General features: G+C 40.8%; 3 protein-coding genes across 3 annotated transcripts; 2 read left to right on the plus strand and 1 right to left on the minus strand.

Annotated features, from left to right (window-relative positions):
* Window positions 1-7,061: 7,061 nt before the first annotated feature.
* mstnb (myostatin b) lies at window positions 7,062-17,861 on the minus strand (the record flags this gene model as incomplete). The annotated part of the gene is made up of 5 exons (XM_080752841.1): window positions 7,062-7,445; window positions 9,100-9,322; window positions 11,405-11,555; window positions 14,343-14,667; window positions 17,841-17,861. The coding sequence occupies 5 exons, from the start codon at window positions 17,859-17,861 to the stop codon at window positions 7,062-7,064; spliced, it is 1,104 nt and encodes a 367-aa protein (XP_080608967.1).
* Window positions 17,862-22,271: 4,410 nt separating this feature from the next.
* On the plus strand, window positions 22,272-46,399 carry LOC308307574 (ADP-ribosylation factor-like protein 6; the record flags this gene model as incomplete). The annotated part of the gene is made up of 8 exons (XM_080752842.1): window positions 22,272-22,394; window positions 23,492-23,542; window positions 23,737-23,798; window positions 25,524-25,592; window positions 26,336-26,430; window positions 27,610-27,739; window positions 28,249-28,304; window positions 46,392-46,399. The coding sequence occupies 8 exons, from the start codon at window positions 22,272-22,274 to the stop codon at window positions 46,397-46,399; spliced, it is 594 nt and encodes a 197-aa protein (XP_080608968.1).
* Window positions 46,400-46,916: 517 nt separating this feature from the next.
* LOC308307440 (claudin-14-like) lies at window positions 46,917-51,529 on the plus strand (the record flags this gene model as incomplete). Its single annotated transcript, XM_080752706.1, is given in 6 exon segments — window positions 46,917-47,034; window positions 47,777-48,050; window positions 50,250-50,476; window positions 51,226-51,277; window positions 51,280-51,354; window positions 51,356-51,529. Coding segments are annotated over 5 exon segments (762 nt in total). The 5' UTR covers window positions 46,917-47,034; window positions 47,777-47,816.
* Between the last annotated feature and the right edge of the window lie 2,897 nt (window positions 51,530-54,426).

Below are 54,426 nucleotides of genomic sequence, written 5' to 3' on the forward strand. Positions count from 1 at the left end.
AACTTTTAGAATTAGATGGACAGCGAAAAGTTCCAGTGGGGAATTGAGCTCCTCACCTTCTGTTTGTTTAACCTTTGTTCATCTCTTGAGCCACACTGACATGGATGATGTAAAGGTGAACGTGATAATTAACCCAACTTTTAGAATTTAGATGCAGTGGGGACTTAAACTTCACACCTTTGGTACATTAAACTTGTGTTCATTTCTTGAGCCACAATAACATAGATATTTGCGTCAGAGAACGTAATACTCAACCCACGGTGGGTTCTTCAGGCTTCAGTATTATGTTGATCATGGCCAGTAATAATGTCAGTATCATGTCCAGTATCATGTCAGTAATAATTATGGTCAGTATCATGGCCAGTATCATTTAAGTTATTCTATCAGGGGTAGAGGTGTTTGCAATGGATTTTCATCTTTTGACCTGTCATCTCTCATTTCAACTTTAAATATAACCTCCAAAATATTATTAGAGTGAAAGGCCTGGTGGTGCAAGAGTAAAGCAGATGCCTCACAATCTGAAGGTTGAGGGTTTGAATCTTGGTCAGGGAATGTCTTCATTTTTCTTGTTTTTAAGGCGATGAGAGCGGAGAGAGCCCAGCTCCCTCCTCACGCCCTCTTTTAGCCCCGGTGGAAGAGGGAGGAGTCTGCATGTGCCACACCTCCAGGGGGAGGAGCTTTTGAAATTTACATATTAAGTTAAATCATTTTTATTCAATATTTTCTCTATTCAATATTTTCTCTAATTTATTGTTTTTCTTTATGTCAGTGATAATTCCCATTGATTTTGTATTTGTGATAATTCCCATTGATTTTGTGATCCTTTTATTGTTTTTTTGATTTTTTCAGTTTATTTATTAGTGATCTTTCCCATTACCAGTTTTATTTTATTGTTTCACCTTTTGTTGGGATATTTGAGTTCATTGTGGTGCACTTTTGGGTTGGTTTGTTAGCTTTTGATGTAGTTTTGAGACTTGAGATATTTCAGTTTTGTTTGAGATTTGAACTTGGAACCTTTGACTTATAGACCTTGGTTTTAACCATTGAGCCATGATGACATGGATGATATCAGGGCGAATGTAATACTTAACCCAACTTTTAGAATTTAGATGGACAGCGAAAAGTTCCAGTGAGGAATTGAACACCTCATCTTTGGTTTGTTAAACCTGTGTTCATCTCTTGAGCCACACTGGCATGAATGATACAATGGCGGACGTAATACTTAACCTAACTTTCAGAATTTAGATAAACAGCGAAAATAACCAATGGGGAATCGAACTCCTCACCTTTGGTTTGATAAACCTTTGTTCATCTCTTGAGCCACACTGGCATAGCTTAAGTAATGGTGAACGTGATAATTAACCCAACTTTTAGAATTAGATGGACAGCGAAAAGTTCCAGTGGGGAATTGAGCTCCTCACCTTCTGTTTGTTTAACCTTTGTTCATCTCTTGAGCCACACTGACATGGATGATGTAAAGGTGAACGTGATAATTAACCCAACTTTTAGAATTTAGATGCAGTGGGGACTTAAACTTCACACCTTTGGTACATTAAACTTGTGTTCATTTCTTGAGCCACAATAACATAGATATTTGCGTCAGAGAACGTAATACTCAACCCACGGTGGGTTCTTCAGGCTTCAGTATTATGTTGATCATGGCCAGTAATAATGTCAGTATCATGTCCAGTATCATGTCAGTAATAATTATGGTCAGTATCATGGCCAGTATCATTTAAGTTATTCTATCAGGGGTAGAGGTGTTTGCAGTGGATTTTCATTTTCTGACCTGTCACCTCTCATTTCAACTTTAAATATAAGCTCCAAGCTAGTATTAGTGTGAAAGGCCTGGTGGTGCATGAGTGAAGTAGATGTTTCACCACTTGAAGGTTGAGGGTTTGAATCTTGGTCAGGGTATGTCTTCAAGTTCTGGGTTTTTAAGGCGACAGGGGCGGAGACAGGCCAGCTCCCTCCTCACGCCCTCTTTTAGGCCCGGTCGGTGGAAGAGGGAGAAGCTTTAGAAATGTACATATTAAGTTAAATAATTGTATTCAACATTGTCTTTATTGGGGCTTTTTTTATTATGTTAGTGGTTTACTCAGCAGTTTTGTGGTATTTTTCAGTTTATACAGTATGTGACTGTCAATGATTTTTTCCCATTACCATTTTAATTGATAATTGTTTTGTTGAGACATTTGAGTTTCATTGTAGTGCACTTTCAGTTTGATTTACCAGCTATCTTAATCATTTGGTGGGTTGAGATATTTCAGTTTTATTTGAGGTTTGAACTTGAAACCTTTGATTTGTGAACCTTGGATTTAACCTTTGAGCCATGTTGGCATGGAGTACTCAATGGCGAACGTACCCTAACCCTAACCCAACTATTAGAATTTAGATGGACAGCAAAAATATCCTGTGGGAGATTTGAACTCACTGCTTCAGTGAAAAAGTGAAAGATGATATTCATCCAGATGTTGGACTCCAGAGATCTTAAAGTTTTGTGTCTGTCACTCTGTGATTATCCGACACAACACACTGTCAAGGGCTAGGACTTGAACCTCTGACTTCTCAACCTCAAGGCAGTTACTCTATTCATTGAGCTGCAATGGCACATACATTTACAAGCCATTGTCAAGTAAAATCTGATCAATACAAATTTGGCCGCAGACCACTATCTGAAAACATGTAAAATGTAAGATGTTGGAGACAAATAATCAAGCTGGGGAATCAAACCTGTGACTCCCTACTCCCCAGGTGTGCTACTGTCTGTGATTACTGTATTTCAAATGCCAAATGGATCATCAGATAAAACCATAGCGTTATATATAGAATGAAATTCTATATATGTAGTACACTACTTAAGTAAATGTACTTAGTTACTTTACACCACTGATTAAGACATGTTTTATACAGTATGTTGGAATGGTGACAGAAGTCAGGAATGTTGGTAGCACTGGCAGCAGACCAAAATGTACTTGAACTATTATGTAACCGTGGAAAACCCTAAAGCCTGCTTCTGCACAAAATGACCCGTTTCACAAAACACAAAAAAATCCAGCTCGTCAAAGAAACAGAACTTAACAAATAATCTAGAAACTTTATTTGTTAAACAGGTACAGTATATAGAGTTGCTGTTGTACATGTGGTTCTTGCTAGTTTGTGGTCTCATACATTTTACCAACAGTGGTTCAGAAAAGGCAACTGCTAATGGAAAATAATAATAATGGCATTATATGTATACAATACAAATTAGCAAACATATCAAAATCAGTTTTTACAACCTTTGTAGCAACCAATTCTTTCCTATTGGTGTGCCATAGTGCAAACTGTACTGTTTGTAAGACAGAGTTTTAGCGTGATTGCAACATTCATACATCTCAAAAATAGTTGTCTCTGTCTCTTAAACACACATCTGTGTGTGTGTAGACTGCATTCATTGTGCCTTCGTGTTCAAGTCCTTCTGTGTCCAGAAAAGTGGATTTACAATCAGGAGAATTCAAGTGTGTTCGCTTCGGGCAGGTCCGGCTGTCTGGGTGGATGGTGGAGAAAGTGTGTGAGTAATGCCTCCGCTCTGTGGCACCGCGGCGTTGCTGGCCAAAAAATAAAAGAAAACGATCTTTAAAGGAGCGCTTTGCTTTCAATTTGAACGTCATACTGTAACTTGTTCTACCAATGCTTACGACAACATGGCACCATTTCTCACTCTGTGTCTCAGAGGAGGGTCGTGGACACTGTCACAACTGCCTGCCAAAGAAATCATCGGCATGCAGGCACTAGGCCATTTCAGCATGCTAACTCTCCAGAGAAAGGCTATAGTTTCTATTCGCATGGAATCCCCATCGATGTCATTGGTAGGCAGGTTCCTGAACTGACCCACCAATGAGACACAGAGTTGGGTAGACAGAAATGGTGCCATCTTATAATGGGCATTAGTGAGGACCAGTTATATGAAGTGGTTCTTTAAGAGGCGTCCCTGCATGATTTTGAGGGGTCCTCAGATGACTGTAGTGACAAATTAAAGGGATAGTTCGAATGGGGTTTTTTCTATTGATTACTCACTCCATGGAGACTTCAATTCATGGATATGTTTTTGTTTTGGTCACATTCCTAAGCCAATCACTTGATGATAATAATAAAGACCGTAATGTATCCGGTAGGAGACACAACGAGTCTCCTAGCAGATACACGAGGGTCTTTATTCTAAGGTAAATAGACAATATATAATGGCTCGCAAGTTTGTGGTTCAGCTATTTTCACATTATATGTGAAACTGAGTCAAACTAAATGCCTACTACTACAAGTGCTTGTCAGGGTGAGGGGTCCCCAGTTCAAATATGATTATTTTGGGGGGGTCGTTAAGGTTGCTGTTACTGTATGGCCAAGCAACAGCGCAGTGTGACGGAGTGTGAAGCCAGTTTATCATTATGGGATGTAATGTGTGTGACGCTGTACACTTAAAGCCATATTTCACTTTGGTAGAACATGTTCACTCATATTCACAATGTGCAAACCTCCATGGGAGGTTTTAACCACTTAAAGGGGAAGACCACCCATTTTCAATATTGAAATATGTCATTAATATACCTTAGACTGCTTAGAGGAGTTGTGTGGAAATAGAAAAAAAGTTCCCCCCTTCTGTGTTGCCTAGAACTGGAGGATTGATTTTGGGGTTTGTATTGCAAAGTACAACGGTGTGATGTCATCAAGTTGTACTTTACAATACGAACCCCAAAATCAATCCTCCAGTTCTAGGCAACACAGAAGGGGGGGAACTTTTTTCTATTTCCACACCACTCCTCTAAGGTATATTAATGACACAGTTCAATATTGAAAATGGGTGGTCTTCCCCTTTAAGCCTTATTTTATACTATATATATATATATATATATATATATGTCACGGTTAGATAGAGAAACGGTTAGATAGAGAAACGGAGCGCTCGCCGTGCGGCACGGGGCGGAACAAGCGGTCGCCACAACAACGTCCTCCAGGCGGAGCCGCTCGATTGTCCACGACATTGCAAGCGGCGCGAAGGCCAGCGGACCTTGGTCCTGCTCTTCGCCCCCGAGCGCCGCAGGCGCGAGTGGCCGCGAAGAGCGGGCCAGGGCCGGCCGCGCGAGTTACGAAGCCGTGGTGAATGCAATCGTTATATTTATGCCCAGGCCGTAAGGCCTGGGCAAGCTAGGCTAGGCTAGGCTAGGCTAGGTTAGGCTAGGCTAGGCTAGGCTAGTAAATAAAGAAAGAGAGTCGCAAACGAGTGACGTCAGCGCCTTCACTAGTGAATGGCTGTCGTCGCCATCTGGTGGTGATTGGTGTGTGGTGAACGACAAAACAAGCGCTCTTACCACAGTCTAACCGAGTTACCCAAACTAACCGTAACATATATATATATATATATATATATATATATATATACACACACATATACATATATATACACACACACGCGCACGCACACACACACACACACACACACACACGTATACATTTCTTCGTATCTTTATACTACTGTATATAACAATTGTCAAAAATGTATACAAATAGCGAGAATAGAGGGTCTTTAGCCTCGTGGACATCCACTAAACACCAACACTTAATCCTCCCAGCTTTCATCATTACATTAAAACTCTGTTCCATTAAAGGTAGTGTAAGTGATAGTGATAGTAATTATTGCTATCAGAATGTAGCATGTCGGGATACCAATTTCATCCAATTAGGAGATTGAAACGGGATAAACAAGTGACATTGGAAGTGACGGCACAGAGAAGTGAGCTGACAACATTTGAACTATAAAACAGATGCTGATAGATGGGCTCTCTGTCCTGATTGGAACCTGAACATATATTATTTATTATAGAAATGATTATTAATGTATCACTTTTCAACCGAAAAATATCACTTACTCTACCTTTAAATAATATTACATTAGTGTAATTCCCATGCTTGATTTGTAAGAGCTAAACATTTGAAGTCAAAATGAAAGTAAGACAATGTTGCTGGGACTATGGGTGCCCAGAGACTCCTATAGGTTTATGTGCTGTATATATTATATTATATTATATATATATATATATATATATATATATATGTACCGTATATATTAATTATGTTCTCTACGTGTCACTGTTTTACCAAGGTCAAATACGACTCCGCTGTGTGAGTGTGAGTTTGTTTTTTTCCCAAGCCCTTTCATAAAAAAAAGTCCATGAGGATTCCTGGTTTCACTCTGAAAATAAACTTCTCAAAATGATGATCACAAACGTAAAGCTTAGCACAAGCTGTCAAAAGCTTAAAAGGAGGGTGGTGGTGGATGGGGGCGTGGCTTCAAGGAGGGGGGTGGGGTGGAGTTTGTTTTTAAGACGTTTATTTTTGAGGATATCATCTCTGTCGTGCAGAAACCTTGTATCTCCACAATTCAGCTTTGTATGTTATTTGTTAATGAATGCTCTACTTTGCAAAAGTAGCCAAAATAGCCGATCTACAAGCACAAGCTGTGAGCCGTTGTGATTGGCTATTTTCGCTAATATTAAAAGTGAAAGTGGTTAAGTGTGTCTGTGGGTTATATGAATATTAAACCGATGAAAAGTGCTGTAAAGAGTGTTTGACTAAATAACAACTACATTGGATGGTTTTGGACATACGGGCTTTCCACCCAACAGTGAGATATGCTGTCGCTGATGGGCAAAGCACCGACCGAGGTGGATGACACCAGTTTGTGGATATCTTCCTGTGGTTCCTTCCTGTCACCCTGCATCATCTCTAAAGTCCAACGTTCTGTTCCTCCGTCCCTCTGTCCTCAAGGCTCTGCAGCCAGCCGTTGACCGGAGGAAAGACAAACACAAATAAAACTAAGAAAAACGACAGATCAGATAATGTGGGTTGTTATAAAGCTCTGCTGCTGCTGTGGCGGGGTTTGGCTCGGTGTCTCTACTCTGGTTTCTATTGCACGGCGTTTCTGCTGCAAAGCGTGGACTGGAGGATGTGTCATCAATGTTCTGTGGGGTCCAGGACCCCGGGCCGGTCCTGCAGCCTCCCCTCCCCCTCCCCGTCGTCTCCCGAGCTCACGAGCAGCCGCAGCGGTCCACCACCATGGAGGGGATCTTGCCGTAGACTATCTCCTCCTTGTCGTTGAAGTACAGCATGTTGATGGGCGACACCTTCTTGGGCGTGCAGCAGGGCCCGGCCGTGCCTCGCGGGGTGGCCTTGTTGACCAGGTGCGTGTGCGGGTACTTCTCCAGGTGCATGTACTCGCACTCCCCGATGCAGTAGTTGGCCTTGTAGCGCTTGGGGGCGATAATCCAGTCCCAGCCGAAGTCCTCAAAGTCCACCATCAGAGGGTATCGGCAGCAGCGCGACTCCGGGGAGTTCTCGTCGCAGTCCAGGCCCGAGTCCCTCCGGGAGCGCCGCGGGCCGGGGTCCGAAATCTTCACCTCCAGGAAGGGTTGCTGGGAAGGGAACAGGAAGGCAGAGTGTGACGAGGAGTTTCACCCCATGTCCTGCTAATCTGATACCAAACCTGGCATGGTATAATCAATCTATAAATTAACAGAACCTGTGTGTGTGTGTTTGTTTGTTTGTTTGCGTGCGTGCGTGCGTGCGTGCGTGCGTGCGTGCATGCGTGCGTGTGTGTTCAGTATGGTAGTGGGTTAAGGCAGTGGTTCTCAACCTGTGGAAATTATTTTGGGGGGTCCCCAGATGATTAACTTAATGTGCAACATTGTTTTCTCACTCAACAGTAAACAAAGTAAACCAACATAAATTTTAAGTGTATAGAGGGTATCTGCACATTTCTAAAGTGGCAATTTAAGGACTTTTTATTACCTTAGTCTAAAATGACAAATTAAACATTGGCCAAATTGTCAAATATTAGAGGCAGAAATTGTGAAAATAGCCGATCTACATCGGCTATTTAGGGGGTCCTCAGAGTTACTATAGGGGGTCCACCAAATCTTTGTGTGATAGAAACTTCTCCTTTTTTATATTAACCACTTGAACCAGAGCGATATATTCGGAGAACTTTAGCCAAAAATAGCACAACGCCTCACAGCGTGAGGCGTTATGAGCTTGTAGATCATCTATTTTTGGCAAAGAGGTTTGGTGAGGTTTGAAAAAGAGCAGACTAAGTACAGAATGAAAAATTCTAGTTTTTGACGATTAAAGTGGTTAAATATCTGAAAACAAATTGACATGAATCCAAAATACACTGATGATTGTGCTGTCAAACAATGAAACTATATGGAATCTATATGAACAGGTTGTGGGGGTCCCTGCTACATCTCTCTCTCTCAACTAAGGGGTCCTTGGCCTGAAAACGTTGAAGACCCCTGATATAGAGCTTTAACTTTTTAACAACAATGCTTTTGTTTTGACTCCAAAACATCACTTTAATATCACTTTAATGGACAACTCAAGGTGTACGTAGATAGTGGCGTTAGCAGCGTGTTTGTGAGTCTGACTTGTACAGTCACACAGGAGCCTGCCAGGAATTTGGGGTAGGTGAACTTTTATGTAATCGGCCAATAAGACGTGAGATTATTGCTGGGACTGTCTGGGCACACGTCCAAGCGCAGGTGAGCGCCTCCCTGGCGTCGGGGTTCATTATCAACTTTTCATAGCTCTGTTAAATCGTTGCTGTCGGGTGGAAACCAAGTACGTTCCTTTTTTCATTATTGTTTCAAAAATGTCAAAATAGCCGCACACAACGCCTCAATATGCTACTCTTATGTGACATTTTTGAATGATTAAGTAGGGCATTCATTTACAGGAAGGAAGTGGAAACATGGAGATTCAAAGTTTCTGCCCGACGGCAAACAAAATGTGCTTGAAGAAACAGTACTCCAATTTGTTTACTTAAAACATGTATAAATAGTGAGTTACAAGTAAATGTATTGGCATCAACATAATACTTAAAGGACAACTACTCCCTAAATCACTTCTAGGCTCATTTTCCTACTTATATTGATCCCAAATGACTGTCCATGGGGTCTATTAGGCAGAAATGTCCCCTGTTGTCCAGTTTCCCCAGCAGAAGCAGCTCTCATAGCATAGAATGGAGCCTATAAGCCTATCGCTTTTACACTATTTGTTGAGTGGACTCACCAGTCCTTCCTCCCCTGGCTGCGTTGAGGAAACGGCCAGGTCGGTGCCGCGCTCGTCGAAGGCGTTGATCTCGATGCCCCAGTTGGTCTCGGGCTCCTTCAGCCACTCGCTCAGCATCCGGTTGACGTCTATGCTGTGCCAGGAGCTGACGCCCGCCTTCACCTCGATCTTCAGAAAGCGGCTCAGTATGCGTCTCCTTCCATCTGTCATCACCGGGATGAGCCTGGGGAGACACACGCCTGTCACAATTCTTACGCATTCCCCCGGATCGCACATTTTATTTCACCTTTTGCATAATAATCAATTACCGTTCATCCGCAGGGTTCAAGGGTTGTACTTCATTGTTACGTCTTTTGTACGCGTGTATCTAATACCCACCAGGCTTCAGTTAAGATCCGCCCGCGGAAGCTTCTGATTGGCTGAACCGGAGGTAGGGAGCGCTCCGTTGTATCCACTTTGGACCGCGCGGAGGTGCCGAAAGTCGAGGGGACGAAGATTTACTATTCTGTCCATAACGGCTCATAACTCGGTAACTGCGCTGAGTAGGCTCATCGCAACGCTCGACACAGCGACTCGCTCGCTACTGCTCGCTCGGCGGTGTCTCACGTGGCTCATGGTCGCCTGAGACGGCACGCCTCTGTCGTCTCCAACGAAAACAAGCGCTCCTTTACAAGAACCTAACTGAACCCTGGTGGGTTGAGGAATCACGCCTTTTGTACAGGTGCCTTTGTTTGGCATCCTTCAGACAATGCAGTGGTATATATACATCTGAACTCATCTGTTGAAAAAAGGCTGCACGTTTTTTTTTTAATTGCAGAAATAGCAGCTCTACAAGTTTGCAGCGTGACATACTGTGAGCGTGTAGCTCTGCTATTTTCCACTATGCTTGAAAAGGTGCTTAAGTGGTTAATTCATTCTGTAATGTAGTTTTCCATTCTTAGAAATGTAAGAATTTGTCTTTAAAATGTAGTGGAGCGAAGGTCATGCGCATCCAAAAATATAAAAGTAAAGTAGCCTAAATCTACTCAAAAGATTTACTGCATATGTGTCATTTTAGATTTCAGCAGATCTACAAGCTCACATCGTGTCACTTTGTACCACACTGCAAGCTTGTACATCTACTATTTTTTGAAAATTTCTGAAAAATCTTGAAAGTGTTTGAAATATTTTGAATAATTTTACATTTCTTCACACACATTCTTCTCTTCTGGGGGTCCCTGGCTCGAAAAGGACAACTTAGGTTTTTTTTTACAACAAGGGTTCATATTTTAGATTGTAAAATAGAGAAAAGAAAAGATGAGAGTTAAAATGTTTTCATTTGCTGCTTTCTATGGTTTTTGCCATTTTAGCGATTTTGATTTCAGTGGGTGGGGGCATGCGTACAAGCGACTAAATATGTACGATTATCGTGAGTGTTTTTAATCACGATAAATGATAATATCGCTTAGCGTCCCATCCAGGGACGTGCTGGGGCCCTGATTCAGCCCAGGAAAAAGAGTTGGAGAGGCCCTCATTGCGCGCTATAGAGAGAGATCTCTCTCTATAGCCATTTCAGATCATGACAAGTGACAAGCCAGTGGGCCAATTACATGAGTTATATTTGGTTGTTGTCGGTTGGAAACCTTGTATGTCCAAAACCGTTTGTTTTGTATTAATCATTTTAAAAATGATTTAAACTAGTGGCCTCGCATCGCGAGGCGTTGTGTGCTTGTAGATCTGCTGTTTTCACTACTTTTGTGCAACGGCCTTGTATGATGAAGCAGTGCTTTGCTTTGCGATGAAATGTATACATTTGAAACTTGGAGATACAAGGTTTCTGCCCGACAGTGACGATTTACTTGGTTGGCCGCCCAGCCCCCAAAATGGAACGAAGGCCGACATTTTATTTTTATTTTTGGAGCGGTGAAAGCGCTCCCAATAGACAGGTATGTCCGTGGGTATGTGGGTGGGTGGCTGGGTGGCTGGGTGGCTGGCCGTGTCCGTAGCCTGGCAATACCTTGAGTGGCCACACACAACACACTAGTTAAAGGAGGGGCGCTGTTTTGTGCAGGCCAGGCACACTCACCACTCACTCACACGCGCACGCAACACACACACACACACGCACACACGCACACAGGGTATAGCTGCTCAGATTCACCGCTCCACTTCGAACCGAGGTTTGATTTTTTTCCTAATGGCCGGCCTGGACCGGCCGGGAATGAACCGGCCGTTCGGGACTTGTCCCGCTTTTCCCAATGGCCAGCACGTCCCTGGTCCAATCCCTACTCCCATGCAGCAGGTGTACCACTGGTTCCGGTCCTACCTGGAGATGTGCAGGGAGACGGTGGTGTCCATCTCAGAGGCCCGGAGGTGGATCCACAGCTGGGCGCGCACGATCCTACTGACCCGTAGCCGCTGCCGGAAGGAGAACAGGCAGCACTTTGGGACGCGGTCCACCTGAACCGCCGGGTCGGCTGCACAGAGGACGACAGGCAGGGTTGAGGGGTCAAACTAAGGGTTTTTCATGATTCTGAATCCATTGCGAGCATTTGTTTTGCACGAAAAACATTCCTTGGGCTAAAAACGCCCCCCCCCCTCCCCCCCCACACACACACACACAAAACTGTGAAAAGTGATGACTCATCTTTTTTTTTTTTTTTATAACCCATAGTGGGTGAAGTTGTCCTTTAAATCAGGGGTGTCTTCAAAGGGGGACACATTACAAAATATTAAAACACCCAACTTGGGCCGACTACTGGGACTCCTGACATAATGTACTTTCGGTCGGACCAAAACAAAGTCACATACATACAGTATGCATCGCATTTAAACATTTTATTTAACTATCATCAACAGTCTAAGTCCATATTTTAACATTTTTAATATAGATATTTTTTGGATTTACCAGACTGTAAACCACAAGACGTAGACGTTTTTAATCTGTTAAATTCTTAAAGGACAACTTTGTTTTTTTACAACAAGGGTTCATATTTTAGATTGTAATTAAAGAATATAAAAGATGAGTGTTAAAATCATTTAATTTACTTCTTTCTATTCTTATTTCAGTGTCTGGGGGCATGCGTACATGTGGCTAAATATGTCATTTTACACAGAATAAGCCCATTCCCAAGATACAACGCAACATTTCATGGTTGGATGTGACTTATGGGGGCTAGAAGTGTTACTGTGTTATTGTGTCTAAAAAGACATATTTATCCACTTGTACGCATGCATGCCCCACATGTTAGCAATAAAACAATAGAACAAAGCAAATGAAAACATTTTAACACTCACCTTTTATTTTCCCTAACTACAATCTAAAATATGAACCCTTGTTGTAAAAAAACAAAGTTGTCCCCCCTCATTTTGTTGAATTAGATTTTTTTACTAAACTCATGTACATTAGGAATTATAAGACATAATACTTATGGAAAGTGGAAAAACTGCATATCTCCAACAGTTTGTGGAACAACAGTATAAGTCCGTACAAGCAATATTCAGCAGACAAAGGGAGCAGATAACATTAAAACAGACAATTGAACAAAATGAGGGGGGAGTGCGTTGACAATTTAACAGATTAAAAATGACTAGTTTGTGGTTTACAGTCTGGTAAATCAAAAAATATCCTGTCAACTGTCTGTCTGTCTTGTCTGTCAACCCAGTACTTAAAGGAGTAGTTCACCCCCAAAATGACTTCCCCTATCAACTACTGGATTCATGGATATAGTTTTAGTTTTTGTCTCATTCCTAAGCTAATAATTTGATTATAACTAGCCCTTACCCGTTCAAAGATATGAGCTCCGAAATGATGTGCAGTGTGTGGGTTATGGGATGTGCACTGTGCACACAGTATATGAGGGATGGAAAGTAACGTTAACTGGTGCTTGCATGCTAATATGTAGGAGCATCAATGTAAGAAATACCCGTTCCATTTAACGGCTACAGAGATACTGTGTACCGATCTGCATGATTTTTGGACAACATCTGTAACAGGGCCAGAACCCCCCCCCCCCCCCCCCCCCGCCCGCCCGCCTGCACACACACACACATCCCCCCCCCCCCCCCCCTGTGTGTGTGTGTGTGTGTGTGTGTGTGTGTGTGTGTGTGTGTGTGTGTGTGTGTGTGTTTGTGTGTGATTGTGCATGGCCTGAACAACAGCGCCCCTCCCTTAACATGTGTGGTCACAAAAGGTACTGTAGGCTAAATAGATAGTAGATACACCATAAAAATGCTAATATACAGCATACGATTTGTGAAAGTGACAAACGGGCTTCACAGTTATGTCAGGTGTGTTCATATGCTTATGGTGATGCGATTTCAGATCAATTGCTCCAGCCACTGAGGAGAAACGCTGTGACAGACACTCACTCAGACACTCACTCACTTAGACATTCGCAAAATTATAGTATAGATACATTTACCCACATTGATACCGGAATCAATGGGGGCTTTATTGGCTTAGGTATGTGACAAAAACTAAAAAATATCCAAGAATTTAAGTCTCCATGGTAATGGTAATCAATAGAGAAAACGTAATTTGGGGGGTGAACTACTCCTTTAAAAAACAGCAGATCTACAAGATCTACAAAATGCCGCGGCACGACTGGTCTTCAACCAGCCTAAGTTCTCACATGTCTTCCCCCTTCTCCGCTCACTCCACTGGCTCCCGGTTGCGGCCCGCACTGAATACAAAACACTGATGCTGACCTTCAAAGCAGCCAAAGGTATGGCTCCTCCATACCTCCAAAACCTGATCAATCCCTGGCCCCCACCCGTTCACTTAGATCAGCCAACACAGGGATGCTGACAGAACCCTCGCAAAAAGCCCCAGGACAAAAATCCACTCGTCCGAGACAGTTTGCCCTCCTGGCCCCCAAGCTGTGGAATAAACTTCCTGTCGCACTTAGAACAACGGACTCACTCGCTAGCTTTCGCCGTGGACTGAAGACTCACCTTTTCAGGCTCCACCTAAACCCATATAGCACTACTGAAACACTCAATGACCATACAGGAATCTAGTTAGCTTTTCCTTTTTTTCTTTATATTCCTTTTTTTTTCTTTACTAATTTATAGTTTTTTTAGATTGATATTCATATGCATTTGTTATATTGTTGTTGATGTTTTGACATGTTATCTTGTTTATTATAGTGATGTATTATCTGCTTATTGTAAGTCGCTTTGGATTAAAAGCGTCTGCTAAATGCCTAAACTGTAAACTGTACAAGGAGTCAGCATTCATTCATCCATCCATACAGACTTACGTTCGGTGGCCATCATCATGATGGTCTCTGCGAAGGCGTGCTCCTCGTCCTCGTCCTCCATGCCCCCGGCAGCAGCGGCGGCAGAGGGGTCCCGCATCTCTCCCAGGGGTCCGCGGTACTGGTCCCCCAGCACGTCGTACTGGTCCAGGAGCTGCTGCAGCGGAGGGGCCCGGGGCAACAGCTGCTGCACCACGTCCCGGCTGATGTTGGGCGCGGCCTGCAGCCGCAGCTTGCTCAGGATCTGGGACTTGATGGCGTTCAGGCGCATGGTCTTGATGTGCTGTCGCATGTTGTCGCACGTGGAGCACTGCTGCTCGCCTCCGTCCTGAATGATGAGATGGAGTAGAGCAGGGGTCTTCAACAGGGGGTCCGGGACCCCTAGGGGGTCTTCAGAGTTACTACAGGGGGTCCTCCAACTCTAGTGTCTATATTCTGAGAACTGTAACCAAAAATAGCAGATCTACGCCTCGCAGCGTGAGGCGTTGTGAGCTTGTAGATCGGCTATTTTTGGCAAAGAGGTTTGGTGTAGAGGGGAAAAAGAGCAGACTAAGTACAGAGTGAAAGGTCAAGTTTATTGGGTAATGACCGCTGACCAGTTCAAGTGGTTAAATATCTGAAAACACAAATTGACATGAATCCAAAATACACTGATGATTGTGCTGTCAAACAATGAAACTATATGGAATCAATGAAAAAGTTGAAGGGGTCCCTGCTTCATCTCTTTCTCGACTAAGGGGTCCTTGGCCTGAAAACGTTGAAGACCCCTGAAGTAGAGACTACGTTTACTTTAAAGCAGGGGTCTTCAACGTTTTCAGGCCAAGGACCCCTTGGTTGAGAGAGAGATGAAGCAGGGACCCTCACATTTAATCGTTTGACAGCACAATCATCAGTGCATTTTGGATTCATGTCAATTTGTGTTAGGGTTAGGGTTAGGGTTATTTAACCACTTGAACCGTCAATACTTAATAAACTTGACCTTTCACTCTGTTTCAGTCTGCTCTTTTTCCCCTCTACACCAAACCTCTTTGCCGGAAATAGCCAATCTACAAGCTCACAGCGCCTTGTGAGCTTGTAGATCTGCTATTTTTGGCTAAAGACAAGTTCTCAGAATATATGGACACTAGGGTTCAAGTGGTTAATATAAAAAAGGAGAAAAAAGGTTTCTATCACACAAAGATTTGGAGGCCTCCCTGTAACTCTGAGGACCCCCTATAGGGGTCCCGGACCCCTTGTTGAAGACTCTTGCTTTAAGGGTTGCATGTCAAGGTCTCCCCTTAACTCTGACAGTGTACAAATGGAACCAAATGAACCCTGACGGGTTCATTTGGTTCCGTTTGTACACTGTCAGAGTTATACATACTTGTATGGGTCAATTTAGACCCCCCCTAAAGGAACCCACAGAGTCCCTGGAATCCACTTTGAGAAACACTGCATTATATCATTGCTGTCGGGCAAAAACCTCTTATCTCCATATTTGAACGCTTTAAAACTTTTTTAACTGTTATTTCCATAAATTAATCACCTAGGTTTTTGAGCTTGTCGATCTGCTACTTTTTCTAAAAATACATCTATTTATTCCCCCTTGAAAGTAACAGATTTGGAGATTTCCACCCAACAGGGACAACTTACTTTAAAGCTGCACTATATGTAACTTTCCTGTTCGATCTCACTATACACAGTAGCCCAGTGGTTCTCAACCTTTTCAGCCCACGACCCCCAAAATAATCATATTTTAACTGTGGACCCCTTCACCCTGACGAGCACTAAGAGGTGAGACATTACATTTTGTATAACTTGCTTCTATTGCATGAAAATAGCAGATCTACATGCTATTTTTCACAATTTCAGCCTCTAATATTTGACAATCTGGCCAATGTTTAATTTGTCATTTTAGATGTATTGTAATGTTGCACATTAAGTTAATCATGAGGGGACCCCCCTCCTGACCCACAGGTTGAGAACCACTGCAGTAGCAAGTGCTGACATTTGAACCACTCAGCTAAAAGAGCCTGCCTGCCCAGCGGGGAGAAACTGAATGTTGACCTTGAGGTCAAAGGTTGTGTCAAACCAGAGACCCAATCGTGTCAAAGGTCATCATGTCAAACCCGTAGACACTAAACGGACCAATAGATGAGCATGGAGACCAACTACATTACAACCATCCCAATCTAAACGGACCAATAGATGAGCATGGAGACCAGCTACACTACCATCCCAATTCTGTAAATTATGCTATATTTATCATACTCTAACAAAACATCAAACTCAACTAGCCTATAACTAAAAGTATAGTCATCTGAATGAGCAATTAAGTTATTGTATCTCAGTTAAGTATCTCAGGGGAAAAACTGAGTTACTTTTATGCAGTGGTGATGAAAGAAGTATATTGATTTTTTTTCACCCCAAAATAACTTTTTTTCTATTGATTACTCATGCCATAGAGACTTGAGTTCAATAATATATATAGTTTTTGTATTTGTTGCATTCCTATAAGACAAACATGTGATTATAGTAAATTAACCCCCATTGATTCCGGATGGGGACCCAAATGCATGGCACTGGATGGGGAAACCATCAGGGTAAATTTACTATAAACATTTTTTTTGTCTAAGGAATCCAACAAAAAACAAAACATATCATTGAACTCAAGCCTCCATGGCACGAGTAATCAATAGAAAAAAAGTCATTTTGGGGGTGAACTACTCCTTTAAGTTAGAGATAAAGTGGTAATACCACAGTAGGCTACTCGGCAGAATGGCCCATTTCACATTAAATGTGAAATGTGAGATTCAGACAAATTTTGTCTGAATCTTTTGAAAATTGCATGATCTAGGCTAGAAGTTCACAATGCATTGCATGACAGAGGTCTGCAGAGTAGCCAAAAGCTGTAGTCAAGTTGTATTACTTTAAAATAGCAATAATGACTCAAATATAAATAAAAGAAGGCCTAATCATCGAAATAAGTACTTGAGTAAATATCTAGTGAAAACACTGCTCATGTAGGCTATGGACTTACTTCATACAATCTGATTTATTGTTTAATAATCAGAACTGATTTGAAATGTTAAAATATTAATTTAGAAATGAATAGTCTCTGTGAGACAATCAAACAAACAAAACGTGCATTTAATAAGTAAATACAAGTAACTATTTGACTTTGAGTAAATATTTGAAAAACATACTTTTAGGCTAATCCTTTACATTTGGCCCAAAGGAGTACAGTAGGATAGCCTACTTATGCTTTTTCCTGCATAGGCCATGAACATAAGTGTGCATTAAAATAGCAGATCTTACAAGTGCAATTTAATCAAAAAATATGTAATAATCTATAAGCAAATATAATCAAACGTCCACCTCTGTCTGCTGCTGCGTGCTGATTGTTGATGATGAAGATGATGAAGAAGAAGAAGGTGATGATGATGATGATGATGAAGGTTTGTGGTTCTCCTCACAGAGGCTGAGCGGTGCCAGAGCCAGCAGCACGCCGCTCACACACACCAGAAGGCCGGGCACATGCATGGTTGGATCCCTCCTGGGTGTGTGTGTGTGTGTGTTGAGTTGGAATACAGTCCAGCACTGACAGGCAGCATGCTTTATTAGCGCTCAAGCTTTTATACTCACAACTTTAAGCCTGTTATGTGTCGTCTGATTCTATGATTGGCTGGACTGGCAGCAGCGAATTTAACCCACGAGACCTGCATGCAGTGTGGAAAGTCTAACCAAGTAGGTTACACTGCAGGTATTAGATAGGCCTAATAGGCCCCTACATTTACTCAAGTAGGTCTATAGTGCAGCCTACCAAAACTATGTGGGCCTACTCATTATGAATGGAATATTTAACACAATTATTTTCAAAAGCGTCACATTTTGGTCAAGCATGTTTCTTTAAATAATCAACCATGTGTAAAACGTTTGAAAAAAATGATGACAAGAACAAATTAGTCATTTTGCCTCTGCATTTTCAAATTCATCAAGGTATTTGCTTGATGACAGGTTGTATTAAAATGTACACTGTGTGTCATGCGCTGAGTTTAGTTGTTCAAAACTGATTAGGCCTACATTGACATTGAAATTGACGTCGACGCTCGAACAAAATCCTTCACAGGGAAAGATATTTAGCGCCATCTTCTGGTCAAACATGAGCACGGCATTACTGTCTCGGATTCTCAGAGAATATAAAACTACAGCTGCTGTCTCAACATAATAACACACTGATAAATATAGAAAACATAAAACCAACATTGAAAACAATAAAAGATTTTATTCTTTATTCTATAAATCTGTATGCCTTTACTGCATGCAGATCAATTTAAAGCCAGCTAAATGACAGTTAAAACGTTGAATGTCTGCAGGCAGCAATGAGCTCATGTGCCACTCAGTGGTGGTGTAGTCTTGTAGATCAGTGGCTTTCAAAGTGGGGACCGTCTGTGACAAGCTCCAGGGGCCGGGGGTCCCCAGCAAAAATAAAATAAAATCAAACCTCGGTTCGAAGTGAAGCAGTGAATTTTTATTCTATGAAATATGTGTTCTAGATCTATACATTCTGTGTTCTAGATCTATACTTTCTATGTGCTTTAGTTCTATATTTTTATGAATTCTGAATGAATGAATGATTTTATCTGGAGGGCCAAATTGTCATGTGAAGCTTGACCAATCCTCAATTCTGCATGTACGGGACAGGCAAAGCCTGTTCATTCTGGAATGACCATATATGGACATGTACGGAACACACAAACTCCTTGGAAGCGGCTTTCACCGCTTCAAAAACAAAAAAATAAACATATATTCACTCAAGTAATAACTGGTCATTATTAAAAATGTGTCATAATTTTCTTCAGTCATCAAATCGATTTATGTACACATGATGTAGCAGAATGATTCACTGCAGCCTGATGGCTTAAAAAGTCTATTATGCCGTGACGTAGCCGCTATGTCCCTCTATTCATAGTAATATCCCTTGCTCTGATGGTTAGGAAATTGAACCATAACGCAGGAGACCCATGTTTGAATCCAGGTTACTATTAATAAGTATTTTCAACATAGTACAGGGGCTAATAGGCCTACTGATATTTTCACAAATTGGTACCACCCAAGGTGACTGTATGTTTTTTACATTTTTGTCTTCCTACATGTCTCTAGTTTACGTTTTGGTATGATAACCCTTTCTGAGAAGTAACTTAATTGATGTTATCAGCCGCTAGAGTCAGTCTCCCATCGACTTTCTACAGGAGGAAAATACCCAGAAAACATTTTTTTTTCTGGGTATTTAGGTAGGATGTGAGGGGTCTAACTAGGGGTTTGTCATGATGCTACCATTGCAATCATTTGTTTTGCACAAAAAAACATTCATGGGGCTACAAATGGCCCCAGAAAACGATGGTTTAGTGATGAAAAGTGATGAGTCATCACTTTTCATCAGTTTTGTGGGCGTTTTCTGGGGCCATTTGTAACCCCATGAATGTTTTTTGTGCAAAACAAATGCTTGCAATGGATTCAGCATCATGACAAACCCCTAGTTAGACCCCTCACATCCTACTTAAATACCCAGAAAAAACTCCTGTATAGAAAGTCGATGGGAGACCGACTCTAGCGGGTCAATTAAGATACTTCTCAAAACGCTTGGTCTGATGGTTAGGATATTTGACTTCCATGCAGGAGACCTGGGTTCAAAATCTGGGTGTTTACTTTATCTCTGAAGAAACAGTCGAATCTTAATTATAACTCACTTTTTAGATAGATGCACAGTGAAAATGTTCCTTTAGTTTAGGAGCGTTGAGCCCCAAACCTTCAGTCTACAAACAACATCTCTCAAGCCACAGTGGCCTGCTATTGACAACCTAATACTTAACAACCTTTAGATTTTGATGGTGAAAATGTTCTCTGTGATTGTTGAACCTTTAACCTTTGGCTTATAACCCCAGAATGATCTCTTAAGCCACATCAATGTGTTGTGAGGTTATAGATCTGCTATTAGTGCATAGATGAAGCCCACCTCCAGGGGGGAGGAGTTTATGACATTTATATAGGCCTATTAATGATATAATTTTATTACATTTTCATAACTTTAGTTTAATTGAGCTATTATTTAATGTTTAATTGTGTTATTTTCTTTAGCCCATCACAAGTTTGATTTTGTCATTTTATTGAGGCTTTTGAGACTTATTGTAGTTGTTTGAGTTGTTTTGTTTTTAATAGTTTTATTTTTTATTTTTTTTCACTTGAGCTTTGAACCTACAACTTCTGGTATGTGAACCTTTGATTTATCTTTAAAGCCACGCTGCATGGCATGGAAGATGCATCTGGGAACGAAAAACCTAACCCACAGACACAATGAAAACGTAATGTTTAACCCACCTTTTAGAATTTAGATGGACAGTGAAAATGTTCTTTAGGAGCTTTGAACCCCCAAACCTTTAGTCTACACATATTTATCTCTTGAGCCACATTGGCCTGCAAGATGAAATTGACAATGTAACAGTTAATGCAGCTTTTAAAATTTAGACAAGACAGTGAAAATGTTCTTTCAGATTGTTGGACCCAACATTTGGTTATAGGCCTAAACACCAGAATTATCTCTTATGTCTCGTCAACACTTTGTGGGCTTGTAGATGATGTAGATCCCATAGAGCTTGTATACCTGTACAGTGTACACCGGGGTTCCCCAATAGGCGGCCCGCGGGCCATTTGCGGCCCGCGGGGGGGCTACTGTCTGGCCCCCACCAACCCCAGTAATAATGGCGGTATAAGAGCAGCAACAACACTAGTATATCGTCATTGTCGGGTGGAAAACCTGTATCTCAAAATGCGTACGTTCTTTCGCAAAGTAAAGCTCTGCTTCATCAAACAAGGCCGTCGCACAAAAGTAGTGAAAACAGCAGATCTACAAGCACACAACGCCTCGAGGTGCGAGGCGTTGTGTGCTTGTAGATCGGCTGTTTTCACTAGTTTAAATCATTTTAAAAATGATAAATGCAAAACGAACGGTTTTGGACATACAAGATTTTCACCCGACAATGACGATATCTGAACTGTCACTGGAGTAGCGGGAACGCCACCGTCGCCCCCCGCAATGTTGTGGCCCTCGGCTTGGTACCCTAGACATAATTTGGCCCTTGGGGAAAACTAATTGCGGAACCCTGGTGTACACCCTCTTCTTTCATGAATTGGACGTCAGTTTGTGCTTAGAGAAGATACACACCCCTTTAGTCACTTTATTTACACTATTTAATTACGAACACCTTAGTCACTATTTTTTTTATATAGAATCTAGATATCAATCAATTAGATGAAATCACATTGATTGAAATATTCATTAATCTGCTCTGGTAAAGTAAAGTAAACCGTGGAGAGGAGCTGGGTGAGCAGAATACAGGAAAGGTCGACCTAAAACAAAGTTGACCCAAACTTGTTTCCCAACGGGTCTGTGGCCTTAAGCTAGATGCAGAATAGACCGAAATATAATCTTTGCTTCTGGGGGTCCCTGGAAGAAGATATTTTGCGATAGGGGTCCATCCGTGGAACAAAATATTTTGAGATGGGGGTCCGCGGCCAAAAACACATTTTGGGGGTCCTTAACCACTGATAAGCTGTCATTGAGATGAGTGGGAGGGGATTTTCAATCTCTCTCGTGCCAAAGCATCAATATGACCTAACCATTCTAAGATTAAATGTGTTAATTTCAGATGTAGAATATGTGTATTTTACCGGTGTCACCGAGTGCTTTGAAGCATCTAATCCTCTTTAATAATAGGATTAACTCATGGCCCAAGCCCAGACTTCCACTACACCACCAACCATACACAGCCTGCTTTCATTTCATGTTGGCCAACTGTGTTAGTGACTTTGATTGAACTTGATTGGAGGAGGCTACATTGATTATCAATGAGGTGGTGGCGTGTTTAATGAATTTAAATCGATTGATGAGAGGTAATGGGTCTGTTGGATAAGCTCTCCGCTTGGCTGGGCATCAGGAAGAAAGAGGTGAACGTCTTGTGTCTGGGACTGGACAACAGCGGCAAAACCACCATCATCAACCAACTCAAACCTGCTAATGTAAGTCTGTCTGCAAGCAGCCTCATATAGTAGTTACTGTGTTTATATTAAACAGCCTCATTACTAGTAGGTACTGTTTTATATTAAACAGCCTCATTACTAGTAGGTACTGTTTTATATTAAACAGCCTCATTACTAGTAGGTACTGTTTTATATTAAACAGCTTCATTGCTAGTAGGTACTGTTTTATATTAAACAGCCTCATTGCTAGTAGGTACTGTTTTATATTAAACAGCTTCATTGCTTGTAGGTACTGTTTTATATTAAACAGCCTCATTACTAATAGGTACTGTTTTATATTAAACAGCCTCATTGCTAGTAGGTACTGTTTTATATTAAACAGCTTCATTGCTAGTAGGTACTGTTTTATATTAAACAGCCTCATTACTAGTAGGTACTGTTTTATATTAAACAGCCTCATTGCTAGTAGGTACTGTGTTTTATATTAATCAGTCTCATTACTAGTAGGTACTGTTTTATATTAAACAGCCTCATTACTAGTAGGTACTGTTTTATATTAAACAGCCTCATTACTAGTAGGTACTGTGTTGTATATTAAACAGTCTCATTACTAGTAGGTACTGTTTTATTTTAAACAGTCTCATTATTAGCAGTTACTGTGTTTTATATTAAACAGTCTCGTTACTTGTAGTTACTGTGTTTATATTAAACAGCCTCATTATTAGTAGTTACTCACTGTGTTTATATTTTTACTTTGATAAAAATACACTGTAACATAATGGTGAATATTTATATACAAGTAAAAGACCTGTATTCAAGTGATGACTTCAATACAAGTAAGTAAGTAAAACAAATACTTACTGTACTAAAGTGTGTGAATTCTAAAAACAGATCACATCGTTGCCATGTGTTGCGAACTTGAAGATCGTCTATTTTAGAATTAGCCCAAGTATAAAATAGGGCTCAAATGTTTAGCGTATTTTTGTATTAATAATCTAAATCTAAAGCTGATGTTGACATGCCACGGGGTCTGGTCACTTAGCTTGTACAAATGTAACCAAATGGACCCTTATAACACATATATAAATGAACACTGAAGATTTTATTGTGTAGAACAAACTGTTTTTTATTTTCAGCATTGGCGTCATTTAGGTCCACTGTCATTGGAATGGCAACATGTTAGTCAGGTAACAACCCAGATCCAAATGGTTCAAATTACACCCCAACCATGTTGACATGCTTATGCCATTACCTGTCTGTCTGCCTTTTGTGTGTGTGTGTGTGTGTGTGTGTGTGTGTGTGTGTGTGTGTGTGTGTGTGTGTGTGTGTGTGTGTGTGTGTGTGTGTGTGTGTGTGCGTGTGCGTGCATGCGTGAGAACAGGCACACACTGAAGATATTGTCCCGACCATTGGTTTCAATATTGAAAAGTTCAAGAGTTCCAGGTACATTCATTCATTTATATCAAGGGTTTTCATACTTTTTTTATTATATAGTTTTGACGACTCCACACATGATTTATGGTGCAATTTAAAGTTGTAGTTTAGAAGCCAGGGAGGAGTGTTTCTGTAGACATTTGTAAATGGAAGTATGCAGTATACAGTATAGCCTATCAAGAAAGTAATTGGGTGACAGAAAAGTTATATTATATTTGGTTCCACTTTATAAATATCTGTTGCTAGAACTGGCCTGGAAAACGGCCTATAGCCTTTTTATCGGGTCACAATTGTAAATAAGAAGCTGTTCGTCATTCATTTGTCTTGACTGTTTAAATAAAAGGTTAAAGAGAGAAATTCAATTTTACACCCCCCCCCCCCCTCTGTGCTGTTCAAAAACAAATAAAACACACTTTATGGAAGGATACAATTTTTTTTCTGTTGTCAATGCAGGGTTCTGACAGTTTGAGAACCTACATGCAGTGGTGTAAACTAAGTACCTAAGTACATTTTTGAGTCATTTGTACTTGAATATTTCCAATTTCCTATACTTTACTTCTACTCCACTACATCTCATTTATTTGAATACTTTAGTTAGTTACTTTGTTGATTGATTATTATTACAAAACATACATTAACCACTTCAGCCCTATATACATTTTGGCCATTTGAAAATAGCCGATCTACTAGAACTGCTATTTTCAAATATTTGTATTTGAAAACTTGCGAAATGGGACATTCTGCATAATGAGTATACTTTCTACTTGTGTACTTTAAGTACATTTTGACACCAATACTTTTGTACTTAAGTACATTTTTAATTCCGTACTCCAACTTGTAAGGGTGCCCACACACCAAAATACAATACAAAATAAAGAATCTGCCAATGCATTTCAATGAGAATGGTGCGTTTTTTGCCAGTAGACGATTTCTGCAAAAAAACGATCCATTCTCATTGAAATGCATTGGCGGATTCCACTCTAGGTATTTTGGTGTGAGGGCACCCTTACAGAGTGCTTCTGCATTGCAGTAGTGATACATTTACTTAAGTAAAAAGTTTGGGTACTTTCCCACAAATGCCTACATGTATAGTAATATGGGTGTGAATCTGATCAGATATTTGTAATTTTGTAACTTTTAGAATAGATTTTAAAATGTTACTATTAAAATGGCCTGGCTTCCCAATATTTATGTGACCTGCTGGAACCCTATGTGCCTGAGGTCCTTGGACTTGGCACTAACTAGAGGTTCCGTGGTCAAATAGGGCGACGAAAGATGATAGGGCTTCTGCCGTCAGGGCCCCGACTCTATGGAATAGCCTTCCTGTAGACCTCAGGTTTTCCGGCTCCATAACCATTTTTAAATCTAAATTAAAGACACTTTTTTTAGAAAAGCCTTCTTAAACCCTTAACAGTTAGCCTAGTTCCAGACCCTGAATCGCTAGCCACACCCCTTTATTTTTTTTGTTTTGGCGATTCAGGGAATAATGAATGAATAATGAAGTGAAACGAAATGTCAATTCAGGCTGAGTGTCAGGCTACTTTAACAGTCCCTTTAATTAAAAACTGTTGTTGTGTGCTGTTTGCATTTTTGCATTTGTATACGACATGTTTCACTGTTTGATGTCATTTTGATCATGTTGTTAAGCACTTTGTAAGTAACATTGTTTAAAAAGGTGCTATATAAAAAGTGTTATTATTATTATAATTATTTTATTATTTTGTCTTCATACAGTTTGTCCTTCACCGTCTTTGACATGTCTGGACAGAGCAGATACAGAAACATCTGGGAGCATTACTACAAGTACAGTGCACACACACGCACGCACGCAAACACACACGCACGCAAACACGCACATACATGCAGGCACGCACGCACGCACACAGAGTGATATAATTAATTGAATAGTCAATAGTCAATAATCAGAACATGAGTCAAATTAAACTTTAGTAATTACTGTAAACAAATGGTTCAGTAAGTATCATCAATCATCAGAGAGTTACACAAATCTATTGATTATGAGAATAATTGTTAGCTGCAGGCCTAATTAATAGGCTCTTCTTTCTCTTCTGTTCTTCACTCCTCTTGCATATGTCATCTATGGAGTTCTACATTAGACTGATGCCAGCACGAGATGTCTTTGCCGGCTCCATATATGGAGCTAAAGATCGTCCTGGTCCAAATATGGAATCCATGAGGTCAGACCCCGTGGCAAGTCAGTAGGATGTGTGGAGTATACGGAGCACCAATATGTCAGGGATCTCCATATATAAATATCCTATATCCTTCTGCTGAGATGGGTCTGACGCTCTCCACATGTGGAGCTGACTATCATCACCTGGATCTCCATACAGTGTATGAATCACCACACTGACCTCAAACCCTGGATATCCATACATGGAGACGACTGGATCATCACCTAGATCTCCATATCTGGAGCTGGCCAATAGCTGTACATCTGACCTCACAGACTCCATATATGGATATAGCTGACCTGTTCTGACATCACATGGATGTAATGATGCATTGTGTCCTGTGCTCCCCAGGGACAGCCATGCCATCATATTTGTCATCGACAGTGGTGACAAGTTAAGAATGGTTGTTGCCAAAGAGGAACTGGATACTCTTCTCAACCACCAGGGTAAGAAAACCTACTGTGAGTGTTAGTGGTTGGTTAGTGTCACATAGCCAGGCCCCAAAAACTTCAAAAAGAATCCTTAAATCTGAATGGATCGGATTTGGATTTGGGGTAGATATAAAACCAAAAAACTGCATTGGGATCACTTTGATATTTGATCTGTGATCATAGAAATATCTCAGCAGACATTATGTCAACAAGAAATATGTTTGATTAATCATATAATATTGTTAACTACCAAATCCAAATCTGATCCACTCAGGATAGGGATTAAAAGTGTTGAACTCTTGGGCCCAGATGATCAGAGATCTCTGCCTACTGGTGACGTCTACATTCATTCAATTGGCTTAAACTGGGTTGAGGCCAGTGCCCTTTGGGAGCGATGCCTTTGGGAGCGATGCCCCTTGAGAGCGATGCCCGTTGGGAGCGATGCCCATTGGCAACGATGTCCATAGGGAGTGCTGCCGTTCCAGTATTAGTAGGCGGACGTCTCTGAACGTCTGGCTGTATGTGAGATCACAGTTTCACAAACTGACAAAGATGTGTGTGGGTTTTGTTTTACTATTGAATTGAATGTCTTCAATACTGTATCAGTGGTTCCAAAACAGTGTGCCATGACACAAGTCCAGTTGTGTCTTGGGATTTTGTGACAACCAGACATTATTACGTTCATAAAAAAAAGTTATGAATGATTTTTTTTCCTTTTTATTTTTATTATATCAGTTGGCTAATTGTGCGCACTCATTTCCACAATTGTCCCCCTAATATTTGGCATGTCATTATACTGTAGCAACATTTTAATTTATTTTCCCGAATTATATATATTGTTTCCACAATATTTTTCAAAAATAGCCAACACAAGTGTGACTGGAGTTTGACCCATTGGTGTGTGAGGCTTGGGCACCTAAGTTTAAGAAGCATGGCTGACTGTACAGTAAGCATGTATGTCTCCGTCTCCCTGGTGCAGACATACAGTAAGCCTGTCGGTCAGTTCTCAAACTTCAAGGATCCACAAATGGATTTGCACAGATTGTGGTGATGATAATGCTATTTTTGAAAAGCCAAAGTATAAGATAATGGTTAAAGTGGTTAAAATGATTGTGATGCTATATATTTTCTTTTTTCCTGGGGGTCCCTGGACCCCCGGACCCCACTCTGACATCCACTGTTTCCCTGCTCCAGACATAAAGAACAGAAGGATGCCTGTCCTCTTCTTTGCCAACAAGACGGACCAGAAAGATGCTGTGTCCTCCGTCAAAGTGTCCCAGCAACTGTGTCTGGAGAACATCAAAGACAAACCCTGGCACATATGGTACCCCTTCCTCTCATAGAAGAACTTATACTGTACATATGGTACCCCTTCCTCTCATAGAAGAACTTATACTGTACATATGGTACCCCTTCCTCTCATAGAAGAGCTTATACTGTACATATGGTACCCCTTCTTCTCATAGAAGAACTTATACTGTACATATGGTACCCCTTCTTCTCATAGTATAGCCTACTGTATTATATGGTACCCCTCCTCATTGACCCATTTAGACCTGAAAAAAAGTCTTCTAGATCCTAACAGTTTTCCGAAAAACCCATGTTTCTATGTCAGTGGTTCTCAAACCTTTTCATGTCAAGGACCCCCGTAGGATTATATATTTGAAAATATTTAGTTCCAGGGACCAAGAGAAAGAAGGATTTGCGTTCCAAATAATGTCTGCTTTAAAAATATATACATTCAAAGATTTGCACATTTTGCTTAAAGTTTTTTCTTTTTTTTTATGTTAAAATAAGTGTCAAATAACTCAACAGCTTTGCTCTGTCTTCCAGTGCCAGTGATGCGATCAAAGGAGAAGGCCTTCAGGAAGGGGTAGACTGGCTACAAGGTACAGTACGCTCTGTGTTTGGTGCACACATAGTAAAGGTACTGCATTACAGTTTACAGTTTAGGCATTTAGCAGACGCTTTTAATCCAAAGCGACTTACAATAAGCAGGTAATACATCACTATAATAAGCAAGATAATATGTCAGTACACCAACAACAATATAACAAATCCATAGGAACAGGGGTGTCGCACCAAATTCTGGGACCCGGGTACAAGGATTCACTGTGGGGCCCCTGTGCTTTAACTATTGAAAAATAGCAGATATACAAGCTCACAGCGCGGCACCGAGTGCCGCGCTGCGAGCTTGTAGATCTGCTATTTTTTTTAAATCATGAAAATCTTTGAATATTTCAAATCCTTCTAAGGTTTTTTGAAAAATCTATGTTTCGATGTCAGTGGAGCTCAAACCTTTTCATGTGAAGGACCCCCAAAATGGTATGTATTTGGCCACGGACCCGCATCTCAAAATATTTAGTTCCAGGGACCCCCCCAGAAGCAAAATTTGAGTTAGAAATGTTCGCTTAAAAAATACATATATTCAAAGAATTGCACACATTTTCACGACTTTTCAAAAATAGCAGATCTACAAGCTCGCAGCGCGGCACTCGGTGCCGCGCTGTGAGCTTGTATATCTGCTATTTTTCAATAGCTTTAAGTATAAAATAATTAAGGCCCCTCCACCACCTTGGGCCCTAGTAACTCAGTCCCACTTTCCTACCCCTTGTGACGCCCCTGCATAGGAATATCAATCAAGAAAAAACGTAGACCATGCACTTAATCAGTAAAAAGAAACGTTTCTAAAAACCTAAAAAATACTCACTAGCTTCATGTATGGTCATTGAGTGTTACAGAGTAGTGCTATGGGTTTAGGTGGAGTCTGAAGAGGTGAGTCTTCAGTCCACGGCAGAAGCTAGGGAGTGAGTCTGTATTTCTTTGTGCGACAGGGAAGTTTATTCCACAGTTTTGGGGCCAGGAGGGAAAATCCACCCTTTGTTAGCCTCCTGGTTGGTCCCTGACTGACCAACCAGCAGGCTCTATCTGCCTTGTCCCGCCCTGGTTCCGCCTTTTTTATGTTGAATTAGCTAAAAGATAACTTTTGGAGAAATAAAAACATTTAAAAACATGCTGATTCACTATGCTGCCACTGAGCAGCTCCAATTGACTGAAACAACGTTTGAAATTAGAATTGAGCACACAGAATAACAATATGAAGCAACTGAATTAACATGGCAGTGGATGGAATGTCCCACTGAATGTCCCTCCAAGTCAAAGCAACCAATGGGTGTGGAGAGGGGCAGGACAATGGGCGGGACTTGACAAAGGGTAAATTGTCTATAGGACGAGTGGATTTTTGTCCTGGGGTTTTTACCGAGGGTTCTGTCAGCATCCCTGTGTTGGCTGATCTGAGTGAACGGGTGGGGTTGTAGGGGTTGATCAGGTATGGGTTGGTCAGGTATGGAGGAACGTTACCTTTGGCTGCTTTGAAGGTCAGCATCAGTGTTTTGTATTCAGTGCGGGCCGCAACCGGGAGCTAGTGGAGGGAGCGGAGAAGAAGGGAGACATGTGAACATTTTGGCTGGTTGAAGACCGGTCGTGCTGCAGCATTTTGGATCAGAGAGCATATATGAGAGGTTTAAGTGCACATGCCGGGAGGCCAGTGAGCAAAGAGTTACAATAGTCAAGTTTTTATATGACAGATGTCTGGATGGGCTGACTCCTGGGTGAGGAAGGGTCTGATTATACGGATGTTAAATAGAGTGTGAACCTACAGGATTGGGTGACTGATGCAAAGTGTGCCTAGCTGGCTGTTCAGGACCACACCAAGGTTTCTTGCAGTTGGAACCGAAGTCACCAATGCATTATCTATGGAAATAGTGATATCTTGCATGGGGCAAGACTTAGCTGGGAAGAAGAGAAGCTCTGTCTTGTCCGGGTTCAGCTTGAGGTGGTGGGCTGACATCTACTGTGAGATGTCGGCCAGACATGCAGCAATGTGTTCTTCCACCTGGGTGGCAGAAGGGGGGAGGGCAAAAACAGTTGAGTGTCATCAGCATAGCAGTGATAGGATAGGATGTGAGCAGAGATGACAGCACCAATTTAGTGTACAGGAAGAAAAGGAGAGGGCCAAGTACAGATCCCTGGGGGACTCCGGTTTGGAGGGTTCAGGGGGATGAAAGCAAAGCTTTCCATGACAGGTAAGAGGAGAGCCACTTTAGTGCCTTCCCGGTGATGCCTACTGTAGCCAGGTCAGCAAGGGTTTAAAAAATTAAACATTTTTTTTTATTAAAAGTACTCAAGTAAGCAGAACGTCCCAAAAGGTGTAAATTATTTTAAAATAGACAACCTGCAAGCTTGTGGATCAGTTATTTTCTAATACAAAATATGGCTTAATTGGTTAATGTATGTTTTATCACAACAATAAATCTAAATCGGCACATAACTGATAACCTAAGTTTTCATATAATTGTAGGGTTAAAAAGTACAATATTTGCATCTGATATGTGGTGGAGAGAGTAGTAGTATAGTCATTTCTAATAACCACGTAAAGTAAAAGTACCTTGAAATTTTATACAGTACAAGTACAGTACTTGAGTCAAAGTAGCCTACTATAGTTACTTTCCACCACTGTGCTTTAACCTTTTCAGCGCCGATCGACTCTCAGATCGACATTGTTATTAGGGCGCTCTCTGCCGATCAACTCTCAGATCGACTTTTATATAAAAGCAATTTTTATATTCGATATATTAGTGGCGCAAACGGTTTCCCCTACCTTGTACTGGCTGTAACGATAGACTGTGGAAAAAAAAGGATAGGCTGATGACGTCACTGGTAATTCAGTCCTTCTCTGTGTAAGAGGGCCGCTCCCAGCCGTTAGCCTGCTAACATACTAACAACATCCATAACGCCGCTTCAGTAGGTCGGATTTTCATTCTGATTTTTTTGTGTGGCGTCTGCATCCGACCATTTGCCCGGACGATAGGTCAATGTGAACGATCTGCCACGAATCGTAGATCCGCCCGTTGTGTACTCTGGTGCGCCGCCATTTAAAAACCCATAGAGGAGGAGCTCTTCACACAGCTTCATACAGAGACCTGTAATGTTTACAGTGTTACGATGGCGCGCTCTAGTGGTGTTTTTGGGGGTAGTTTATCATCTCTCTGGTCAAACTCATACAATTGATCACATTAAAATATTAATATTTCCTGGCATTATAAGCGCACATCCATATTTTAAGTTTGCAGGGAATGGGTAATACTCAATGTTTTATTCATGCACTTTACTCATAATACACCTACCGCCTAGTTATTAAATAGTTCTGATATTATCAAATACACGTAAGTAAAACATTGTGGCTTATGTGTATATCATTGTTATTATAGCACTGTATATTCTGAATGCACTAAAGAATACATTGTATACATAATGTGTACCTCTTATTGAGACTACCATTATATTCTCTTGTATTTCTAGAACAAATGACACAGTAAGTATTCTACGTACAAACACTGTGTTTGTGATGGTGGTATGTGTCTAGTTTAGCATAGTTCTAAGCAGGGGCGTCACACCAAATTCTGGGCCTTGGGTACAAGGATTCACTGCGGGCCCCCCATGAATGTTAACTATTGAAAAATAGCAGATATACAAGCTCACAGCGCGGCACCGAGTGCCGTGCTGCGAGCTTGTAGATCTGCTATTTTTAAAAAATCGTGAAATGTGTGCCAAGAAACCTATGTTTCCATGTCAGTGATGCTCACATTTTTTCATGTGAAGGACCCCCCCATCTCAAAATATTTAGTTCCAGGGACCCCCCCCAGAAGCAAAATTTGTGTTACAAATGTTCACTTAAAAAATACATATATTCAAAGATTTGCGCACATATTCACGACTTTTCGAAAATAGCAGATCTACAAGCTCGCAGCGCGGCACTCTGTGCCGCGCTGTGAGCTTGTGTATCTGCTATTTTTCAATAGCTAAAGTTACTAGGGCCCCTCCACCTTGGGCCCTGGTAACTCAGTCCCACTTTCCTACCCCTTGTGACGCCCCTGGTTCTAAGAGATTGTGTCTGTGGTAATTTCTAAAGAAAATATACAAACATTTTCCACTTGAGTGGAAAGATCATTGTTTTTCATGCCATGGCCCAGCTACCGCAAATTCTAGGCATGTTGGGGGCACATGAAAAAATTATACGTGTCCACGTATATTACAATTTGAATTATAATAAAAAAATGGCAATACTGAATAAACACACCCACACACACACACGTTTGTATTACAATACTTTTGAGGATACCAACATTTAAAAGGATCCCTGGCTAATACGACAAATATGCCTTAATAGATTATAATTGTCCTCTATAACTACAATGTAAAATAAAACAAAAACTTAAATATTGTCTTTCTTCTAGAAATAGCTAGAAGCAAGAAGAAATGTCATAAAACCATGTGTGGTCTATCCCTAAATATTGATTTGATGCTCATATTAACCCTATGAAGTATTACGTTTGTTTTTATTTTCACATGCATGCATGCCATAAATTCCATAGCGATAGACCACACATGGTTTTATGACATCATCAACTTGCCACGGGCATTACCCCTTTTGAGTTAAAGATTAGCTAGCCTATTTCTAGAAGAAATAAAATATTTTATGGTTTTATTTATTTTACATTGTAGTTATAGAGGGACACATACTGCACTTGCATAATTTATTATGGCATATTTGTCATATTAGCCAGGGATCCCTTTATAAGGACAGCGATTTTATGAATGCCATTTTGTCATTTTGAACCTGTTCTGAGCCCTTTAAAATAGCCATTGTACAAGCAATGTTGTCACCGGTGCTCTCAAGTATAGCAACAAACACACACACACGCACGCACGCACGCACACACACACATGCACGCAATCTGACTTCTCCTCTCTTCCAGATCATATCAGAACAGTGATGACATGAGTGTGGTCCAGTCATGAAGAGTGAAGACATGGAGGAGAGGGCATCGGCCATGCATTTCATACTGTATAAGCCTTACAACTCCCTGGTCATTTAAACTGGGACCAGGGGTGTCGAACCAAACAGCCAGTTGCGAGTCAGGCACCAAAAGGCCTTGGGGCGGCCCTGGCTCCACCAATCATGTTCAACGTAGATTTAACACTAAACAAGGCTCCACTTCGTTCTCCTGCTATACCACCAACATGTGGGACGCCCTGCACAAGCCTTAAAGGAGAGCAAATCCCTATAGCCTCCTTCAAAATTGGTATGAAATTGGCTGCTACTCGTGACTTGTAAATAGACTAAGCCCCCATGCATGCTCCCACCCCCCCCCCCTTTTCTGCTTTTGTTGATGTCATGCTTTTTCTGCTTTTGAAATTGATGTTATCCTAGATAAAGTACTATGTTTTATCCGTCTTTCTTACAATGTTATATGAGATACATAAAGTGTCGTTCCTGTGTAAATAAGCCGTAAGGCTTTCTAGGATCTCCTTTTAGTTGACCTTGTACCAGTGATTTGTGCTGTCTTGAAACTGTACTTTTTTCTGTTGCAAACTTGCTAATAAACTCTTCAATCAATCAATCCTTTCTATCACAAAACCTGTCAACACTGCCGGTAAGGTGTATGTCATGCATGCTCAGCCACTAATCACAGGATTAGTGTGTTGGAGTAAGGCTATTAAGAGTTCAGTATTAAAATGGCATCTATAGCTGCAAGGCCAGAGAGTCTAATCCTGTCTGTCACTGACAAGTGCTGCTGATTGCAAAGAGCTGGATGGCAGCATTACACACCCAGAGACACAAGGAAGGAGGAGAAAACCAGGAGGTTTGTTTAGAATCTTGTATGTATTGTGATTCTGTATGTAGGCTATGTAACAGCATAAGCTATTATAGGTTATTATTGGATTAGAGAGAAATGGGGTAAGGTGGAACACACACACACACACACACACACACACACACACACACACACACACACACACACACACACACACACACACACACACACACACACACACACACACACACACACACACACACACACACACACACACACACACACACACACACACACACACACACAACCCACATAGAAAGTAACAGTTGAGTTCAATAATATTTTCAATGGGGGTACATTTATAGTAATCAAATTATTGACATTATTGGATGCAATAAATACAAAAAAATATTATTGAACTCAAGTCTCCATGGCATTATGGATATGGAAGCAAAAACCTGCCATATTTAAAATGAAATGGCAAATGCGAAAATGAAATTGAAATAACAGAATTGCGTTTTAATTTTCAGGAAATCGACGCATTTTTGGAGACAAAAATGAATGTAAAATGCAATGGTGTTTACATTTTCCATATACAGGTGCTCATTCTATGACTAAATTAAAATTATAAATAAAAGATCATTTGAATTTGAATTTAAAAAAAATGACAGCTAATTTGTTGACAATATTAAAATGAAAATGCAATTTTGAAAATGAAAATGAAATACAGAAATGCTTTTTAATCTTCAGACAATGAAAGCATTTTTTTAGACAAAAATGAATGTATAATGCAATAGCATTTCCATTTAATGTGCAGTTGTGCTTATTCTATGACAGAATTAAATGTATATATAAAAGGTCATTTGATTTATCATTTTCAATAAAGGCCACGCTAAATAATAGACAATATTAAAATGAAAAAGCTACTTTGAAAATGTAATTTAAATAAGGGTAATGCTTTTTATTTTTAAGCTAATAGATGCATCTTTTGAAACACAAATGAATGTATAATTCAATAGCATTTACATTTCATCTCCATGTGTGCTCAATCTATGACAGATTGTAAAAGCAAACGCAAACCACATTGCTATTTCATTTTCAAATTGTAGCCGCTCATAACCTGACAGAATTCAAATGGTCCTTTGGCTAAAGTGATGGCGCAGGAAAGTGACGTCATAGGAGTAATCCTTCAAAGCTGCCTGCTTATAACCTTGACATACCCAACCCGTACAGTAGATGGCAGTGTACACGTACAGGACTGCAGTGCAGGTCTGGCCAAGCTTCACTCAAGCTCACAACGCTTCCGCCCCCCCCCCCCCCGCCCCCCCGCGACAACCCCCCCGCCCCCCCGCGACAACCCCCCGCGGACCCCCCCCCCCCCCCCCCGGCGCGAGCGAAATGGGTTGTTGAGCTGGGCAGGGATAAATTCAATCACATGAGGTGGAAAAATGTTTGATTACAAGAACCGCCCCCCCCCCCCCCCCCCCCCCGCGCGCGAGCGAAATGGGTTGTTGAGCTGGGCAGGGATAAATTCAATCACATGAGGTGGAAAAATGTTTGATTCTACTTGCAATGTATCAGATCAGATCAGATCAGATCAGTGACAGTCTACTATGACCATTGGATCTCCACTGTGAGTGTCTGTCTGTGAGTGAGTGCCACCTACTGTACGGGTTGGGTATGTCAAGGTTATAAGCAGGCAGCATTGAAGGATTACTCCTATGACGTCACTTTCCTGCGCCATCACTTTAACCAAAGGACCATTTGAATTCTGTCATGTTTTCAGCAGCTACAATTGGAAAATGAAATCGCAAATGGGATTTGCATTTGCTTTTACAATCTGTCATAGAATGAGCACACATGGAGATGAAATGTAAATGCTATTGAATTATACATTCATTTGTGTCTCAAAAGATGCATCTATTAGCTTAAAAATAAAAAGCATTACCCTTATTTAAATTACATTTTCAAAGTAGCTTTTTCATTTTAATATTGTCAATTATTTAGCGTGGCCTTTATTGAAAATGTTAAATCAAATGGCCTTTTATTAAATGGAAATGCTATTGCATTATACATTCATTTTTGTCTCAAAGAATGCTTTCATTGTCTGAAGATTAAAAAGCATTTCTCTATTTCATTTTCATTTTCAAAATTGCATTTTCATTTTAATATTGTCAACAAATTAGCGGTCATTTTTTTAAATTAAAATTGAAATGATCTTTTATTTATAATTTTAATTTAGTCATAGAATGAGCACCTGTACATAGAAAATGTAAACGCCATTGCATTTTACATTAATTTGTGTCTCCAAAAATGCGTGCATTTCCTGAAAATTAAAAAGCAATTCTGTTATTTCAATTTAATTTTCGCATTTGCCATTTCGTTTTAATTACGTCAGGTTTATGCTTCCATATATGGAAGCAAAAACCTGCCATATTTAAAATGAAATGGCAAATGCGAAAATGAAATTGAAATAACAGAATTGCGTTTTAATTTTCAGGAAATCGACGCATTTTTGGAGACAAAAATGAATGTAAAATGCAATGGTGTTTACATTTTCCATATACAGGTGCTCATTCTATGACTAAATTAAAATTATAAATAAAAGATCATTTGAATTTGAATTTTAAAAAAATGACAGCTAATTTGTTGACAATATTAAAATGAAAATGCAATTTTGAAAATGAAAATGAAATACAGAAATGCTTTTTAATCTTCAGACAATGAAAGCATTTTTTTAGACAAAAATGAATGTATAATGCAATAGCATTTCCATTTAATGTGCAGTTGTGCTTATTCTATGACAGAATTAAATGTATATATAAAAGGTCATTTGATTTATCATTTTCAATAAAGGCCACGCTAAATAATAGACAATATTAAAATGAAAAAGCTACTTTGAAAATGTAATTTAAATAAGGGTAATGCTTTTTATTTTTAAGCTAATAGATGCATCTTTTGAAACACAAATGAATGTATAATTCAATAGCATTTACATTTCATCTCCATGTGTGCTCAATCTATGACAGATTGTAAAAGCAAACGCAAACCACATTGCTATTTCATTTTCAAATTGTAGCCGCTCATAACCTGACAGAATTCAAATGGTCCTTTGGCTAAAGTGATGGCGCAGGAAAGTGACGTCATAGGAGTAATCCTTCAACGCTGCCTGCTTATAACCTTGACATACCCAACCCGTACAGTAGATGGCAGTGTACACGTACAGGACTGCAGTGCAGGTCTGGCCAAGCTTCACTCAAGCTCACAACGCTTCCGCCCCCCCCCCCCCGCCCCCCCGCGACAACCCCCCGCGGACCCCCCCCCCCCCCCCCCCCGGCGCGAGCGAAATGGGTTGTTGAGCTGGGCAGGGATAAATTCAATCACGAGGTGGAAAAATGTTTGATTACAAGAACCGCCCCCCCCCCCCCCCCCCCCCCGCGCGCGAGCGAAATGGGTTGTTGAGCTGGGCAGGGATAAATTCAATCACATGAGGTGGAAAAATGTTTGATTCTACTTGCAATGTATCAGATCAGATCAGATCAGATCAGTGACAGTCTACTATGACCATTGGATCTCCACTGTGAGTGTCTGTCTGTGAGTGAGTGCCACCTACTGTACGGGTTGGGTATGTCAAGGTTATAAGCAGGCAGCATTGAAGGATTACTCCTATGACGTCACTTTCCTGCGCCATCACTTTAACCAAAGGACCATTTGAATTCTGTCATGTTTTCAGCAGCTACAATTGGAAAATGAAATCGCAAATGGGATTTGCATTTGCTTTTACAATCTGTCATAGAATGAGCACACATGGAGATGAAATGTAAATGCTATTGAATTATACATTCATTTGTGTCTCAAAAGATGCATCTATTAGCTTAAAAATAAAAAGCATTACCCTTATTTAAATTACATTTTCAAAGTAGCTTTTTCATTTTAATATTGTCAATTATTTAGCGTGGCCTTTATTGAAAATGTTAAATCAAATGGCCTTTTATTAAATGGAAATGCTATTGCATTATACATTCATTTTTGTCTCAAAGAATGCTTTCATTGTCTGAAGATTAAAAAGCATTTCTCTATTTCATTTTCATTTTCAAAATTGCATTTTCATTTTAATATTGTCAACAAATTAGCGGTCATTTTTTTAAATTAAAATTGAAATGATCTTTTATTTATAATTTTAATTTAGTCATAGAATGAGCACCTGTACATAGAAAATGTAAACGCCATTGCATTTTACATTAATTTGTGTCTCCAAAAATGCGTGCATTTCCTGAAAATTAAAAAGCAATTCTGTTATTTCAATTTAATTTTCGCATTTGCCATTTCGTTTTAATTACGTCAGGTTTATGCTTCCATATATTTCTACATTGCCGTATTGATATTTTCCACCACTGGTGTCATGGTGGTGACATGGTGGCTTGTGTCTCTGTCCCCGTCTCCAATGCTTTGCCTCGGGGGACGTAGGCCTACAGTAAAAGTCTCTCTGCACTGACCTAATGGCCCTGACCGTACGCTGCTGCTGCAGAGGCTAATGGGATCCACACTGATCACCTCCAACACTGGACACTCTCATCTCTGACACACACTGGACAGAGAGACAGACAGACAGAGGGGGTGCAGGAGTGAGAGAATCAGAATCTTTTTTTCTTTCCGTGCGCGCTCCAGTGTTTGTGAGAAGAGAGGAGGAGAGAGAAATAGAGGAAGAGCAAAGGGGTGAAAGGCACAGAATAGGAACAGGTCAACCAATCGATGACATATACATATTCTATGGTTGCAGAAGTTAGAACAATAGAGCGTCAGAGACCTATCACTTCTTCACCATGCAGGGCAGACAGCAGAGTGATGCCTCCTCTCCTCGTTCCTGTGGAACTTGTCAAGATGCATCATTAACACTCGACGGATGATTACAACACTTCAACACCTGTGGACAGGTGCTCCTCAGAGGTAAGACTTTAATATTTAATATTCACTGGTTTAAGTATATATTAGTAGGCTATACTTGGTTTAAGTGTATATTAGTATACTTGAACCAGTGATTCTCAAGCTTTTACACTTCAAGGATCCCGGGTTTGTTAATTATTTTCTGAGTTACAGATCTTCAAGGGTCCATTTGGACCGCTGGGGGTCCCCGAACCTGATGTTTTCGAAACAGTAACTATAAAACCCATGGGAAAAGTACAAAACATTTTTTACCTATGTAAAAGTATCAATACCACAATGTAGAAATACTTTGTTACAAGTAAAAGGCCGGTGTTCATAATTTACTTGAGTAAGAGTAGGCCTAGAAAAGTATCAAAATCAAAATATACTAAAATATACAAAATGTACCAAAAGTAAAAGTAAAAGTACTCAGCAGTAGGCCTATGTCCCATTGCACAGGTTCGTCATGTATAAACATCTTTTGAAAATAGCAGATCTACAAGCTCACAGAGCTGCAGTTTTACAAGTTCAGTGCATGAGCTTGTAGTTCGGCTATACTGTATATAAGTATATCGGGCTGAAGTGGTTAATGTTATATGTTTTGTAATAATAATTAAAATCTATAAGCAACTACCGTATAGTAACTAAAGTTGTCAAATAATTGTAGTGGAGTATAATTGCCTCTTCGATGTAGTGGAGTAGAAGTCAAAGAATTTAAAATTGGAAATACTCAAGCAGGCCTAAAGCAAAACATTGTAGGCCTTCAAGTACAGTACTTGAGTACAACTTACTTAATTACTTTCCACCACTGGTCGCCCAAGTGTCAGAACCTGGACCCTCCGTTCCCCCCCATCAACACCAAATATCTGATCTACAAGCTCACAACGGGTCACATTGAGACACGTTTTGTGCTTGTAGATCTGCTACAGTATTTAGGCTGCATGTTTCACCTGTTATGCCCAATGTTCCAAACTAGGGACGTTAGTGTTAATATGCTTAAACAACTATAGAAACACTTTCTGTCTAAACAACTATAGAAACATAGCAAACACATTCCGTCTATGATCTGTTTCAATGTCCTTGAATTGAATGTTTGGGGAGGTCCCCAGGTGATTAACTTAATGTGCAACGTTGTTTTCTCACTCAACATTAAACAAACCAACATAAAGTTTAAGTGTATAGAGGGTATCTGCACATTTCTAAAGTGACAATTTAAGGACCTTTTAATACCTCTAAAATGACAAATTAAACATTGGCCAAATTGCCAAATATTAGAGGCAGAAATTGTGAAAATAGCCGATCATGTAGATCTGCTATTTTCATAATAGAACCGTGTTATACAAAATGTCAACTCTTAGTGCTTGTCAGGGTGGGGGGGTCCCCAGTTAAAACATGATTATTTTGGGGGTCGCAGCCTGAAAAGGTTGAGAACCACTGCACTATAAGCCAGCTAACACGCAATGCATATCAGTTTTATTTTAGTTACAGTATGATTATTCACAGTGAGAAACTTCTCTCATCTTTTGTGCCTGATTTGGCTGTTTTGAGCGTGCTGCTGTTTTTTGCAAAGTGCACTTTGTTGTGCTTTGTCATGCTGTTGTGGTGCTGTCAATCAGTAAGAACAACAGGGCTTGTGTGTGTGTGTGTGTGTGTGTGTGTGTGTGTGAGTGAGTGAGTGCTTTTAGGACTGGGAGAGGCCTCGGTACCGGCGTTGCCAGATTTTGTGAGAGATAAATTAATAAGCAACCAGGTCTATAACAACAAGCCCAAAGAAGCAACTGTAGGCCACATGAGCACTTTAAACCTATATTCTGTATATATATCGGCTATTTGAAAATAGACCATGTGTATACCGATCGATACAAGCTCACGTGTTGTGGATCTGAAACATCGATAACCTGGCACAGGGATCCCTGTCACAAAACATTTTCAGATGGGGGTTTAGGGGACAAATACATTCATTCATTTGGGGGTCCATTACAAATTATTCGAGAACCACTGGTTTAAATGATAATTAAAAAAATGGAAGCAAGCTCAAACCAGTAAGACTCCCTAATCCGGAGATAATCGACCGCCAGGTCGTATACACACACTTTAGAGGGCAATCGTAGCCAATCAGGAGGGAATATGGGAAATGGGACAGATTCATGTTGATGACATGACTTTAAAGATACTGTGTACCACTTTGCGTGATTTTAGGGCAAAAACGCAAACCCGCAACGAACAATAGTGACAAGCATGCTTTACAGAATAAAAAAGCCAAAAGTTGCTTATAAGAAGCAGACATGGCAACAATGCTCAGTAGCAGCCAAGTCACACTGAACAAACATCTGCCTGTCCGTCTGTCTGTCTGTCTGTCTGCCCGGAGAAACATCCGCTGGCCACTGGAGAAAGGCCAAACAATGGCTTTTTGACTCTGTGGTATCATTTGAATTAGTACTGCCTCAATTCATACACAAAGTAAAATATAACTCAGCCTCTCCATTGTACAACACAAGCCACTATAGGGGTTGCAGCAGTTAATATAATTCATTGAATGAATCAATTCAAGATTTGGTAACCAATCATTTAATAAAATAAATCGATTAATAATCTAACGATCTGCATGACACTGAATGCTTGTATTAGCAGGATTGTTAACAGTACAGGTAGGACAGGAAAGGTCATGCTAAAAGCCCCCCAGGAGGCTTGTTTCCAATGCGGTCCATTTGCAGAGTTTACAAGGAGTCTCCTTCACTGAATCACAGAGCTTTTAGTAATATCTACTGTCATAAGTAGTCTCCTACACTGAATAGTAGAGCTTTTAGTAATATCTACTGTCATAAGGAGTCTCCTACACTGAATAGTAGAGCTTTTAGTAATATCTACTGTCATGTCTGCCACTGGTAGAACTGATAAGAGTGATGGAAGTACAGTACTCACATTTTTGAGCGGTGGTAAACCGCTCCATAGAGTGGCCGTGCGTGTGTCTGTAGCCTCTTTTCCTCAGCGTTTTGCCATAGCAATGTGTTTTCCTCAGTGTTTTGCCATAGCAATGTGTGCACGTGTAGCCATATTACATCATATTACATCACCAATTATCTGCAACCACTATCTGTAGCCACTTTTCCTCAGCGTTTTGCCATAGCATTGTTTTCCTCAGCGTTTTGCCATAGCAATATGTGTGTGTAGCCATATTACATCATATTACATCACCAATTATCTGTAGCCACTTTTCCTCAGCGTTTTGCCATAGCAATGTGTTTTCCTCAGTGTTTTGCCATAGCAATATGTGTGTGTGTGTGTGTAGCCATATTACATCACCAATTACATCCTAGACCTATCTGTAGCCACTTTTCCTCAGCGCTTTGCCATAGCAATGTGTTTTCCTCAGCGTTTTGCCATAGCAATGTGCGTGTGTGTAGCCTGTATTACATCACCAATTGAAGACGTTATGCAAGCACGACCACCGCTCACTTCACATTGGGTGTGATTTTTTACCTAAGTAAAAGCAGTGATGGGCAGTAGCTAGCTACAAGTAGCTTAGCTACATAGCTTAACTACATTTCTAAGTAGCGTAACGGAAACTAGCTACATTTCTCTGGGGATAGCTTGTAGTGTAGTTGAGCTATATTTAATCAAGAGTAACTAGTAATGTCACTTACTACATTTTCCAAGTAGATGGGCCATCACGGTCTGGATGAATAAATAAATTAATAGAACAGTCATTACAGTAGAGTAGGCTAGTGTCCCCAAATAGTGAAGGGTATACATTTAATTTAAAGCCAGACAGAAGGTTTCCAGTTTCAGTCTGTTTTATAATAAACATTTGTTTTGCCATCATTCTTTGCCTGCATGTGCATTTGTTTGGTGGAAAAAAAGAAGAAAGAAAAAGTAGTGTTGATGTAGCTGGCTATTTTTGTCCTGTAGCTTGTAGTGTAACTTGCTACATTTCTCTGGGGATAGCTTGTAGTGTAGTTGAGCTATATTTAATCAAGAGTAACTAATAGTGTAGCTCACTATATTTTCCAAGTAGCTTGCCCATCACTGAGTAAAAGTATCCTTTTGTATAAATAGTAGGATGTTACAAGTACGGCATTCAAAATGTACTTGATAAGTACAAAAATACTGGCAGCGAAATGTACTTAAAGTACCAAATGTAAAAGTAGGCCTACTCATTTTGCAGAAGGTCCCATTTCACAATGTAGCCTAAATATCCTTTGAAAATAGCAGAACTACAAGCTCACAATGCATCGCTTTGTGGCTTATAAGCTTAGCTTGTAGATTGACTATTCTCAAATTGCCAGAGTATACCTGTATATATATATAGGTCTGAAGTGGTTTTGTAATAATAATCAAAATCTCCAAAGTACCTACAGTAGTAACTAACATTTTCAGATGACTATAGTAGAATAAAAGAAAGACAATATTTGCCTTTGAGATGTAGAGGAGAGTAGAAGTAAACTCATTGAAAATTTGAACTACTCCAGTAAAGTAAAAATAAAAATACCTGAAGTGTATTTAAGTACAGTAGTACTTGAGTAAATGTGTTACTTTCCACCGCTAAAGGCATCAGAAAGTAAAGGTGAATGATAGTGGCATAAAGTAACTAATTACATTTACTTAGGTACTTAAGTAGGCTACAATTTTGAGGTACTTATAGGCCTACTTGAGTATTTCAAATGACCAATACTTTTACTTCTACTCCCCTACATCTCGGATCCAAACTTTGTACTTTTACTCCACTACAATCATTTGAAAACTTTAGTTACTAGTTACTTACTTTTTAGATTGATTATCATTACAAAACATCGATTAAACACTTCAATCCTACAGTATACATTTCGGCCATTTGAAAATAGCTGATCTACAAACTCACAATGCGTCTCATCGCTTGTAGATCTGCTATTTTCAAAAGATTTGTATACATTTGAAAACTTGGAAATGGGACATTCTACATAATGAGTACTTTTTGATACCAATACTTTTGTACTTTTACTCAAGTACATTTTGAATTCTGGACTTGGCAGTATTGATACTTTTACTCATGTACAAAAATGGAGTACTTTTTCCACCACTGATCAATGATTGATTTGAGAGGATTTCTTCGGTAGGGCTTAGTTCAACAGCAGATTGACGATGGTCGATTTATTTGAATGTTAGGCTGAAAAGGGGAAATACAAGTACAATGCATTCACTGGATTGATTGAGTATTTTATTAGACAAAAATGGAGAACAGTATAGTCAATACAATAAAAAATGTTAGTACAGTACAAGTACAGTCAAACACCCTGCCTAAAAGGAGCATCCCAAATAAGTCCTTTTACGGTCTTGTTTACATCAAAGACTTAATTCCATTTCCATTGTGGTCATTGGTCTCCTACTGACATACTGTACATAACAAAGAACAGACATTGATCCCTATGAGCGCACTGTAAAAACTATACAACTCTACAAAACTCTACCAAGGAGGAAGCAACAGAATAAGGTCCAGTAAACTGAACCGCAGTCAATGCTTAACCACCCTTGGGATTTGCATATTCTTGTTGAACATTAATAACATGACATTTAATAACAACATATCAGGCGAGGCAAGTTCATTTGTACAGCACACTTCAAGGCAATTCAAAGCATGCTTTATAAAGCATTTCAGAAGCATTTATAAACACGTTACAAAATGACATTTGAACGCAAAATAAGTTAAAATAAAACAGATAAGAGAATGAAGTTTACTGTGCATTAGAAATGATTAAAACCCTCAGTAACAAGCAGTGGCTAACAGAACAGTCTTCAGCTTTGATTTAAAAGGACAGAGATGTAGCGAGCAAAGCAGAGCCCCAGCTTTCTGGGAGTTTGTTTTCAGATATGTAATGAATACGTCTGAATCTGGGTTCAGAAAGCGGTCCTGTCTGTCCCAGAGGACCTGAGAGGCCTGGATGGTTCATGGTGGCACGAGATCAAAACTATATTTTAGCCCTAAAGCAGGGGTCTTCAACAGGGGGTCCTCCAAAATCTTTGTTAGATTCCTTTTTTATATTAACCTCTTGAACCCTATAGCGTCCATATTCTGAGAACTTTAGCAAGAAATAGCAGACCTACAAGCTCACATGTGAGCTTGTAGATAAGCTATTTTTGGCAAAGAGGTTTGGTGTAGAGGCAAAAAAAGAGCAGACCAAGTCCAGAGTGAAAGGTCAAGTTAAGTATTAACAGTTCAAGTGGTTAAATATCTGAAAACACAAATTGACATGAATCCAAAAAACACTGATGATTGTGCTGTCAAACAATGAAACTGTATGGAATCTATGAAGAGGTTGTGGGGGTCCCTGCTTCATCTCTCTCTCTCAACTAAGGGGGCCTGAAAACGTTGAAGACCCCTGCCGCATTCCGTGCTTTATAAACCAATTCCGTTGCTGTCGGGCAGAAACCTTATTTCCACATTCTAACTTAGTGTTTTTCCCAAAGTGATCATAGAACAGCTTCACACAAAAGCATCAAAAAGTAGCAGATCGGCAAGCTCGAAGCATGGCGCGAAGAGACACGCTTTGAGCTTGTAGATCTGCTACGTTTGCTGTTTTCTTTTTTAAATTTGAATCCTGAAAAGTGACAGTTTTCCATCCGACAGAGATGATTTTGAAATGAAGTCTCTGATTTCTCGGTGAACTGCAGTGATATGATTTACAATCCTATCAGTAAGAACTGAAGCTGCATCAGCTTTCTCAGTCATCTGCAGTCTTCTGATCGATTGCTTAGGGACAGTGGTTCTCAACCTTTTCGGGCCGGGACCCCCAAAATAATCATACTTTAACTGGGGACCCCCCCCCCTCCTCTCTGACAAGCGGGTGCATCTCTCCACTCCGACATGTCTCCTTTCCGACATGTCTCCATTCCGACACTAACCCTATCTCTACCCCTACCCTAAACCTTAGGCCCATGGGGAGTGTCGCCACTCCGACAATAAGAAGTCCATTTCGGAGTGGCGACATGTCGGAATGGAGAGAGCCTCCCCTGACAAGCACTAAGAGTTGAGGCATTACATTTTGTATAACACTGTTCTATTGTGAAAATCTACATGCTCACAACACGCAAGGCGTCGTGAGCATGTAGATCTGCTATTTTCATCTGGGGACCCCCACAATTATTTGGGGACCCCTCTGGGGGTCTCGACCCACAGGTTGAGAACCACTGGCTTAGGGAAACATGTAATGGCACTGTTAAAATATACCATCTATCTCTGTTGACAACAGAATAATAAAATACGGTAACATAACAACATTGATAACAGTAGATAGATACAGTAGTAAATAGTAGGAAGAAATACCATCAGCATCAGTTGAAAAAGGATGGGAACTCATACTTTTTAAAGTAACTAATCTTTAGTTGTGCCTTGTATCTCTTGTTGTCCTCCGGGTCCCACAGAGCTGTAAAAAAAGCTTTGTCATTTCAAAGTTAGTGGCTTGGAACCATAATCTCAGCTGGGGTGTTTTCTGTGAATGTTTAATTTTCTTTATCTCTCTCTCTCTCTCTCTCTCTCTGGTTGGCAGTGCAGGCGGCTCGCCCCCGGGAAGGGGAACGTTAAACAGGTGAAGCTGAACTCAACTTCTCATTAGTAACACATTCAGCCGGCCGTCTTTAACCCAGGACTAAGAGACTTCACTGCCAAGCCAACACCACAGAGAGAGAGAGAGAGAGAGAGAGAGAGAGAGAGAGGCCTGCAGCTCAATGGAGTTTACCATGCTATACTGCCGGGGATGATGCAGCTGAAACGGAGAGATCCCCATCCATTTCTCCAGCTCGCGCTCTTCTGTGCCTGGTTCCAACTCATGATGTGATCTGCCTGGTTGGTGGAGTGAATTATGATTATCTCTGGCCTGGGCTTTTGGGACCAAACCGTAAAGGATTTTCTGCTTGGCACATCAGAGGGCTGATTCTCATCGAGTCGATCATCAAAAGAAAGTCCAAGAAATTCTAATTCCCACACTACTGTGTAGGTATTGGTGTGTGGCTGTCTGACTGTCACACCACAGTGGTGTAAAGTAATGTGCTTAAGTACACGTTTGAGGTATTTATACTTTACTATTTCCAATTTCCAATACTTTTACTTCTACTCCACAACATTTCGGATCCAAATATTGCACTTTTACTCCACTACATTTATTTGGAAACTTACTAATTACTTTGTAGATTTGGATTATAATAAAAGCCCTATATTATATTTCAGCCATTTGAAAATAGCTAAAATCTCACAATGAGTCACATCTATGGTCGCATCGCGACGCATTGTGAGCTTGTAGATCTTCTATTTTCAAAAGATTTTTATACATTCGAAAACTTCAAATAGGACATTCTCTCTGCATAGATAGTACTTTCTACTTTTGGTACTTTAAGTACATTTTGATACCAATACTTTTGTACTTTTACTCAAGCAAATTTTGAATTCCATAATTTTACTTGTAACAGAGTATTTCTACGTTGAAGTATTTATACTTTTACTTCAGTAACAAATCGTCATTGTCGGGTGAAAACCTTGTATGTCCAAAACCGTTGGTTTTGCATTTATCATTTTAAAGATGATTTAAACTAGTGAAAACAGCCGATCTACAAGCACACAACGCCTCGCGGTGGCGTTGTGTGCTTGTAGATCTGCTGTTTTCACTACTTTTGCGCGACGGCCTTGTATGATGAAGCAGAGCTTTACTTTGCAAAAGAACGTACACATTTGAAACTTGGAGATACAAGGTTTCCATCCGACAACAACGAAATGTGAGTACTTTTCCCACCATTGCTGTCACACTACTGTGTAGGTATTGGTGTGTGGCTGTCTGACAGCATTGTGGCCAAACCATGGCCAGCATGGCGGTGCAGCTCCTGGGCTTCTTCCTGGCTCTGCTGGGGTTTGTGGGCACCGTGGTGGCAACCTGCCTGCCCCACTGGCGGCGCACGGCCTACGTGGGCTCCAACATCATCACGGCCACCACCTACATGAAGGGCCTGTGGATGGAGTGCGTGTGGCACAGCACCGGCATCTACCAGTGTGAGCTGCACCGCTCGCTGCTGGCTCTGCCGCCCGACCTGCAGGTACTAGTGGAGAGAGAGACACCTGCAGGTAGGCCTACTAGTGGAGATAGCCGGGGACCCACAAGCCCAACAAGGAATAGGGTAGGACCTGTGATTTTCTGCTGTACTTTTTACTTCTGTTTTATCTATTAGTTTGGTCATTAAGGTCCACAGAATGAGAGGCCTGCTCTGCCGGAAACATTGCGAAAAAAAGTTATGGACATTTGTATATTCACTGTCCCATTGACTCCACTAGAAATATTTAAAAATAAATAAATAAATCTTGTTTAAGTAGCATGTGAGGGGTCAAACTAGGGGTTCTTCATGATTCTGAATCCATTGCAAGCATTTGTTTTGCATGAAAAACATTCCTTTGGTTAACTTTCGGCAGCCCAAAACTGTGAAGTGGAAAAAAAGTGATGACTCATCACTTTTCACAGTTTTGGGGGGCCGAAATCTAGGCCCAAGGAATGTTTTTCATGCTAAACAAAACGACTCTAGTGGAGTCGATGGTACAGTGAAGAGTGAATATACAAATGGCCATAACTTTTTTTCATGGTGTTTCCAGCAGAGCAGACCTCTCATTCTGTGGACCTTAATGACCAAACTAATAGATAAAACAGAAATAAAAAGTACGGCAGAAAATCACAGGTCCCCTGACATTTTGGTGACTGGGTCCCTGGCTGAGAGAGAGAGACCTGCAGGTACTGTGGAGAGAGAGAGAGAGAGAGAGAGAGAGAGAGAGAGAGAGAGAGAGAGAGAGAGAGAGAGAGAGAGAGAGAGAGAGAGAGAGAGAGAGAGAGAGCTCTCCTGATCTACACTGGCAGCCAAATCTATCATGAATCAGATCTGTGCCACATCAAGAGTGGAATCTGATTTGTTTAAAATAGTCTAAATGCAGACAGGTCACATGGAATCAGATTTTTTCAAATGTGACAAGAGCCACATCCATAGGTGGTTTCAGATCTGATCCAAATCTGATGTCTAAAGATGTGTCTCAGTCTGAACGCAGAAACTTTATTCACATATGAAACTGTCCAAAATGTCACTTGCAGCTTGACCCAAGCTCCACTGATGTGACGTCATTACAGAGCGCAAGAATTGCATTTTGAGGGTGTAATGAAAATAAAACAATAGTTCTGCATAAGTTTCACACAGAGCTTTGGGGAGATGCCTCAGTACATGAGAAATGTACAGGAACAATTAAGGCAATGGCAGAAAATGGGTTCACACACAAGGTCCTAACTGCAATGTCAGAGGGAAAGAAAACACATAAAGAGAGAAAAGTCATGACGCCGTGACAAGTTGTGGCGCGTCCTGCTTGGCCGATCAGGACAGTTTTCTAATGCTCATGCATGCTCCCATCTCTCTCTGCCCGCCTTTTCTTGTCTCTGTCACTCTCGAAATAAAGCAGAAATGCATTGAGCCGGAAACTGACCCCTTAACTGCTCTCAATGTCCAAGCACTTGTCAAGGTGGTGGTTCAAATTATGATTATTTTGGGGGCACGCAGTCTGAAAAGGTTGAGAAGCACTGATTTATAGGTTATAAACGAGCAAAATCATCCGTTCATTCATGTCATTCTAACTGCTTATAACTCCACTGCTTCCAGAACAAAGTGTTTCCCCTGTTTCGTTCCATTTATCTCATTCTAACTGCTTAGAACAGGGGTTCCCAAACTTTTTTTTATCTCAGGGCACCCCATATTTTTTTAATCCGAGGCACCCTTACATTATAATTTTCACTCCCAGGACCTTATATTTATAGCATATCTTCGTTGTCAGGTGGAAACCTTGTATGTACAAAACTGTTTGTTTTGTATTTATCATCTATAAAATGTACCAAACCAGTGAAAACAGCAGATCTACAAGCACACTTGTAGATCGGCTGTTTTCACTAGTTTTGTGCGACAGTCCTGTATGATGAAGCAGGGCTTTGCTTTACCAAAAGACGTACACGTTTGAATTGGAGTTTCTGCCCGACAGTGACGATATTTTAGTGATTATGTTGCGAGGAAAACTTTGAGATTATAGCCATTTTGGTTAGAACTGACTGAAAATAACTTTGTACTTAAGTTTAAAATGATACTAAATATTTTTTCAAGTGTCCAAATAAATTCCAAATATTATCAAATTATCTCGCGGCACCCCTGGACTGCCACTTTGAAAACCCCTGGCTTAGAACTCCAAAGTGTTTCCTGTGTTTCATTCATTCCATACAGGCCGCCCGTGCCCTCATGGTCCTGTCCTGCATCACCTCCATGTTGTCCGTCCTGGTGTCAGTCATGGGCATGAAGTGCACCCGCTTTGCCCGGGGCTCGCCCGCCAAACCGGCGCTGGCGCTGAGCGGAGGCGTGTGCTTCCTCTGCGCCGGGCTGCTGTGCCTCGTCACCGTCTGCTGGACCACCAACGATGTCATCCTGGACTTCTACGACCCCTTCCTCCCAAGGTTAGTAGAATAATAATAATTATTATAACCACAAAGTTATTAGAATGACAGTATGCATATAATTGCTGTCGGGGCAGAAACCATTTCATTACAATAATTTTGTTGTTTTGTTATAATTCCAATATTCCAGTTTTATTTAAAGCGGTACTTTTTCGATTGGTTGAAATATTTATTACAAGTTTCCATAGGAAAAGGTACAGTTGTTTTTTTTTTTTTTACAGGTCGGCTCATTTAGCTCAACAGTAAATATTTCAGCATTTGCATTTTTTAATGACCCCTGTTGGGTCTTCAACAGGGGATCCGGGACCCCTAGGGGGTCCTCAGAGTTACTACAGTGGGGCCACCAAATTCTTTTCTTTTTTTTTCATCTTTTTTATATTAACCACTTGAAACTTAGTCCATATTCGGAGAACTTTAGCCAAAAATAGCAGATCTACAAGTTCAGTGAGCTTGTAGATCGGCTATTTTTGGCAAAGCGCTTTGGTGTAGAGGGGAAAAAAGAGCACACTAAGTACAGAGCGAAAGGTCAAGTTTATAAAGTATTGACGGTTCAAGTGGTTAAATATCTGAAAACACACATGGACATGAATCCAAAATACACTGATGATTGAGCTGTCAAACAATGAAACTATATGGAATCTATAAGGTTGTGGGGGGTCCCTGCTTCATCTCTCTCTCAACCAAGGGGTCCTTGGCCTAAAAACGTTAGAAGACCCCTGTTTAAACTCTAATCACCGTGTTTCCTGCAGCGGGATGAAGTACGAGATCGGCCTGGCCGTGTACCTGGGCTACGCCTCGGCCCTTCCTCAGCGTGGCAGGGAGGTCTGGTGCTGTGCTGGAGCTGTGGGGGCACCCGCCAGGCCGGCCAGGGGGCGCCTCCTCCGTGTGCCCAGATATTACCCGTCATCTCCTCCTTCTCCTCCTCCTCCCTTCGGACGCCATGCACTGCCCCGCGCCTCCCTACCGCCCCCGCAGGCCCTGAAGGACAACCACCGCACACCGTCACGGCTGTCTACGGCCAGCAGCGGCTACAGGCTCAGCGACTACGTCTGAAACTACCGCTCTTTTTGACTCACAAGACCCTATAAGGAGCAGGGGCATCACAAGGGGGGGGGGGGGGGGGGGGGGGGGAGTGGGACTGGGTTACGAGGGCCCAAGGTGGAAGGGCCTTAATTATTTTATTACTTTAGCTATTGGAAAAATGGGCAGATATACAAGCTCCTAGCGCGAGCTGTGAGCTTGTATATCTTCTATTTTTCTATAGTTAAAGGGATATTACACTTTCAAAGTCATTTTATCGTCTAATCAGGCTTTTATGAACACCCTGAACAGTTTTTAATTTGCTTGATTCAATATTTAGATATTTGATGTAAATGTTACCAGGCCCGACACGCCCAGGCCCTCTCCCACATACACACCCATTGTAACTTCAAACTCCATTTTAACCATGATAAATTCATTAAAAACAACCATTATTTTTTCTGGTGACTCAAACTACCCTCCTAATATGTGAGCAGGCCGTGTTTTTTCGATAACTTTTTTCATTTATTTTTAATAATCCATTTTTGTATTAAATATTTTTCATTTTCCCAAATAATTATTAAAAATTAATGAAAAAAGTTATCGAAAAAACACGGCCTGCTCACGTATTAGGAGGGTAGTATGAGTCAACAGAAAAAACAACGGGTGTTTTTAATGAATCTATCATGGTTAAAATGGAGTTTGAAGTTACAATGGGTGTGTATGTGGAGAGGGCCTGGGCGTGTCGGGCCTGGTAACATTTACATCAAATATCTAAATATTGAATCAAGCAAATTAAAAACTGTTCAGGGTGTTCATAAAAGCCTGATTAGACGATAAAATGACTTTGAAAGTGTAATATCCCTTTAAAGCACAAAATAATGCGTAAAAATGCGTTCCCGGTCTAAATGGGTCAACCCCCCTCCCCCTATGAAGAACATTCATGGGGGGCCCGCAGTGAATCCTTGTACCCAGGGCCCAGAATTTGGTGCGACACCCCTGCATATGAGACGGCTGGGATTCAGATATGGTTTCTCAGAGCCTGATTTGGGCCCTACTGTAGCTGGTGGTAGTGTACTGGTAACCCACATACTTAAAAAGAAAGCTTATACAAAAAAATAATAATAATAACAAATCATGGGAAATAGCAGATTTACAAGGTCACAACGCTTTGCAACGTGACACGTTGTGAGGTTGTAGATCAGCTTTCTTTTTTGTATTTATTACTGGAAGGTTACAGGTTATGGAAGATTCTGGATTAACCCTTGGTAAGTCAAAAAGAGAAATAAAAATAAAAAGGATTCCCAGTTCAATGTAATGGAAAACCTGGATTTCAGGCCTGGATCATTTATGATAAAACCATGAGCTAAAACGTTCCCTCACAGGCTTAAAAGGACAATCACTCCAGTCCGCTTCGGTGGAAAACCTGGAAAAGGCCTGGGTCATTTATGAGTCATTAGATTGTAATGAGATGGATGCCTTGTAGTGCAGGGATGGGTAATCCACAACATGGACCTGATTGGCTGCTTCTCCACTGGGTGGGCTTGGCACACGCAGGGTCGTGAGTTTCTTGTAACGGCGTGCAGCGCGTCCAAATCTGGCCGTAGAAATGGACAAATGGTGAATGTGGGTCAGCAAAATCGGCAGCAAGTTAATTGTACTGCATGTGGATGAAGAATAACAGACAATGAAACAAATGGCCAGAAGGTGGCAGTATATCCCTATAGATGTTCTAACTTTGGAGACCAGATTATTCTTTGCCAAAGTGTGTGGCAGTCAGGCTACTCCTGTTGGACGCATAGCTGAGTCTACAGGATCGAGTTTAACTACGCCTTTGTTCAACTTGTGTATTCGAAGACTTAGAAGATTGTGTCTTGCTGCTTTTATTGCTTAGCTGGGGACCCCCTGACCTTCACCAGGAAGCACAATTAAGGTTTTTTATTAAACAAACAACCACAGAACACAGAAGTGTGGCGTGTTAATTTAATGTTCAATTACTGTACAATTCTTTTCCCCAAAGAAACTAAACAAAGTGGTGTAACAGGTGCAACCATAGCAGATAGGTTAGCATGAAAGGATTCACAGCAATCTGCCGCTGTAATAGTGGCCTTACTTAATAGTGTAATAGTCACCTTACCAATACCACTACAAAGACACTCAAAACGCTCTTTTCCACCACAAGAACTAAGCAGACAATGCAGTGAACTAGTTCTGGATTTGTTTCCATACTATATGGCTCGGTTTCAGAGAACTCTCAGATCCTTATTTCGGCACCTCTCAGAATGTACTAGTGCTAACTGACCTGAACCCAAATTCATACTTTCAATAGTTTTCAAAATTAGCAAAAATAGCCCAAAACATTATCTCACGGATAATCCTATCATCTTATCAAATTATTAAACAAATGCCAAGTTAACTGAAGTAAAATAGATGATGATGAGCTAAACATATGTGTTTTATTTAGCCGTTTTAATATTTAAATCTTATGATGAAAGGCTCCATGCAGCAGCTGTGCCTGCCTCTTGAGACTGTCCGCACGCAGCGCTCAGCCGCGCAACCAGCTCACACTGTGAGCGTGTAGATCCGCTATTTTTGCTTTTTTTTTTAAATGAGATTTACTTTCTTTCTTTCTGTAAGGTTTCCGATAATGGAAGGCTGGCTTATGCCTTAGCAGTCGAAAAGAGCGAAACGATAAGACAAGACTGGGGATGGAGCATTTCAACAAAACGCAGTTTCAACAAAAGAAATTACAATCATGTTCTGTAATTGAACATTGGCACAGCGGCCATGTTTTCACCCCCTGATTGGTCACACCCACTGTTGACACCGCCATCCAATCATCTGGCCGCACTGGAGCGCCCTCCAGAGGGTGCAGTAGAACGCACCCAGGTCAGCAGAGCCTTCTCCTGGACCTAGAGCTGGGCGATATG

This window comes from Nannobrachium achirus (assembly GCF_963921795.1).
Source record: "Nannobrachium achirus genome assembly, chromosome: 22".
Lineage (NCBI taxonomy): Eukaryota > Metazoa > Chordata > Actinopteri > Myctophiformes > Myctophidae > Nannobrachium > Nannobrachium achirus.